Below are 72,089 nucleotides of genomic sequence, written 5' to 3' on the forward strand. Positions count from 1 at the left end.
CTAGAAAACCCTGACAACCCCTCCTGAGCAACCTACGAGCCTGAAGGGCTGATATCAAACCTCTAGGTGTACTCCCCCTGTCTCCTCTGAAGACAACCTCTGACCCATCCTGACATCTGAACCTGACTACCTTGTCTCTGCAGTCCAAGATAGCACCATGGGTAGATAGCCAATCCATCCCTAGAATGACGTCAAAATCTGTCAAATCTAGAACCATAAGGTCGGCTGAAAGGCATCTTCCCTCAACAAAAACTGGACTATACTGGCAGACTGACTCTGCCACTGATGGGTCGCACTTGGGTCCACTGACCCATAGGGGACACTCTAACCCAGAGACCATCAATCCCAACCTCTCGACGGCCCTCGGAGCAATGAAAGAATGAGATGCATCAGGGTCCATTAAGGCATAAACATCTGAGCAACCAATGATGAGATTACCTGCCACCACGGTGTTCGATGCATTTGCCTCTTGCTGTATCATTTTGAAGATCCGCGCTGAGGCTGATGGACCTTCACCTCTGAAACCCGCTGAAGAAGAGGCTGCCCCTCTCCTTCTGCCTCTGCCACTGGCCTGGGTCGCGGCTGGAGCTACTGGTTGAGCCACACTACCAGAGGCTGTCTGCTGAGACTGCGCTACAAAAGCTGCTCTAGGACACTCCCGAGCCATGTGTCCCTCCTGCCCACATTTGAAGCAGGCTGTCGTCCCAACCAGACATACTCCCTTGTGCGGCTTCCCACACTTCCTACAAGCTGCATTAACTGCACCTGAACTCGAGCCACTTTCCAATCTCAGACCTGACTTGATCTTGCTCCAGAACTTGTTCTTCTTTGGCTTTTTGGTGGTACTACTCCACCTCTTACTGCCTGAAGCTGCTGCATTCAAGATAGAAGGATCTAACTTGCCCCCACCAGGGGTCTTGGAACCAGAAGGCTGTGCCTCAGACTGCTTAACTTTCCCTTCAATGATTGCACTAGCCTCCATTCTCCGAGCCATATCCACTATGGCATGGAAACTCTCCCTCTCTACTGACTGGATCAAGGAGGAATACCTGGAATGGAGCCTCATGATATACCTCCTTGACTTCTTCTGATCTGTGTCTAGATTCTGCCCAGCAAACGGCAACAGCTCCAAAAACCTATCTGTGTACTCATCTACACTCATCTCTTCTGTCTGCCTTAGCTGCTCAAATTCAATCATCTTTAACTCCCTTCAACTGTCAGGGAAAGCCCATCCTGCGAACTCATTCGCAAACTCCTCCCATGAAAGACTATCCAACCTCGGGTTCACATAGTTCTTAAACCACTCACGGGCCTTCTTGCATTTTAACATGAACCCAGCCATCTGAATGGCTCTATTATCATAAGCTCCTATCTCATCTGTAATCATCTTGACCCTCCCGAGGTATTCGAATGGGTCATCACCTGTTTCATACTGGGGAGCACCCAGCTTCATGTAATCGGTCATCTTGACCTTGCTCCCTCTAGATGAGCTAGGTTTAGGTACTTGGGTTTCTGGGACATTCGGTTCTGCTGATGGTGGAGGAGGTGCAACATTCCCTGGGTTAGGGTCTGTTGTACCTAGGTAGAAGGATGGGGTGGGTACATAGGGTACTGTGGGTATGGTGGGTAGAAAGGTGGGTATGGCATATGAGAGTGGTAAGGGCTAAAGCTAGGGTAATCCGATGTACCTCCCATCGAATACCCGAGATTCTGAGAAAAGGGTGGGTACTGGGGTGGCTGAACAAATCCCGAGGCCTGAGTGCCTCCCTGGGACTCTCCCATACCCTCTTCAGACATACTCACTCCAAGGCTGCCATCCCTCCTTTGATTCATATCCATATCATCCCCCACATCTTCTGACATTCCTCCTTGAACTGTTCCCCTTACTGATATGCTTCTGTTCATATCCAAAGACCTTCTAGGGTCTCTCACTGCTCTTTCCCTGCTAGACCTGTTAGACATTGCCCTCGGCAATGCAGGGAGACAGGCACTCATGCCCTCATCCTTCGGTGGTACTCCAGTCAATCGTGTAGATCGACGAGTTCCTCTCATCCTGTTTACTGAAAAACATCACACATAGCACAATATTAGCATCAAATGGTTCATGTGAAAACACATGAACCCGCATTACATACATCACATACATAGCATATCATCAATGCACATGCATAATATCATGGCATTTCACATCATCAATCAAGACAGGACTCTACATCCTATCCTAGTGGACATGATCTTCCTATTGTGCTTGACCTTCTATAACCTCTATGAGCCCGACACTTTCTAGGTCCGACCATATGAACCTAGGGCTGTGATACCAATCTGTAACGATCCGAAATTTCCGGACCGCTACCGGTGCTAGGATCTAGATCGGCATAAGGCCGCCGGGACCCGTAGCAAGCCAAACATTCATCCTGTAAACCTGTTTAATCCCATACATGATCAACAATTACATAAAAATTTAAAACTTTCTCATTTATTCATTCATTCGTTCATTCATTCATTCCTTCACCAAGTTTAACCTGAGCATGCACAAATCATAACATAAAACCTCTCACTGGAGTCCTCATCAAATACTCCAATGGGGTAACATAAAATACATTAAGCTTGGTTTACAATAATCATCATTAAACATTTAAGATCATGTACTAAAAGGGATTAACAATATACTATGGTCAAGCACAACTCTAAACTTCCATAAGCATCATTACATTACATTTCTATACTATACTTTTACATTACATCATATTCATGTCCACATCTAGCTATTACATATAACATGACTCTACTCCTGCTGACCTCCTAGTCTACCCTGTACCTGCAGACCTGGGGGTTAAGGGAGAGGGGTGAGCTATAAAGCCCAGTGAGCAGAATAAATAAACATTATATTTAAAACATATGATATCATGGAATGCATCACATCACAAACAAATCACATCAAGGATGAATTTGTCACCAATAGCCCTCTACACATTCCAATAGTGCCAGGGGCGTAGAATAGGCCTCACTGGTCTTTCTCTTACATAGCATAACATAACATAACATTCCATTAGTGCCAGGGGCGTAGAATGGGCCTCACTGGTTTTCCGTACCGTACCATAACCATATCATATCATAGTGGGGGCTAAAGGATCATCCAACATTCATCCACATCAATCAACATAATATGCAATGCAACATATTCGTGAATTCTAATGCAAGCACCCTAATATATCTCATGGCATTCATGATGCGTGAATCATGCTAAAACTTTCATTATTTACTTTGAAACATAAAGAGTTATTCCACTCACCTCTGGCTGAAGCTCTAATGACTCTGAAGCAGCTATCTCACTGCTGAGGTCCTTGGTTCCTCGGGTCCGAACCTACACAGGTGGACTCAAATGAGGTACCAAACAAAGACTAACATAACTCTAAACTGCTCCCCAAAAACCCTCTAAAACATCTTAGAACAACCATAGAAATCATGCAAAGGAAGGCTGAACAGGGCACTTTCGGCGGCAGGTTCGACGGCCGAAAGTCCCTCCAAAGCCGAAACTCAGCCACTTTCGGCGGCACCTTCGGCGGCCGAAAGTGGGTTCCAGAGCCGAAACTCATGCATGTTCAGCGGCACCTTCGGCGGCCGAAAGTCCCTTCCAGAGCCGAAAGTCTACTTTCGAGGGCAGGGTTCGGCAGCCGAAAGTTGGCCTCCACAGGCAGGTTCGACGGCCGAAAGTCCCTTCGGCTGCCGAACCTAAGTTCTCCCAAAGGGGCAGAAACTCAGCTCCAACATGCACAAATGCCTCCCAAACTTCAAATCATGCATCAAACCCTCTCAAATCATGCATACACACATACATCAACACATAGGGGTCTCAAACTAACTTAAACCCCAACAACAATACAAAACAAGCAACTCAGCAACCTACATTGTCCAAACTCACATAAAAATCTAACAATACTCAACTAACCTAAACATGTATTTCTACCCCATGAATCCTCTTAAAACTTGCTTAAAACATATAATGAGCTCAAGATCGACTCTTACCTCTTGAAGATCGAGAGAGAGTGTGACCTAACTTGGAGATTTGGGGAGGATGGGTTCCTGAGGTCTCCAAGCTTCACAACTTCAATTTAAGCTCGAAATCTTCAAAAACCAAGTGAAAACTCATAAGAAAATCATGAAGATTCAAAGGAAGAAGCTCAAAATCGATGAGGGATGGCGAAGAACTCACCTTGGCGGAAAACGGGGAGAAAAGCTCACCCGTTCGGACATGGGGATCCCTTTATAGGTGGCTGGCCAGGCCACTTTCGGGGGCCTAACGTGCCTCCGTATGCATGCCATGTTCGGCGGCCGAACATAAGGTTCGGCGGCCGAACCTGGACTTCCCTCTCTCATGCCTTCGGGGGCCTAAAGCACTCCCGAAATGCATGCATGTTCGGCGGCCGAATGTGAGGTTCGGCGGCCGAACCTGGGTCTTCCTTCAAGGTTATTTTCATACAAAACTCATTTCCTTTCTTGCTTAAAACCATAAAATACATTAAAACATTTTATGAAAACATGGTTTTACCCTTCTAGAGGTTTCTGACATCCGAGATTCCACCGGACGGTAGGAATTCCGACACCGGAGTCTAGCCGGGTATTACACCTTGTGTCTTCTCATCAGCGAACCCAGGAGGAATTTCCATGAACACTTCTTCCTCTAAATCTCCATGGAGGAAAGCATTCTTCACATCAAACTGTTGCAAGTCCCAGTCCAAGTTGGCTGCGTAGGATAACAAAACTCTAATTGAGTTCATTTTTGCAACTGGGGCAAATGTCTCTTAGTAATCCACTCCATAGGTTTGGGTGAATTCTTTAGCAACCAGCTTTGTGTTTCACTGTGAACACCCATTTATAGCCAATGAGTTTGTTCTCAGGTGGGAGAGTGACAAGCTCCCAAGTCTCATTTTTAGCCAATGCTTTCATCTCTTCAATCATTGCTTTCTTCCATTTAGGATCTGCAAGAGCTTTCTTCCAATCCTGTGGAATAAACAAGGCAAAGGCTCTATAGGAAGGAGATAAAGATTCATAAGAAACAAAATTAGAAATAGGGTGTTTAGTACAAGATCTGACCCCTTTTCTTTGTGCAATAGGCTTATCTAAGTCATTGAAATATTCAAGAGTTGTGGGTAATTCACCAGAAGAAAGAGTTGTGGGTAACTCACCAGAAGAAGATTCATGACTGGGTAACTCACCAGGAGAAGATTCTTAACTCTGAGTAGACTGCATAATGGCTTCTTCTGCCTTGTCTCTCCTCGAATACCTTCTCAAATCTGGCTTGTCCAAACGACCAGTTCTCTCTCCCTGATTGGACATCTCCCCCTGTCTACTAGAACTCAAACTTTCTAGTTGAATCATATCATTCAGAATCACAGAATTCGGGATCACCTCTTCTTGCTCATTATTCTCCCCCTGAAGAGGTGAGTGGGTGGTACTGAAGTAGGGTTCAGTTTCTCGGAAGGTAACATCCATACTAACTAAGTATTTCCTAGAGGGAGGATGATAACACTTGTATCCCTTTTGTGTTGGAGAATACCCAACACACACACATTTAAGGGCCTTGGGATCCAGTTTTCCTGTCGTCCTAGTATGGACAAAACAAATACACCCAAATACTTTTGGTGGAACAACGTATGAATTCTTCCCTTATAGAACCACTAAAGGACTCATAAAGTCAAGGGTCTTGAGAGGCATTCTATTAATAAGATAAGCAGATGCAAGAATTGCATCTCCCCAATATGCTTTGGGTAGATTCATGGTGAACATAAGAGATCGAGCTACCTCCAATAGATGCCTATTTTTCCTCTCAGCAATGCCATTTTGAGCACTAGTATAAGGACAACTAGTCTGGTGTACTATCCCATTACTCTCCAAATAATCAGAAAAGCTACTATCCATGTATTCTCTTTCATTGTCAGTTCTCAAAATTTTCACCTTAGTATCAAATTGAGTACAAATCATCTTATGAAAGAATTGAAAACAAGAAAAGACATCACTTTTAGCTTTAATCAAATTGACCCAAGTCATTCGAGTGCAATAATCAATAAAAGTGACAAACCATCGATTACCAGACAAGGAGACAGTTTGAGTAGGCCCCCAAACATCAGAATGAATAGTCGCAAAAGGAATTTGACTTTTTTTATGACTCAAAGGATAGGTTGTTCTAGTGTGTTTAGCATACTCACAAGCATCACAAAATAGAGAATCAAACTGAGTTCTAGCAAATAAATTAGGATAAAGTTTTTCTAAGGCAAAAAATGATGGATGCCGTAACCGTTTGTGCCACTGTATTATTTCCTGATTGACATCCTTATTTTCTCCAAAACAGGCTTGAGATATCGAAGAACCTAGATCACCCTTCAACATATATAAGCCATCATGCAGCCTACCATTGTCAATCCTCTTTCCTGTGTGAAGATCCTGAATAACACAATGATCAGGAAAAAATTCAATTTTACAATTAAGGACATTGGTAATAGCACTGACAGATAAAAGGTTGACAGAAAAGTGGGAAACATGAAGGACATATGATAATTTAATGTTGGTTGTGCAAATAACAGAACTTGTTCCGGATATGGGAGTAAAAGAGCCATCAACAATTCTGACACTATCTTTGGTTAGAGAAGGAAAATAATTGAGAAAGCCTTTAGAAGAGCCTGTCATGTGTCTATTCGCACCAGAATCGATATTCCATGGAACATTATTAAGAGAGGAAGCATTGCCTGACTTTACAAAATTAGATGTGGCACCGGAGGACGAGGAATTAGAGTTAGGAATCGAGATCCTTTTACCTTCTGCCATGGTAAAGATTTGTGAACCGTAAAAGAATAGGAGGTACCCAAGGTTGTACACACAAGAGAGCCCAATCGATTCACCAAAAGACCGGGTAGCGGCACGGGAAGGCCGAAAAAGATGGTCGGAATCGTTGCCGAAGTGATCGGAGCCGCGAAGCAGCGTCGGGCGATTGGACACGCGCCGGGAAAGGGAGGCACGTGAGCCTCACGTGTGGGCTTTTTTAGCGTCGGAGCTGGGCGATTACGGTGAGAGGAGGAAAGGCTTCTAGATGGGTTAGTACCAAAAAAGGTAGATTTAGTGTAACGACCCGAAAATCGGACCGCTACCGGCTCTAGGATCCGGGTCGACTTAAGGCCGCCAAGACCCGCAGCAAGCCTGACATACAACCTGAAAACCTGTTTAATCCCATACATGATCAACAACATACATAAAAATTTAAAACTTTTCTTTCATACAACCAACTCAACCTGAACATGCACTGCACATAGCCGTAATCATAATCATGATCCCTCTGTGGGATCTCATCAATGCCCCAATGGGCGATACATCATAAGATGAGTTGGCGTTCATGAACATAATTAAACATTTTTGATCATGTAATAAAAGGGATACCTCATACACAATGTCAAGCACAATATCTAATCCTCAATATCACTACATGACTGAAACTGTACTTTTACATAACATTAATACATCTATCATGTCCACACTAACTATTACATACACGTGACTTCCTTACTCTTGTAAACTTCCTGGTCTACCCTGTGCCTGCAATCCTGGGGAAATTGGGAGAGGGGTGAGCTACTAGAGCCTAGTGAGCAGAATAATAAAACATTTAAAAACATATGATAACATGGAATGCATCACATCACAGCTAAAACACATCAAGGATGAACCTGTCACCAATAGCCCTCTACATGGTCCAACTGTGCCAGAACGTAGAATGGGTCCTGGTCTTTCCCTTACATATCGTAACATAACATGGTCCAACTGTGCCAGAACGTAGAATGGGTCCTGGTCTTTCCCTTACATAGTGCCAGCGAACGTAGAATGGGTCCCACTGGTCTTACATTCTGTACCGTACATATCACATCGTCATATCATAGGTCGAGGGCTATGGATCATCCAACATTCATCCACATCAACATTTAAAATATGCAATGCAACATATTCGTGAATTCTAATGCAAGCAACCTAATTCATCACATGGCATTCATGATGCATGATCATGCTCAAACTATACGATCAATTTGCTTAAAAACATAAAGGTTTATTCCACTCACCTCTGGATAGCTCTGACCAGACACTGGGGCAACAGACTCACTGCGGGGGTCCTCGGTTCCTCGGGTCCGAACCTACACAGGTGGACTCAAATGAGAGACCAAACATACGTGAACATAACTCTAAACTATTCCCCAAAAACCCCCTAAAACATCATGGAATAATCATAGAAAAACATGCAAGAAATGGCTGAACAGGGCACTTTCGGCGGCAGGTTCGGCGGCCGAAAGTCCCTCCAGAGCCGAAAGTCAGGCAGGTTCGGCGGCACCTTCGGCGGCCGAAACTCCCAGACAGAGGCGAAACTCATGCATGTTCGGCGGCACCTTCGGCGGTCGAAAGTCCCAGACAGAGACGAAAGTCTTCTTTCGGGGGCAAGCTTCGGCAGCCGAAGGCTGCCTCCACAAGCATGTTCGGCGGCCGAAAGTTCCTTCGGCTGCCGAACCTGGTTTCTCCCAGAATGGCAGAAACTCAGCTCCCCTATGCATTTATGCCTCCAATCTCATCCAAACATGCATAAACCTATTCTACAACATTCCTCAATCATACACAAGCAAACATACAAGTTCCTAGGGGCATCAAACCATCAAAAACCCCAACTACAACACACAAGCAACTCACATTGTTCAAAAACATACATTTATACCCATAAACATACTATGACCTAACATGCATTCTACCCCATAGATCTTGCATAAAACTTACTTTAAACATGAAATGAGCTTAAGATCGGGTCTTACCTCTTGAAGATCGAGAGAGAGACGTCCTAAACTCGGAGGTGGGAGATTTTTGGGTTCTTGAACCTCAAAACTCCAAAACTTGCTTAAAACTTGAAAATCTTCAAAACAAAGTAAAAACTAGTGAAAAACTTGAAAGATCTGAAGGAAAGGACTCAAGATCGGTGAGGGGTGGCGGAAAGCTCACCTTGGCCGGAAATGGGGAAAAAGCTCGCCCATTTTCGGCTAAGGGACCCTTTTATAGTGGCTGGCCAGGCCACGTTCGGGGGCCGAACGTGCCTCCGCATGCATGCCATGTTCGACGGCCGAACCTGGACTTTCCTCACTTATGCTTTCGGGGGCCTAAAGGCGCTCCCGAAGGCATGCATGTTCGGCGGCCGAACTTGAGGTTCGGCGGCCGAACCTGAGTTTTCTTTCAAGGTTGTTTTTATGCAAAAACTCATTTCCTCTTTACTTAAAATCATGAAATACCTTAAAAACATTTTATGAAAATATGATTCTACCCTACTAGAGGCTTCCGACATCCGAGATTCTACCGGACGGTAGGAATTCCGATACCGGAGTCTAGCCGGGTATTACATTTAGGGTTTTGAAACTCTAAAGAGGAAAAAAATTAAATTTGAACCCTAAAATCAGGAAAATATTCTGATACCATGAAAATTTTTGAAAAAATTTAGAGAATTCTTATATTTTACTCTCAATCTTTACAATTGGTTTATATGACTATTTATACACAAAAAATTATATCTAAACAGGAAATAAATAATTAAATAATAAATACAGAAAAATTAATAATCATAATCAAATCAAACCAAATCATATTCCTAGAATCAGTTAGAATTAGCAAATAAGTCAACAGTTTTGAATTCAGATTATGATATTACAAGGCAGAAACATTAATGTTCTAACCATAAGCTTGTAAAAAGATTTAGATATATGAGGAAAATAAATGAAAATACAATAAAACTCAAGCAAAATTCTACCGTTACTGGAAAAATTGAGGGGATTTTGTATTTTTCCCTTATTTGGAAGGTAATTATGTTTTTGTGTAGAAGATGTTATTCTTACTTCCTCATCAAAACAGTGTCGTGTGGGTGTCAATACCATTACTCATTTTAGTGTTATATAATTTTTATCCATTTTATTTTTTTAATAATTTTTTTATTAAAAAATAAAAATATTTAAAAAAATTTCTTAAAAATAAAATAAATTTAAATGAATTATAATAGTCGATTTAGATTTTATTATAATATAAAAAAATAAAATAGACAATAATTTTTAAATAATTCAAAAAAAAAAAATAAAAAATTATAAGATTAAAGGAGGAATATTTTTCATTGAATTAAAGGCTTATCTGGTTTGGAGGCTCAATTAAACGCAAGGGTAATTTCTACACTCGATTATATACAGAATGTATCAAATTAAATCAGCGCCGCTGTTTGAATTTGGCATTTTGCAATTTGTTTCTTAAGTTTATAAGAAGTTACAATTTGATTCCATTGTCTAGTTTAAGTATCGGTCCATTCGATTTATTATCGAACTGAATTATTTAAAATTAAAATAATTAAATTTATTAAATCGCATCGAGTTGAACTAACGAGAAATCAAATTGAATCAAATTTTATAATTTTAGTTCGATCCAATTTAAAAATCAGTTTGACATTAAATCAACAAAAATTTCATATTCAAATAAAAAAAAAAGTAATTTCATCAACATTTATCAAACATCCATTATATTGTCAACAACTTCATTTGGAAAGGAATCCGTCATGGTTTCATTATACCATCGATGTGAGAATTTTTATCTTCGTATGTGGAGAAATAAATCATATGACTTATTTGTAAATGTGTCAATGTGTAAAGAATAGAGGAGAGCAAGGATATCGAAAAGAAAGAAAAAGAGAAAATGAAAAAGACAAAATTGAAACCATGACATGCAAGAATCTAAATGTTTTCGTGTTCTACTAGGCTACATGTGAAAATATGTATTATTATTTTAATATAATAATATATCACTGTTTTATTGAATTTTTTAAATTTAAAATTAAACTAAATCAAATTTAATAAATTTAAAATTAAATCAAATCGATTTATTATATAAATCAAATTAAATTACCAATTTAAATCGATTCGATCAATTTTTTAATTCAAACTGAATAGCTAAGACTCCTACTATTGCCTATGCCCTTGTCTCTCAAATCTTTTTCCCTTTTAACTTATCTATTTATAAGGTTTTCCTCATAGAAAATCATAAAAATAACAAAAGAATTGAAATTAAAATAGAAAAATGTCGAATATATAATTGGGAGTTCTTGTTAGGATAGTCAAATATTTTTTAATACAGAATTCAACTAAAATTTATTGAGATAAATTCAGGTAATATATAGTCAAGTTTAAAAAGGTTTAATTTAGAAATATATGTTGATATTGAGTATACATTATTGCATCTATTTATATAAATAATTAATTAAATATATAATATATTTTCTAATAATACTTGTAAATTTTATATATTTCAACTTAAATATATACATAATTACTAAATTTTTATAATATACATTATTAATTAAAATATATAAAATTAAATGTTAGGCGAAGGAATTCATACGTCTAAAATATTAATTGAATTTAGGTAATTTTTGTAAATATCTTATTTGTTATAGTTCCTATATCATCTACAAATGTCTTAATATACTTATGTAGCGTAGCTCTTGGGTACAAGATATTTGATGTATCAATATTGTATAATTTATATTCTTATTTATCAATATTAAAATTTAGGGTGTTAAAATTAAAAAGATGAGTAATTAAAATAACTTAACACAAGTCTTAAAATGTAATTGAGCCATTCAACTAATTGAAAAAAAATTGCAATTCACAATTCTTATTTTTCACTTACTATTACTATTTTTTTAAAAAAAATTATTTAGTATTATGATAAATTAAAATATAAATAAGTGAATATCATTTAATTTTTTATGTGAGTTTCCATATTTTATGCTCTTGCTATTAAGAAAATTAACTCCTTAAAATATCTTAATAATAGGTTATTAAAAATTACTGTTAATTAAATTTGTCATTTTTGAGTTGAAAAAAATTTCAAGATGTTGCTGAAATTAACTTGATGATGTGATCGAAATGGAATTATATTGTAATTGATTAAAACCTATAAGAAATAAAATGTGAGGCGGTGGTGGGTACCCACAACAGTTACTCCAAGGCTCAAATTAGTATTAACGAGCATAGAAAATACAAGGCGTAATGCGCGTGATAATAGTAACTTCGTGTGGAAACTTGCCTTGTTGAGGGAAGGACGAGACTTCTGGTGATGGCCTGGGTGTTTGAAGTGCCTGGGTCTTCCTTCTTCGGGATAGACCGTCTTTTTTATGTGTCTGGCTTTTGCTGCGTGGCCCTACTTCGCAGTGGCAGCTCACGGCTTACCTTGGGCGAATGTTATGTAACATCAGAGATCCCTTGCTAGTATTTAATTCTTCAAATTCGAAGGAGATATCTCTCATCGAGATCTAGGACACGTGGTCCCTCGAAATTGATTTCTTACTGGTCATGTCGTTTCGCCTATCTAACTTTTTATAATAAGACAGTGAATAATTGGATAATTTCAGTATATTTTCTCTATTTGAAATAAGTGTATATATATATATACAGATTATAAGGTCTTGTTAAGATAACTCCTAAGAATTCTCTATCAATCAATTAGTTTATAATTATGTGACCTCCTTTAATTATGTACATATTATGTTCACACTCTAACACTCCCTTTCAAATTGGAGTATAGATGTTTATCATGCCTAACTTGTTAGAAAAATATTCTATTAGAGACTCATTTAAAGTTTTAGTGAGTAGATCATCCAGTTGCTCTCCTGTCTTCACATAACTAGTGGAGATTAAATTTTCTTTAATCTTCTCACAGATGAAATGACAATAAACTTCAATATGATTAGTTCGTTTGTGGTATACTGGATTGGAAGCAATATGAAGAGCAATTTGATAATCACACTAAAGTTTCGCGGGTGACGCAACATCCATATTAACTTCTTTCAGCAAATGATTTATCCACAGAATCTCATAAATGGATTGAGTCATGACCCTATATTCTGACTCGGCACTGGATCTGGATACCACATTTTATTTCTTACTTTTTTAAGACACTAGGTTTCCTCAAACAAATACACAGTAGCCTTTAGTCAACCTTCTATCACTTTTAGATCCCACTCAATCAACATTAGAAAAATACTCAAGTGCAGTATGCTCATGATCATTATAGAGTACACCGAGTCCAGGGGTCCCTTTTAGATAACATAGAATTTGTACTAGAGCGGCCCAATGTTTCACTGTAGGTGCAAACATGAACTGACTTATAACGCTTATTATAAAAGTAATATCTGGCCTAGTCATCACTATAAAGTAGTTCAGCTTTCCAACCAACCTCCTGTACCTCTCTAGATCATCATAAGGGTCTCTGTCATCTTTTGTGAGATATATATCAGGAATCATTGATGTGTTATAGGGTTTAGCTCTTATCTTTCTAATTTCTGCGAGTAAATTAATGATATACTTTCTTTAAGACAGAAAAATTTCGTTTTTACTCCTCAAGACTTCGACTCCCAAGAAATACTTAAGTTGACCCAAGTTTTTGGTATAAAAACTAGCATGCAAGTAGTGTTTGAGAGAAGAGATCCATGTACTATCATTTCTTGTAATGACAATGTTATTAACATATATAACAAGGAGAATAATGCCAGTATCTGAATTTCTATAGAAGACTGAATGGTCACACTTGCTTTTTTTCAATCCAAATTTTTAAACAATTTCATTGAACTTATCAAACTATGCATGGGGACTCTGCTTCAAACCATATAAAGATTTCTTCAAACGACAGATTTTTTCATACTCCCCCTGAGCAACCAACCCTGGTTGTTGTTCCATATACACCTCCTCTTAGAGGTCTCCATGTAAAAGTGCATTCTAAATATCTAACTGGTGTAAAGGCCAATACTGAAAAGCAATTAGGGAGATGAACAAGCGAACCGAGGTCATTTTTGCCACAAGAGAGAAAGTGTCAATATAGTCAACGCTATATATTTGTGCATAACCTTTGGCGACAAAACATACCTTAACCTCACTACGGAACCATCTGGATTGACTTTGATGGCAAAAACCCATTTACAGCTCACAACCTTCTTGCTAGAGGGTAAATCAACTAGTTTTCAAGTATGATTTTCATCTAGAGTCTTAATCTCCTTAAACATTGCATTACGTCATCCAGAATGGGTCAGGGCCTCTTTAACTGTCTTAGGTAAAGAAATGGAATCTAAAGAGACAATTAAAGAGGTAGAAGAAGGAGACAGGTGATCATAAGTCAGAAAGTTAGCAACAGAATAGGTAAACTTATACTATCGTTTACCTTTTCGAAGAATAATGGGGAGGTCAAGGTCACTCCGTGGTGAATTCGATGGCGAAGAAGATTTTGTTGCAGGACATATATTATTAGATACTGGTCTTCGAGAGTAAACTTGAACAATTGACGGTTTAACGGAAGGCTGAGTACTAGGAGGAATATTACTATCAGATTGTATAGTAAAAGACATACTCCAAGAGTTCCCACCATCATATATGATTCTATAGACGAACCACTCATTGTCCTCCTCTTGACTAGTAGAGATTTATGTAAAAATTTTCGGAAAATGTTACATTTGTTGAGACCAAATATTTGTTGAGATTTGGAGAGTAACATCGATACCCCTTATGAAGACGAAAATATCCCAAAAAAATATATTTTAAAACTTTAAAATCAAATTTAGTTACACGATATTTGACATTTCAAACATAACAAGTGCCCCAAAAAAGTCGTGATTCCAGACAAAATAATAATTTTTTAGGAAAAAGGACATTAGTTGTATTTAAGCTATTATTTGTTGCCATAATCGATGATGATTTTAACACTAATAAATAAGTACAGTCAGAGGTTAATATCCATGCTAAATAGGTTTCAATTAGTATTTAAATGTACAAACTATTTACGCATTATTCAGAATATTTATAATTAAATATTTTTTAAAAGATTAAAAGATAATTACAACCATCAGTTAGTACATATTTATTTAAAAAAATATAATTAATTATAATTATTATATTAAAATAAGTTGTAGCAAGATAAGATTATTATATTTATTTATTTTATTTAGTATAATATATATAATATAATTAGATAAATATATTAAGTTTTTATTATATTAAATAATAAAATATTAATTTAACTAATTTAAGTTAAATTAATCAATCTGTTATATTTAAAATAAAATATTTAAATTAAACTATAACTGATAAAAATCGAACAGTTTTAAATTTTTTAATTATAAAATTTTTAATCATATCAGTAATAACAATTAAAATATAAATATTTATAACATGTCAGCCCCGACATCAATAAGTCAGATTTCATGAGTTAAAATTGATATAAATTATATTAAAATTGATAAAATAAAAAGAATTAGGATAAAATTGAAAAAAATACTAAAATTTAAGATTTTTAAACATTTTAAAAAAATCATCAAGAAAAAAAAACCCTGAAAATTCAATCGATTAATGCTATTTCAGATAAAGTTTAATTTTAGTTAATTTTCAAATTTTGTCTAGATTAATTAGAACTTTCAATTTAAATTCAGTTTAGCTTAAAAAAAAATTGAGTTTATTGATTTTTCAGTGAGATTAAAAAAAATAAAATATATAATTTCAAAATGAAGAGTAATTTCATTGTTAGTTTTTCAATATTATTATATTTTCAATTTGATAATTTAATTTTAAATTTCTTTTTAAAACTTTTTCCACTTTAATTTAATTATGATTAAGCTCTCTTATTTTTTTATTACAAATTTTAAGATTAATATAATTAAAATATTATTTCTCTTCACAATTTAATAGATTTTAAATATTTTAGATAACAATAATATATTTACATTCACAATATTATATATAAAATTAATATTACTTCCAATTATTTAATATAAACTTTTTAATTCTTTTAAATAGAATTAACATTTTTTACTTTTCTTATTTATTTACTTTTTCATGAAATTAAATAATAAATAAATATTTAAATATTAACTAAATTGTAGTAAGTCATAACTTTAAAATATACTATAAATATTATAAATTTTAATTTGCTAAATATTATAATTATTTTAAGTTACCATTATTACAAATAATTTAAATATTTTATCTAGTTAAAATATTTATTTAATATTAATATTTAAAATAAATGATCTAATAAATAATAAAAATAATTAATTCAATGCTCTAATTTTTTTTTATTCGCATACTTTATTAAATGTTGGTAATCATCATGGTTAAAAAATATCCACGCATTGTACAATGGAACAACGGAAATGGCTAAAATGAACAAATCTCTAAATAATAATAATAGTAATAATAATATATTTAATTTAATAATATTTTAATTTAAAATAAAAAAATTTTGGTGTTAAAACTATTAATATGTATTATTTTAAAGAAAAAAATTTACATAAAATTATTGGAGAAATAAAAAGAAATATATTTTGATTTCCTTTTGCAGATTTGTTTCTTTCGTTGTGAAGTTGATTTCTCGAATATGTTTTGTTTGAATTTGTGGTGTCGCAATCCTTGCTTCCATAACTGATGCGCTTGTTGACAACTGTGGTTGGCTATGTTGGCGTCCAAACTTTATTTGTTCGTCAACTGCCATTTGTCAATGTCCTCTTCGATATTGGCTAATTCTTTCTTGCATGGCTATTTGGTTGAGGTTTTTCCGATTGTGTGTGATTTTGGTTTTTGATTATGCTTTGCCTTTGTCTGAAGTGTTATTTGGTGTGATTTTGGTCTTTGGTTGTGCTTTGCCTTTATCTGAATTATTATTTGGTGTGTTTTGCTATTTTGTGTTACATTTTTCGCCTCTGTTATTTTCTGGGTAGGTGGGGTTTGGGTTTTTGATTCGCGATTTTGTGATTGGACGGTGGACTTCGATGGTTTTAGTCGGGGTGCACGGTGTCACGGGCCCAGACTTTGACACTCAGTTGGAACCGTGTGACACTTGACTTGAACACTATCAATACAAGTCAGCCGAGCTGTCTACACGTTAATCTGCACAACGAAGTATATTGGTTAGCCAAGAGGCTAGAATGCTATTAAAGCGAGCAACATAAATACATATTGCGCATATAGCCACATCCAACAAGCACAAAGGCATAAACAACCAAAGTATCACATGTAGGCACAGATATTTTGATAAAAAGGCTACTCATTTCATTCCAGGGGCAAAACATTCATTACACAATTCAACACAAAGGTCCTCGCACCACTTGCAGACAGAGGGGAACGCCTACAAGGGTGGAGGCACAACACAGGGATTCGATAGACCTACGGTGGCTAGTTGGGCCCAATCTGACTAACTAGTCACTCCCCCCTAAAGAGCCTTAAAGACAAGTTGAGTTGTGGCAGGAGGAGACATCAATATGTCTGAGGTGACATAACACTTTTGATACTACTATTTTATCATAATTTCTACTCATCTTATTTCTCAAAATTCCCATGTTGAAAAAATTATATTTTAATCCCTCTAATATTCTAGAATCCTAACACACGGTCCGGTGTGAGGCGGCTAGACAATATCTAGATTAGGCTGAATCTTTGGATGCTGTGCTGGATTTTTGATGGTAGACTTAGATTTTATTTAGTCTCTCTTAACAGTATTCTGATTTTAGCCCGTTTAGAACATAATGAAATACAATCTTAATTGCATTGTTAAAAAAAAAAAAAAATTGATGCAGCTGGTAAAACTAAAAAAGATTTTTCAATATTTACTCCTTATAGTTTCCATTGTTATAAATATGTGCAAGGAATTTATATATTAATCTCCTCCTAATATATTAAATTTTCTATTTGAATGATATATTTTTAGATATATAATTTCATTTTTAATTTATTAACATATTGAGTAATTTGAAATTATATTTTTATTTATAATTTTGTGAATGTAATTTTTTTTATACATGCTATAAAATATTTTTCTGTAAATCCTACTAGTTATTCCACTTTAACTTTATAAAAATGGAAAATTCATAATTTAGTCCTTGAGTATTGCCATTATTAACAAGTCAGTCCCTATATTTTTAGAAATATATTAAAACGTCCTTATCTTCTCTTTCCGTCAACGAAATAGTCATTCCGTCTATTTTTACCGTTAAAAATATAGTAAAAAACTAAATTACCCCATTCTTTTTCTCCTCCTCCTCCTCCTTCCTTTTCTTCTTCATCAATTCTTCCTCCTTCCTCCTCCTTCTTCTTCTTCTTTAGTATGTGGGAATTTAGTATGTGGGTTATTGAGGGGAGATTTCAACTCGGTGGCGTGAGTGAGTAAGGAGCCAGCGTTTGACAGAAGGACTATTTCGTTGACGGAAAGAAAACATAAGGACGTTTTAATAAATTTCTAAAAATATAAGGACTGACTTGTTAATAATGATAATATCCATAGACTAAATAATAAAGGGTAAATTATAATTTAGTCCTTCTGGTTTAGTGAAATGTAACCTTTTGTCCCTCTGTTTTAAAAAATCTTCAATTTAGTCACTGTGATTTTTAAAAACTATGACATTAGTCCCTCCGTTAGATTTTCAGTTAAATCACCGTTAATTTTAGTTAAAAAGACTAAAATACCCATTCTCTCTCCTTCCTCTTCCTCCTCTTCTTCTTCTTCTTCTTCTTCTCCTTCCCGATCTCCTTCTTCTTCTTCTTCTTCTTCTTCTTCTTCTTCTTCTCTTTTCCGATCTCCTTCTTCTTCTTCTTCCCAATCTCCTTCTTCTTCTTCTTCCCAATCTTCTTCTTCCCGATAAGCATGGTGTAAATAAGCAAGGCTTGAGATTGGTGCAATTTCCAATCTCCACTAGAATCATCCCTGTAATCTGGTTAGAGTTCAAAATCAAGTCTTGGAGATTCTTCAGCTTCCCAACACTTGAAGGAATAATCCCCACCAGACTATTAGAGCTAACATCAAGCAATGTCAAGTGAGAGCAATCCCCAATATCAGGTGCAATAGTTCCAGTGAGATTAATGCCAGAAAGAACAAGCTTTTCAAGGAAGATAAGGTTGGAAAATTTTGAAGGGAAAGGAAGAGCTATATCAACAAACTCAATGTTGATTTCAGTAACGAAATTATTAGATGAACAAGTGATGTAAGACCACTTACAAGGATTGGAATCCAAATGATTCCAGCTAGAGAAAACTGAAGAAGGTGAAGATGAAGGAGAGCTGTGAAGCCAAGAAAAAAGAGTATCAACTTCATTATTTGCTGCAGAAGCAGCACAAGCTAATGCAAGAATAACGACGAACAGATGGTGGTAGTGAATAGCGAAGGAGCTCAACATTGGACGAAGCTCGTAGATGTTGAAGAGTTGCCTCGACATCGGCATTGGCAATGGCTTCAAATCCCCAAACCTCTCTCTCTCTCTCTCTAAACTGATTCTTATCTTAAAACTCAACCCAACACAGCTTCCTTTGCAAATAAGCAAGAACAAGAGAGAGAAACCAACAAAAACAAGAAAGATTAAAGATTTTCAACCACTCCACCATCTTCACCTCGGGGTTCTGTTCTTGCTTCATCTTGGTAGAGTATTGGGTTGAAGAAGAAGAAGAAGAAGAAGAAGAAGAAGAAGAAGAAGAAGATCGGGAAGGAGAAGAAGAAGAAGAAGAAGAGGCGGAAGAGGAAGGAGAGAGAATGAGTATTTTAGTCTTTTTAACTAAAATTAACGGTGATTTAACTGAAAATCTAACGGGAGGGACTAATGTCATAGTTTTTAAAAATCACAGTGACTAAATTAAAGATTTTTTAAAACAGAGGGACAAAAGGTTACATTTCACTAAACCAAAGGAACTAAATTACAGTTTACCCAATAATGAATTTTCTTATAAAAATTCGGTTTCACTTAGATTTATTTTTTAAATTAATAAAAACATAATTTTTTAAAAAAAGGAAAATTATTTTTTGAAATTTACTTATTTTTTTTATTTTTAAAAATATTTTTATTGATAATTTTTAAGTGTAATAAATATTTAAAAATTGTAAAAAAATATTTTACCTGAAACATAGAGCCTTGATATATTTTAAATTTTCATAAATAATAAAGTTATCATAAAAAAGAGGTTAACCAATTCGCCTCTAATTATGTTGACCACTGACCAATTCAAAGCCTTTGCTTTAAACTTCTAATTATAACTATTTTTTTTTTGACTTAATTCAAAAAAAAAAAACTATATTTTTAAAATTTTATTACTTGTACAACAAGATATATGCTAAAAATTATTAATTATATTTAAAAATAAGTATTATTTTTACAATTATATTCAATAAATATTACTTTATTTTGCCTATTTTTATATATCATCTAAAATTTTTGCACATTAATTAAGAAAGTAATTGAATCATACTTTATATCTCTGGATTATTTTAATTCTCAATAATTCTTTTTATTTAATCAATAACTAAAAAATAAAATAATTAAGTGAGAAAAAAATAATAAGATAATTTTAAGGAAGTATTAAAATAATTATTTTTGTTAATAGAGGCAAACTTGTCTAAATCATTCAGTCTATTATGAATTTCTAATTATCAATAAAGCATATTCTAGTGGACTTGTCAAAACTGTTGGCTCAATCTGAATTGGAAATATTACAAAATCACCAAATAAAATTCATTTCCACGAAGGAAGAAATATGGATTCTCAAAAGTTGTGTCTGCAGTCTATTCTTCTCATCCTTCAGTTCATATTTTCTTCTTCCCTAGACACCATAACCATAAATCAAACCATTGAAGATGGCAACCTTTTAATCTCTCAAGGAAATAATTTTGCTTTAGGATTTTTTAGCCCCAAAAATTTTAAGTATAGATATCTTGGAATCTGGTACCACAAGATCCCAGAGCAAACAGTGGTTTGGATAGCGAATAGGAATAATCCAATCAATGGTTCCTCAGGAATTCTATCAATTGATCAATATGGAAATCTCATTCTCTATAGCAATCATAATAAGGAAGTTCCAGTATGGCATGCGAATATCACAGTTGAAGTGACAGATACTTGTGTAGCTCAGCTCTTGGATTCAGGAAATTTGATTTTGATCCAAGACAGAAGTAAAAGAATTGTGTGGCAAAGCTTTGATCAGCCTACAGACACTTTGCTACCAGGAATGAAATTGGGGTTGAACAGAAGGACAGGTATGTTCTGGTTCCTAACATCTTGGAGATCAACAAATGACCCTGGAACCGGAAACTTCTCACTTCAAGTCGATGCAATAAGAGCACCACAATTCTTGCTTTATAGGGGCAAAGAATATCATTGGCGGTGCTTTGCAGAGCCACTTACAAGTTATGCACAAGCGTTGAACTACAGTTTTGTCCACAATCAAGATGAGATTTATGCTTCTTACAATCTTGATGATGCTTCTATTATCTTCAGAATTGTGTTGGACTATTCAGGAACTATCAAGAAACTAGCATGGCATGAAAAAGTTGGAAAATGGAAGGAATTCTGGTCCGCACCAAATTCTCTTTGTGGAACATATAATCATTGCGGTACCTATGGGATATGTTATCCTGATATTTTTGGAAACTTTGAGTGCGGTTGCTTACCAGGATATGAACCCAAGGCCCCTAACGATTGGAATATTCTAAGAGATGCATCAAGTGGGTGTGTCAAGAAGCAAATAGAGTCTTCCTTGGTATGTGGGCAAGGAGAAGGATTTGTTAAATTAGCACACGTTAAACTACCTGATACTTCAACAGCAGTTTGGGAGAGCATGGGTACAAGTCCTATTGACTGTGAAAGAGAATGCAAGAGGAATTGTTCATGCTCTGCATATGCAAGCCTAGATATTGCAGGCAAAGGGACTGGTTGTTTGACATGGTATGGCGAATTAAAGGATACTGTAGATAACTGGATAATGGGATGTGATATTCATATTCGTGTTGATGCACTTGAATTAGGTAATGTTCTTTGGCGTGAAATGAAACATCGTTGTATGAAATTTCTATGTTTTTGTTTCATAATTATTCCTGCCTGCTAATATTTTTCCATTCACACAGCCAAGGCAGCACAAAACTCGAATGGTTTTCAAGAAAGCAAGAATATGTTGGTTGTTTTAGTAGTATCCGTTGTTTCAGCCTGGTTTATCATCATTTTGTTTGCATATTTTTGGCTAAAGAAGAAGAAGAGAAAAGAGGGTAAGAAATATGATTATATGATGATAGGATATCTTTGTTTCATAAGAAATTTAAAGTAAGCATTTTGGTTTTATTTTGTTGAGAACAGTAAGGAACCAATGGAATGAAAGATTGATTGATGCAATTGGTGATACATACTTCAAGAATATTTTGGGAACAAATGAAATTGAAGGTAGCATGAGTCATCTAGACATTGCTTTTTTTAGTCTCAACACAATAGTTGTTGCAACCAATAACTTTTCTCTGGCTAATAAAATTGGAGAAGGTGGCTTTGGCTTGGTTTATAAGGTATGTGTAATTGCTTTCTATGCAAATGTCTCAAAGTTGTATGCATGTTCTTATTTGAGTGTCTTTCTTGCTTTCGAAAATTCAGCATGATAAATACTTCTACACGTGATTTTAGGGTAAACTTTCTAATGGACAAGAGGTTGCTGTGAAAAGGCTATCTAAAAATTCAAGTCAAGGAATAGAAGAATTTAAGAATGAAGTTATGTCAATTGCGAAGCTTCAACACAAAAATCTGGTGAAACTCCTAGGATGTTGCATTCAAGGAGAAGAGCTAATGCTAGTTTATGAATACTTGCCAAACAAAAGTTTGGACTCATTTCTTTTTGGTAAGCCATGTATTTCCTATTTTGTTTCACGGCACTGAATTCTACCCAATGTGTAATTGGATATGTTTGAACAATATGATTGATAAAGATAGGTTACAAAATCTAACAATAATTAAATGGAAATGCTTTTGCTTTCTTATTCATTTTTGCAGATGCAACTAATAAGATAGTCTTAAATTGGAGAAAACGCTTTGATATTATTATTGGAATTGCTCGTGGGATTTTATATATTCATCAAGATTCCAGACTGAGTATTATTCATCGGGATTTAAAAACTAGCAATATTTTATTAGATGCGGAAATGAATCCAAAAATTTCAGATTTTGGTCTAGCAAGAATATTTAAAGGCGACCAAATTCAAGAAAAAACAAAAAGAATAGCCGGAACACTGTAAGTATTCCTATAAATCTAAGACAGACAAAAAAATAATTGTTAAGAATATCAATGAATGATGGTTGTGACTGTTTTTTTCTTCATATGCAGTGGTTATATGTCACCAGAGTATGTGGCATTTGGAAAACTTTCGCCGAAATCCGATGTCTTTAGCTTTGGTATCATATTGTTGGAGATCATTATTGGCAAGAAGAATAATAGCTATTGTGAAGAGGATTCTTTCCTAAGCATGACAGGACATGTAAGTTAAGGATTTAGGTTAAATTATTTCATCAGTCATTAAATTTTAAAGTTATTTTCATTATAGTTACAAAATTCAATTCACCAAGAGACTAAAAAGTAATTTATTTTATTATTAAATATATTTTTTGATACCTTATTTTTTAAATTAATAATTATATATACAGTTTGTGTTGATAGTTGATCTCTCTTTTGCTAATGTTTATAATTTATATAGATATGGCATTTATGGCGAGAAAATAGAGCATTGGAGATAATTGACTCATCTCTAAGGGATTCATGTCCTTCAAATGAAGGACTAAGATGCATTCAAATCGGGCTGTTATGCGTGCAAGAAGATGCAATGGATAGACCGACGATGTCAACCATTGTCTTAATGTTAAATAGTGAAATTAATCTCCCACCTCCGAAACAACCTGCATTCATTTTTAACAAATCGTATAATAACTTCAGCTCGTTAACAAGAAAGCAAAGTGTTTGTTCTGTAGACGATAAAACAATTACAGAAGTTGTATGTCGTTGAATGTAATAACTCATCAATTATATATGGATTGTTGGTAGTATTTATATTTGTTATGATGTACAATTGAAATTTTGCAAGTTTTGTTTTGAATATTTAGATTATAATGTGATAACCGTTGGGCCTCCTACACCTTGGAGCAAGCCCAAGCCCTAGAGAAAGACACAGACCCAAGACCCATCAGGTCTTTCTCAAAACAAATCAGCCCCATGCTGTGTACTCAGCCTGGTGATGTGAAGTAGGCTAGACAGGCCACGCGCACGTGCCCATTTGAGGAAAGTCTAGCCCGGTGACGTGGCAAGAGGTAGGAGAGCAAGCCCAGTCACTTCGCAGCCCTATCAGCATGCACATCGAGGGGAATTAAATAGCCGCCTGGAATGAAGGAGTGCTCTGACGCGTCCGTACGTACGGTCCTGAGTGATAGGGATAGGTGACACTATAGCAGAGAGGCGGTTAGACATCACTAGCGGACAAAAGGAAAAGGGATAAAAGGGGAGGAATGTCTTCTTCTCCAACCAAGCTTACACACCCACTGTAAATCCTATTTTCTAGATCTTAAAACATCAATTGGCGTCGTCTGTGGGAATGAATGAGATCTTCTCATCACCGGAGTTCTGTTTTCGTAATACCCACTGAGATCCACATGGAAAACCATAACGAAAACCATGTTAATAACACTCTAAATGACCTGAGCTCTGCTAAAGAAGGTCAACAGTTCTCTTTCTCAAGTCCTACAACCCCTTCCAACTAACCACCAGTGTTGTTTAATCCCTCATCGAGCTCGGTAGGGAATGTACCTAGAGCCACCTTATCCAACCAAAAACTTCAAGCCATAGCTCTTCAGCTACAAAACACTGCCCACTAGCTAGGACAGATGCTGCAGCAGAGGGGTCTCAATACCCCATTAAACATACCCACTGTAGCTAAAGGGATTCATACCACCAAGCCTCAACCCAACTTCAACTACCAAATCCCCCAGGAAAGTAGTCGGAGGACCGGAGAAGGGAGCGGAGGAGCTGGTAGGGAAGAGGAGCCGGCAGTCAGAGCCCGAGGAAGGATGGTAAGAGAACTCATTGAAAATGATGAGGCGGAAAGTTATTTCGCAAGAACGGTTGGGAGGAAGAAAAGTGAGGAATGGGAAGAAGGGTATTGCCTGGAGAAGAGGCCAAGGCAGGAAGAGACGTACGTAGACCAGAAGTTGCAGAGAATGAAGGAGCAGCTCCTGGCTGAGCTGGGGCCAAAAGATAGTAGCCAAACCCTCCTACCCACATCCTTGCCATTTTTTGGGTGGATCCAGCAAGATACCATCCCTAAAAAGTTTCTGATGCTGCCGATGGCCGTGTATGACGGAGCAGGGAACCCGCGGGAGCACATCCTAAACTATAAAATATTCATGGAGCTACAAACCCTGTCGGATGCTCTGATGTGCAAGGTCTTCCCCACAACCCTCACAAGACCTGCAAGAGCTTAATTCAACAGCTTGAAAGCGGGGAGCATTAAAAGCTTTGGAGACCTCACCAACATATTCATCAGCCGGTTCATAGTAGGGGTCCCGACTGAGAGGAAGACTAGCTACTTGGAGACAGTGCCGCAAAGGAAGAATGAGTCTCTAAGGGAGTATGTGGCCCATTTCAACACGGAGGCTTTGCAAATCCCTGAGTTGGATGAAAGCCAAGCGGTGGAAGCCATACAGAAGGGGACCACATCTCCTGAGTTTTTCGGATCGTTGTGCAGAAAGCCCCCAACTACCCTGGCAAAACTAATAAAGAGAGTCGAGAAGTATATAAGGCAGGATGACACCTTAACAACCAGCAGGTTTGCCAGGGAGGCTAGGGACAGGGGAAAGGCAGTAGAAGAAAGGAGGATAGAGAGACCAGAGAGGTGACAGAATAAAGGGCCTGAGGTATATAGGCAGCCTTGGGACAGGAGAGAGTATAAGGCATACCAACCCCGAATCCCTAAAGCAGTTACTCCCTTAAATGCATCCAGAGCCGAAGTGCTCATGGCAGTACAAGACAAGGACTTCCTCCAATGGCCCAAACCAATGAAAGTCGATGCTAATCGGAGGTACCCTGACAAGTATTACCAATACCACCGGACCTATGGCTATGATACCAACAACTACTACCAACTGATCAGCGAGATAGAGAGGTTGATAAAGAAGGGGCATCTCCGGAACTTCGTGAAAAAACCAGAAGAGAGGCCCCGTAGGCAAAGAGCAGGGCCTGTGAATGACGGCTCCAGTGGAACCATCAATATGATCATAGGAGGGACTGGAGGCCGGATGAGTAGAAAAGGGAGGAAGAGAAGCCGAAGCAGGGAGGGAAGCAGCAGCGAGGTCTTGCAAATAGTAAAACACTCCCCGGTGACCATCTCCTTCTCCCCCGAGGATGTTCATGGGGTTCAGATGCCCCACAATGATGCTCTTGTCATCGAGGCTGTCATTCATAACTACCGGGTTTGCAAGATCCTGGTCGATGATGGGAGTATGGTGAACTTGTTACCCTACAGGGTTTTTCAGCAGATGAGGATACTAGAAGAGCAATTGGTAAGGGATCAGGCCCTAGTCAAGGGGTTTGGGTGAGTCCTAGTGGCCGTAGAGGGGAAGGGGAAGGTGAAGGTGGCCCTAACCTTGGGAAAACTACCCTTGTCTCGGACTCACTATGCGGTTTTCCATTAAGCTACAATGCAATCTTGGGAAGGCCTGTGCTGCACGATTTCGAAGTGGTGACCAGCATCAGATACCTGACTATGAAATTTCCAACAGAGGCAGGGGTGGGAGTAGTTCGGGGATGATAGGAGAAAGTGAGAGCAGTGTATCTAGCCACGGTGGCAGAACCAAGTACAACAGCTGAGGGGATAAACCCAGTGGTCATGGAGGTCCGGGATGAAAAGAAGGAGGCTAGGATGGAGCCCGTTGGAGAGCTGGAGACATTTCCACTATCAAAAGAAGAGATAGACAAGGTCTTCAGCCTCAATGTGAGCCTTGACGAAGAGCAGAAAGCGGCTGATCAAGCATAATTTAGCCACATTTTTATCATAATTATTATTGCTTATTTACACATTTTCTAGCTTAATTTATGGTTTTTATCTTGTTTTTACAGAAAAGGAAGAATCTGGAAAATGGGAGAAAAAGTGCAGAAAATTTGCAAAAGGATGATTTGCCCAGTGATTTGCCCAAAAATCTGCTCCAATCACTGCCCAGATCAAGCTAAAACAGATACCCAGAGGCAACAGACAGCAGTGACATGGGCAAGCGATTTGACCAAGACAATCGAGGATCACTGGCCAAATCACTCGCAGAGGCATAGAGGACTGACTCACAGAGAAGCGATTTGCCCAGTGATTTGCCCAAGAAACTGGTCAAATCGCCGGGCAAATCACTTTGACAGCAGAAAATTACAGCAGAGCGGGAAAATGGACAGCAAACAGAAATCCGAATTTTCAGAAGTCCAAATCCAATCCAATCACTTCCAGCACTTATCCAAGAGCCACGAAAGAGCTTCTCATCCAAGGAAATCCAATTGCAATTAAATTCAACTTCAAAAGAGGAGTCCAACACCAAATCAAAGAGGGATTTCAAAACCCTAGATGGATAAAATTCTGCAACTATAAAAGGAGAGCCTCCAAGCCAGCAAGGGGATCCTGGGATCAGCAACTCAACTCTCCAGAAACTCTCCAACATCTTCCTTTTTCTTTTCTTTTCATCTTTTTGTGTATTTAGTCCACCATGAGTGGCTAAACACTTTCTTTTCTAGTTGAAGTTGGTGAATTTCAGATTTTGTGATGAATTGGGAGATTTAAATCTCCATTGTTAAACTTCTATTTATTTTCAATATTTATGCAATTTGAGCTTTCCATAAATATTACTTTGCTTCTAGAATCAATAAAGGCCCATTGCTTTTAAATTGCTTAAGTAATATTGTTTGAATGATTTAGGTCCGTAATTGCTTAGGTTGTTCAAATACACATTTAATCAAATTGCATAATCTAAACTTGACCACGCGGTTGGCAAGGATAGAATTGGGTTTCTCTAATTCTTAATGCAGTCAACAGTTGTTCGATGCTACAATGCCCCAAGGACGTTCCTTGGCAACTTGTTGATTAGTGTTTGATTAGCGAACGTTTCCTAATCAAACTAGAACTAAGGAGGAATTTGGATTGTGAGAAGCGTCTTCCACATCCAAAACTAATTTATTGGAATAAATAGGAGAGTTAAAGAATCAATGATCAATTCTAAACAAACTGAAATAAGATCCATACTTCAACTAGAAGCTTCTCTCTTATTGATTTACTCATCTTTAAATTATTGCTTTCTTTTGTTATTTAGTGTTAATCCATCAACTCAAAACCCCCCTCTTTTAATTATTTGTTATTTACTTATCTTGGTTATTATTAGGAAGATCTTTAGTGTCAATTCCCTGTGGTTCGACCCTATTGCCACTATCTACAAGTTTATTGTTGATTGTTTAATAGGTTTATTTTTGACGGCTTCGACAACCGCCTATCAAAAATTGGCGCCGTTGCCGGGGAGTTGATCTAACTAACGTATTTTCCTTTTATGACCAGGGCTGATCGTAAAGAAACTCTTCTTTACGATCTAGAAATCGAACGTATTGCCAAGAGCTTGAGAAAGCAAGCAAACTTGAGGAACCAAGCCTCAAAACCATCTGCATCAGCATCGGCAACAAATTTGGTGTCCACCATTCAATCTGCTGCACAAGTTACTGAGGAACCTGCTGCTGCACCTGCTGAATAAAGTTGCTGAACCAATTGTTGAAACTGTTGTACATGCTGCACTTTTTGAATCTGTTGCTGCACAAGCTGCTGCACTCAGAACCAGCCCCTAAAATTACACCAAAACCAGCCCAAAAACCAGAAATTTTTGCCAACAAAATCCCAGAACCAGCCCTTAAAATAGTAGCTGAACGAGCTGCTATAAAGACAGCCACAACAGCACCTGAAGAGGCAGAAAATGCAGCAGCTACTACTCTTGAACCAGCTGCTGTCCTTGCTGAATTTGAAGCTAAAAATCTTGAGGCAAGAGCTCCAATGGCACAAGAAAGAACTCTTCGTGAACTAGCAACACCCTTGGATGATCAAGCACTATGGTGCATCACCTATCCACCTTTGGCAGCTCCTTTTGAGCTCAAAACCGGACTAATTCATCTTCTTCCAAAATTCAGAGGTCTTAAAAATGAGGATCCACACAAGCACCTCAAAGAATTTCACATTGTGTGCTCAACAATGCGGCCTCAAGGTATTTCTGAAGAGCATATTAAATTAAGAGCTTTTCCCTTTTCTCTTGATGATTTTGCCAAAGAATGGTTGTTCTATTTACCACCTGGATCCATCACTTCATGGGATGGGATGGAGAGAGTCTTCTTGAGAAAATACTTCCCAACCTCAAAAGTTATTGGCATCAGAAGAGAGATTAGTTGCATCAAGCAAAAGGATTATGAAGAGCTATATGAATATTGGGAAAGATTCAATCGATTGTGCACAAGCTGCCCTCAACATGACATCTCTGATAAGTCACTCATTGAATACTTCTATGGAGGTTTGCTACCTTCGGAAAGAAAGTTCATAAACGCAGCATGTGGAGGATCAATTGAAGACAAGTCACCTCAAGCCATAAGGGATTTCATTTCCACCATGGCAGCAGCCTCACAGCAATTTGGAGACCAAGAACAGCCACCAAGAAGGGTGAATGAGATTCAGCAGCCCAAGACATGTGGAATATGTGCCAACAACCATCCAACTTATCTATGTCCTTCCCTTCAAGAGGAAGACCAGCAAGTAAATGCTGTTGGAGGCTTCAATGGGCAAAGAAGGTATGATCCCTACGCAAATACCTATAATCCAGGTTGGAGGGACCATCCAAATTTCAGTTATGCAAGGGGAAATCAATATCCAAGCTACCAGCAAAGGAATCAAGCTCAAGCTGCACCTCAAAACTCCAATGAATCTCTTGAAGAAATTGTGAAGAATTTAGCAAGCACGGTGAAAAATCTTGAGAAACAAATGAGCCAAATGGCCACTTCAATGAGCAAAAATGAATCTCAAGGGAAGCTACCCTCCCAAACTGAGATAAATCCAAGACAAAATGCTAGTGCCATCACATTGAGGAGTGGAAAGGAGTTGCAAGACAATAGGGCTGAAAAATTGCAAAAACAGGGCATGGAAGAAATTCTGCCAGAAAGTGATCAGGGCAGTGATTTGCCCAATTCACTAGTAAAAACTGACCCGATCGCTGGTCAAACTGAGCTATCCAGCAGTGATCTGCCCAAATCACTTGAACAGGCAGAAATCAAATCAACAATGCAGACAGAATTCAACTTGCCCAAATCAGCAGCGCAGACAGATTATGATTTGCCCAAATCGTCAGTACAAGCAGAATTCAATTTGCCCAAGGTCAATACCAGATTGCAGCCACCTTTTATGGAGAAATATGAATTGGAGTTCAAAGTGCTGCCCAATCACCTCAAAAATTTAAACATAGAGGCTAGAAGCACACCTCACTTGAAAGAGGAGAAATTAATCATGTTACTTCATGAGTACATGAAAGAAATAGGATGGGTTATAACTAAAATGAAAGGAGTGCTGCACTTCTTACTTAATTCTGTTGGAATCCTTTTCCCTCCCCCCATTACTTGAGCCTTGATCAAAGTCAGAAAGTCCAGCCCAAGACAGAAAACAGGGCGCTACTGGGAGGCAGCCCAGAGGCAGGGATTTGCCCAGTGATTTGCCCACTGCTTACCCAAATCGCCGGGCAAATCGACTGAATGTACTATAATCACAAGTGATCAGGGCAGTGATTTTCCCAGTTGCCCAGATAAAGTGACCAGATCACCGGTCCCATCGCAACACCAAGCACATATCAGCAAAGGGCGTGAACAGTACCAGCCCAGCAACTGCAAAGGAGGAGTGATCTGGCCAAAGTGATTTGCCCACTGCTTGCCCAAATCATTGGGCAAATCGCCCCGTCAAGAATCCAGAGGGCAGCATTAAATGATCAGGGCAGATCACATACCCAAATCACTTTAAGTAGTTCTTTTCTTTTATTCTTTTAATTTTTACGCTATCTACTGTTTTATCTCTTCTTCTTCAAGCTTTCTCCTCCCCGACCACCACTCACCCTCCGGCGAACCCAAGACCACCATGGTTCGGATCAAGATGATGGCCAAAGGCGGACCATTCATGTGGAAGAAACTAGGGTTACCGAAACCCATCCCCTCCGACAGTGATGACGATGCAGAGGAAAACCCTCCACCAGTCCCCACCGTCACTGGCACACCACCGGCTACGGGAACAGCAAAAGGACACACCGACTCACCAGCCACCCAGACATACCGCCGGCAAAAGAAACGGCAAAGAACGCCGCCACCACCATCCGCGGACCCAACAGGCCCGACGGCAAACCCTGCCGGCGAAATGCCACCATAAGCACCACCACCCAGCAGCCAGCCACTATAGCAGCCCCTGCAGATGAGACAACACAAGCAATAGGGCAGGAACCAACAAATGAGACACCTCCAGCAGCCCCCCAGCAGGATGCTCCTCAGCCACCTGAAGACGAAGCCCCCAACCAGACAGTAGAGGCTCGTCTCAGAAGGATTGAAGATCGAATGCAAAGGATGGAGCACTTGTTGGACCTGCTGGTGGACCATTTTCTGCCCCAGCACCGTGACAGATAGCAATTTGCCCAGTGATTTGCCCAGTGCTTGCCCAAGTCACTGGTCAAATCACCCCAAGGCCAGGAAGTCCCTTTCCCTTTCATTCTTAAATTTTTCCTTCATATGTTTTACATTGAGGACAATGTTTGGACTAGGTGTGGGGGTACTGTTAGGTTATTTTTGCATCGATTCCATCATCTTTTTGTTTCTTTTTATTTGTTTCTTTTTGTTTCTTTTTGCATTGTTCTTACCCCTTTTTGCACACACCAGAATTTTTTTCACTCCTTGCACACACACACAGAATTTTGTCTTAGCTAATTGCTCTACTCAACATAGATAACAAGGTTGAAAGAGTTTCCTTATCTCATGACCCCATTGATTTGTCACCCCTTTAAGCCTAAATTGAATCATTCACAGTATGTTACCTTCACTTAGGGAGTTTTTTCTCTTGAATTGAATCCTTAAATTTACCAAGGTCAAGGGGAATAAAAATACAAATGCATGCAAACACAAAGCTAGTGTAACTCCCTATGAGTTGATTTGCCCAAACTATCATGAAAAACCAGCACAAAGCACAAATCACAAACTTGTTCCAATGGTCTAAGACTATGAACTGAGCCTAATAGCCACTTGGAGAAGTAACTAACTGAGTAACCGGGGGTGTATCACCCATGTACACAATCGCGTAAAAAGGTCAGTAACTTTTTCAAGCAAATAAGTTTCGATGGTCTAGACTATGAACAGAGCTAGTAGCCACTTGAGCAAGTGACTAACTGAGTAACCGGGGGTGTATCACCCATGTACACAATCGCGTAAAAAGGTTAGTGACTTTTTCAGGCAAGGATAAGAATAAGTGCTGCTGAAAATAAAAACAAAAATAAAAAGAAATAGAGAAGAAAAGGGGCAAGTCACTCCTAGGGGTTGCATTAAAACTAACATAAAGGAATAAGCATGATTGAGCCAAAAACCTTTCTCTTGACCATGGTAGGTGAAAGGAAACAAGGAAAGGAGAGGATGACCTTAGTGCATGTACTCTATACTGTGATAGTTCAGATTAGGAGTCTAGGGGGGCTGATTAAGTGGTGCTTAGGTTCTAAGGAAAAAGGGACTTGATTGGCTAAGTTATTTGTTGCTTGAGGACAAGCAAAAAGCTAGGTGTGGGGGTATTTGATCAAGCATAATTTAGCCACATTTTTATCATAATTATTATTGCTTATTTACACATTTTCTAGCTTAATTTATGGTTTTTATCTTGTTTTTACAGAAAAGGAAGAATCTGGAAAATGGGAGAAAAAGTGCAGAAAATTTGCAAAAGGATGATTTGCCCAGTGATTTGCCCAAAAATCTGCTCCAATCACTGCCCAGATCAAGCTAAAACAGATACCCAGAGGCAACAGACAGCAGTGACATGGGCAAGCGATTTGACCAAGACAATCGAGGATCACTGGCCAAATCACTCGCAGAGGCATAGAGGACTGACTCACAGAGAAGCGATTTGCCCAGTGATTTGCCCAAGAAACTGGTCAAATCGCCGGGCAAATCACTTTGACAGCAGAAAATTACAGCAGAGCGGGAAAATGGACAGCAAACAGAAATCCGAATTTTCAGAAGTCCAAATCCAATCCAATCACTTCCAGCACTTATCCAAGAGCCACGAAAGAGCTTCTCATCCAAGGAAATCCAATTGCAATTAAATTCAACTTCAAAAGAGGAGTCCAACACCAAATCAAAGAGGGATTTCAAAACCCTAGATGGATAAAATTCTGCAACTATAAAAGGAGAGCCTCCAAGCCAGCAAGGGGATCCTGGGATCAGCAACTCAACTCTCCAGAAACTCTCCAACATCTTCCTTTTTCTTTTCTTTTCATCTTTTTGTGTATTTAGTCCACCATGAGTGGCTAAACACTTTCTTTTCTAGTTGAAGTTGGTGAATTTCAGATTTTGTGATGAATTGGGAGATTTAAATCTCCATTGTTAAACTTCTATTTATTTTCAATATTTATGCAATTTGAGCTTTCCATAAATATTACTTTGCTTCTAGAATCAATAAAGGCCCATTGCTTTTAAATTGCTTAAGTAATATTGTTTGAATGATTTAGGTCCGTAATTGCTTAGGTTGTTCAAATACACATTTAATCAAATTGCATAATCTAAACTTGACCACGCGGTTGGCAAGGATAGAATTGGGTTTCTCTAATTCTTAATGCAGTCAACAGTTGTTCGATGCTACAATGCCCCAAGGACGTTCCTTGGCAACTTGTTGATTAGTGTTTGATTAGCGAACGTTTCCTAATCAAACTAGAACTAAGGAGGAATTTGGATTGTGAGAAGCGTCTTCCACATCCAAAACTAATTTATTGGAATAAATAGGAGAGTTAAAGAATCAATGATCAATTCTAAACAAACTGAAATAAGATCCATACTTCAACTAGAAGCTTCTCTCTTATTGATTTACTCATCTTTAAATTATTGCTTTCTTTTGTTATTTAGTGTTAATCCATCAACTCAAAACCCCCCTCTTTTAATTATTTGTTATTTACTTATCTTGGTTATTATTAGGAAGATCTTTAGTGTCAATTCCCTGTGGTTCGACCCTATTGCCACTATCTACAAGTTTATTGTTGATTGTTTAATAGGTTTATTTTTGACGGCTTCGACAACCGCCTATCAAAAATTGGCGCCGTTGCCGGGGAGTTGATCTAACTAACGTATTTTCCTTTTATGACCAGGGCTGATCGTAAAGAAACTCTTCTTTACGATCTAGAAATCGAACGTATTGCCAAGAGCTTGAGAAAGCAAGCAAACTTGAGGAACCAAGCCTCAAAACCATCTGCATCAGCATCGGCAACAAATTTGGTGTCCACCATTCAATCTGCTGCACAAGTTACTGAGGAACCTGCTGCTGCACCTGCTGAATAAAGTTGCTGAACCAATTGTTGAAACTGTTGTACATGCTGCACTTTTTGAATCTGTTGCTGCACAAGCTGCTGCACTCAGAACCAGCCCCTAAAATTACACCAAAACCAGCCCAAAAACCAGAAATTTTTGCCAACAAAATCCCAGAACCAGCCCTTAAAATAGTAGCTGAACGAGCTGCTATAAAGACAGCCACAACAGCACCTGAAGAGGCAGAAAATGCAGCAGCTACTACTCTTGAACCAGCTGCTGTCCTTGCTGAATTTGAAGCTAAAAATCTTGAGGCAAGAGCTCCAATGGCACAAGAAAGAACTCTTCGTGAACTAGCAACACCCTTGGATGATCAAGCACTATGGTGCATCACCTATCCACCTTTGGCAGCTCCTTTTGAGCTCAAAACCGGACTAATTCATCTTCTTCCAAAATTCAGAGGTCTTAAAAATGAGGATCCACACAAGCACCTCAAAGAATTTCACATTGTGTGCTCAACAATGCGGCCTCAAGGTATTTCTGAAGAGCATATTAAATTAAGAGCTTTTCCCTTTTCTCTTGATGATTTTGCCAAAGAATGGTTGTTCTATTTACCACCTGGATCCATCACTTCATGGGATGGGATGGAGAGAGTCTTCTTGAGAAAATACTTCCCAACCTCAAAAGTTATTGGCATCAGAAGAGAGATTAGTTGCATCAAGCAAAAGGATTATGAAGAGCTATATGAATATTGGGAAAGATTCAATCGATTGTGCACAAGCTGCCCTCAACATGACATCTCTGATAAGTCACTCATTGAATACTTCTATGGAGGTTTGCTACCTTCGGAAAGAAAGTTCATAAACGCAGCATGTGGAGGATCAATTGAAGACAAGTCACCTCAAGCCATAAGGGATTTCATTTCCACCATGGCAGCAGCCTCACAGCAATTTGGAGACCAAGAACAGCCACCAAGAAGGGTGAATGAGATTCAGCAGCCCAAGACATGTGGAATATGTGCCAACAACCATCCAACTTATCTATGTCCTTCCCTTCAAGAGGAAGACCAGCAAGTAAATGCTGTTGGAGGCTTCAATGGGCAAAGAAGGTATGATCCCTACGCAAATACCTATAATCCAGGTTGGAGGGACCATCCAAATTTCAGTTATGCAAGGGGAAATCAATATCCAAGCTACCAGCAAAGGAATCAAGCTCAAGCTGCACCTCAAAACTCCAATGAATCTCTTGAAGAAATTGTGAAGAATTTAGCAAGCACGGTGAAAAATCTTGAGAAACAAATGAGCCAAATGGCCACTTCAATGAGCAAAAATGAATCTCAAGGGAAGCTACCCTCCCAAACTGAGATAAATCCAAGACAAAATGCTAGTGCCATCACATTGAGGAGTGGAAAGGAGTTGCAAGACAATAGGGCTGAAAAATTGCAAAAACAGGGCATGGAAGAAATTCTGCCAGAAAGTGATCAGGGCAGTGATTTGCCCAATTCACTAGTAAAAACTGACCCGATCGCTGGTCAAACTGAGCTATCCAGCAGTGATCTGCCCAAATCACTTGAACAGGCAGAAATCAAATCAACAATGCAGACAGAATTCAACTTGCCCAAATCAGCAGCGCAGACAGATTATGATTTGCCCAAATCGTCAGTACAAGCAGAATTCAATTTGCCCAAGGTCAATACCAGATTGCAGCCACCTTTTATGGAGAAATATGAATTGGAGTTCAAAGTGCTGCCCAATCACCTCAAAAATTTAAACATAGAGGCTAGAAGCACACCTCACTTGAAAGAGGAGAAATTAATCATGTTACTTCATGAGTACATGAAAGAAATAGGATGGGTTATAACTAAAATGAAAGGAGTGCTGCACTTCTTACTTAATTCTGTTGGAATCCTTTTCCCTCCCCCCATTACTTGAGCCTTGATCAAAGTCAGAAAGTCCAGCCCAAGACAGAAAACAGGGCGCTACTGGGAGGCAGCCCAGAGGCAGGGATTTGCCCAGTAATTTGCCCACTGCTTACCCAAATCGCCGGGCAAATCGACTGAATGTACTATAATCACAAGTGATCAGGGCAGTGATTTTCCCAGTTGCCCAGATAAAGTGACCAGATCACCGGTCCCATCGCAACACCAAGCACATATCAGCAAAGGGCGTGAACAGTACCAGCCCAGCAACTGCAAAGGAGGAGTGATCTGGCCAAAGTGATTTGCCCACTGCTTGCCCAAATCATTGGGCAAATCGCCCCGTCAAGAATCCAGAGGGCAGCATTAAATGATCAGGGCAGATCACATACCCAAATCACTTTAAGTAGTTCTTTTCTTTTATTCTTTTAATTTTTACGCTATCTACTGTTTTATCTCTTCTTCTTCAAGCTTTCTCCTCCCCGACCACCACTCACCCTCCGGCGAACCCAAGACCACCATGGTTCGGATCAAGATGATGGCCAAAGGCGGACCATTCATGTGGAAGAAACTAGGGTTACCGAAACCCATCCCCTCCGACAGTGATGACGATGCAGAGGAAAACCCTCCACCAGTCCCCACCGTCACTGGCACACCACCGGCTACGGGAACAGCAAAAGGACACACCGACTCACCAGCCACCCAGACATACCGCCGGCAAAAGAAACGGCAAAGAACGCCGCCACCACCATCCGCGGACCCAACAGGCCCGACGGCAAACCCTGCCGGCGAAATGCCACCATAAGCACCACCACCCAGCAGCCAGCCACTATAGCAGCCCCTGCAGATGAGACAACACAAGCAATAGGGCAGGAACCAACAAATGAGACACCTCCAGCAGCCCCCCAGCAGGATGCTCCTCAGCCACCTGAAGACGAAGCCCCCAACCAGACAGTAGAGGCTCGTCTCAGAAGGATTGAAGATCGAATGCAAAGGATGGAGCACTTGTTGGACCTGCTGGTGGACCATTTTCTGCCCCAGCACCGTGACAGATAGCAATTTGCCCAGTGATTTGCCCAGTGCTTGCCCAAGTCACTGGTCAAATCACCCCAAGGCCAGGAAGTCCCTTTCCCTTTCATTCTTAAATTTTTCCTTCATATGTTTTACATTGAGGACAATGTTTGGACTAGGTGTGGGGGTACTGTTAGGTTATTTTTGCATCGATTCCATCATCTTTTTGTTTCTTTTTATTTGTTTCTTTTTGTTTCTTTTTGCATTGTTCTTACCCCTTTTTGCACACACCAGAATTTTTTTCACTCCTTGCACACACACACAGAATTTTGTCTTAGCTAATTGCTCTACTCAACATAGATAACAAGGTTGAAAGAGTTTCCTTATCTCATGACCCCATTGATTTGTCACCCCTTTAAGCCTAAATTGAATCATTCACAGTATGTTACCTTCACTTAGGGAGTTTTTTCTCTTGAATTGAATCCTTAAATTTACCAAGGTCAAGGGGAATAAAAATACAAATGCATGCAAACACAAAGCTAGTGTAACTCCCTATGAGTTGATTTGCCCAAACTATCATGAAAAACCAGCACAAAGCACAAATCACAAACTTGTTCCAATGGTCTAAGACTATGAACTGAGCCTAATAGCCACTTGGAGAAGTAACTAACTGAGTAACCGGGGGTGTATCACCCATGTACACAATCGCGTAAAAAGGTCAGTAACTTTTTCAAGCAAATAAGTTTCGATGGTCTAGACTATGAACAGAGCTAGTAGCCACTTGAGCAAGTGACTAACTGAGTAACCGGGGGTGTATCACCCATGTACACAATCGCGTAAAAAGGTTAGTGACTTTTTCAGGCAAGGATAAGAATAAGTGCTGCTGAAAATAAAAACAAAAATAAAAAGAAATAGAGAAGAAAAGGGGCAAGTCACTCCTAGGGGTTGCATTAAAACTAACATAAAGGAATAAGCATGATTGAGCCAAAAACCTTTCTCTTGACCATGGTAGGTGAAAGGAAACAAGGAAAGGAGAGGATGACCTTAGTGCATGTACTCTATACTGTGATAGTTCAGATTAGGAGTCTAGGGGGGCTGATTAAGTGGTGCTTAGGTTCTAAGGAAAAAGGGACTTGATTGGCTAAGTTATTTGTTGCTTGAGGACAAGCAAAAAGCTAGGTGTGGGGGTATTTGATCAAGCATAATTTAGCCACATTTTTATCATAATTATTATTGCTTATTTACACATTTTCTAGCTTAATTTATGGTTTTTATCTTGTTTTTACAGAAAAGGAAGAATCTGGAAAATGGGAGAAAAAGTGCAGAAAATTTGCAAAAGGATGATTTGCCCAGTGATTTGCCCAAAAATCTGCTCCAATCACTGCCCAGATCAAGCTAAAACAGATACCCAGAGGCAACAGACAGCAGTGACATGGGCAAGCGATTTGACCAAGACAATCGAGGATCACTGGCCAAATCACTCGCAGAGGCATAGAGGACTGACTCACAGAGAAGCGATTTGCCCAGTGATTTGCCCAAGAAACTGGTCAAATCGCCGGGCAAATCACTTTGACAGCAGAAAATTACAGCAGAGCGGGAAAATGGACAGCAAACAGAAATCCGAATTTTCAGAAGTCCAAATCCAATCCAATCACTTCCAGCACTTATCCAAGAGCCACGAAAGAGCTTCTCATCCAAGGAAATCCAATTGCAATTAAATTCAACTTCAAAAGAGGAGTCCAACACCAAATCAAAGAGGGATTTCAAAACCCTAGATGGATAAAATTCTGCAACTATAAAAGGAGAGCCTCCAAGCCAGCAAGGGGATCCTGGGATCAGCAACTCAACTCTCCAGAAACTCTCCAACATCTTCCTTTTTCTTTTCTTTTCATCTTTTTGTGTATTTAGTCCACCATGAGTGGCTAAACACTTTCTTTTCTAGTTGAAGTTGGTGAATTTCAGATTTTGTGATGAATTGGGAGATTTAAATCTCCATTGTTAAACTTCTATTTATTTTCAATATTTATGCAATTTGAGCTTTCCATAAATATTACTTTGCTTCTAGAATCAATAAAGGCCCATTGCTTTTAAATTGCTTAAGTAATATTGTTTGAATGATTTAGGTCCGTAATTGCTTAGGTTGTTCAAATACACATTTAATCAAATTGCATAATCTAAACTTGACCACGCGGTTGGCAAGGATAGAATTGGGTTTCTCTAATTCTTAATGCAGTCAACAGTTGTTCGATGCTACAATGCCCCAAGGACGTTCCTTGGCAACTTGTTGATTAGTGTTTGATTAGCGAACGTTTCCTAATCAAACTAGAACTAAGGAGGAATTTGGATTGTGAGAAGCGTCTTCCACATCCAAAACTAATTTATTGGAATAAATAGGAGAGTTAAAGAATCAATGATCAATTCTAAACAAACTGAAATAAGATCCATACTTCAACTAGAAGCTTCTCTCTTATTGATTTACTCATCTTTAAATTATTGCTTTCTTTTGTTATTTAGTGTTAATCCATCAACTCAAAACCCCCCTCTTTTAATTATTTGTTATTTACTTATCTTGGTTATTATTAGGAAGATCTTTAGTGTCAATTCCCTGTGGTTCGACCCTATTGCCACTATCTACAAGTTTATTGTTGATTGTTTAATAGGTTTATTTTTGACGGCTTCGACAACCGCTTATCAGCGGCAGCGGCAGCGATGGCCCTAATCCGAGGACATGCCTTAAGCTTCGCTTGGAAGCCTTCTAATATGCAGGGAATAGATCTCAAGGTGATGACCCATAAGCTCAACGTCTTTCCGAGAGCGAAGCCAATAAAACAGAAGAAAAGGATGGTTGGGAAGGAGAAACAACAGGCCACCAGAGAAGAGGTGCAAAAATTAGAAGAGGCGGAATTCATTAGGGAAGTCATGTACCCACAGTGGTTAGCAAACCCTGTGTTAGTCAAAAAAGCCAATGGCAAATACAGAATGTTTATAGACTTTACCAACCTGAACCAGGCCTGTCCAAAAGATTGTTATCCCCTTCCTGACATTAATAAAATGGTCGATTTCACAACTGGCTTTGATTATATGTCGTCCCTTGATGTGATGTATTGTTATCATGAAATTCCAATGGACAGGTCGGATGAAGAGAAGACCTCATTCATAACTGAAGATGGAACTTATTGCTACAGGGCCATGCCTTTCGGACTGAAAAACGTAGGGGCGACATACCAGAGACTGATGAACAAAATCTTCAAAGGCCAAATAGGGAGGAATGTAGAAGTATATATGGATGACATGGTGGTGAAGAGTCAGACCTTCCAGCAGCGCTTGGCCGACCTAAAAGAGGTATTCAGAGTACTGGAACAATACAAAATGAGGCTAAACCCGACGAAGTGTGCTTTCTTCATAAGAGGAGGAAAATTTCTAGGCTACATGGTCAGTGGAAAGGGCATCGAGCCAAATCCAGAGAAAGTGGAAGCCATATTGAAGATGCCAGAGCCGACCTGCGTAAGAGATGTGTAGAGGCTCACGAGGAGGGTGGTAGCACTCAACCGATTTTATGTCAAAAATCTGTAGAAAGGTGCCTGCCATTCTTCAAGAAGCTGAGAAAAGTCCCAGACTTCGAATGGACAGAAGATTGCCAACAAGCCTTCAAAAGTCTCAAGCAATACCTCAGTTCACCACATGTACTCAGCAACCCACTGGCTGGGGAAGAACTCCTGATCTACCTAGCAGCCTCAGAGCAAGCCATAAGCGCAGTACTAGTAAGGGAAGAAGGAGGAGAGAAAAAGCCAGTCTTCTATGTCAGCAAGGTGCTCAAAGACGGTGAGGTCAGATACCTGAACATAGAGAAGCTGGCATCGCTCTGCTGTTGGCGGTAAGAAAATTCAGATTCTATCTTGAAAGCCATCAGGGAGTTGTGATGACAGATCAGCCCTTAAAGAAGATTTTTCACAGACCGGAAACGTCAGGTCGAATGCTCGCCTAGTTTGTCGAAATCAGCCCATATTGTCTTGAGTATCGACCTCGGACGGTTATTAAAGCTCAAGCCCTTGTTGACTTCATAGCAGAGTGCTCTTTCAATGAAGAACAACCAGAGCTCAGTAGAGGGTTGCCGGGTGTGGCAGGAGGAGAGAGCGAAGGAAAACCCTCACGGGAATTCAACTAGAAGTTGTTTGTAGATGGGGCATCTAGTGCTGAGGGCAGTGGTACTGGAATACTATTAAAAGGCCCAGAAGGATTCAGGGTCTGTTACACCCTACAACTGGAGTTTACAGCTTCTAATAACATGGCCGAATATGAAGCCCTAATAAATGGGATGCTGATAGCAATGGAAGTGGGGGCAACCGATCTTCAAATAGGCAGCGACTCTCAGCTGGTGGTTAACCAAATAATGGGGGCATACGAAGCAAGGGACCCCACCATGTAGAAGTACTTGGCAAAGATGAGAGCTGTAGAAGCCGAGCTCGGCGAGCAGGGAATTATTGTGAAATACCAGAGAATATCTTGAGAGGAGAATGAAGAAGCAAACCTGCTTAGTCTGTAATACCCGGCTAGATTCCGGCATCGGAATCCCTACCTTCCGGCGGAATCTCCGTTGGAATATGGAATGTTGATGATGCCAGAGTCTTCTAGAGGGGTAAAATGTGTTTTCTAAAATGATTTTTACTGATTTCATGGTTTTAAATGAAAAAGATTTGAGTTTTGAAAAGAAAAGACTAAGGAGGTTTTTGCCAGGTTCGGCCGCCGAAAGTGGAGTTCGGCCGCCGAACATGAGTTGGTTTCGGGAGCGCCTTTGGCCTCCGAAAGTCTTGATTGAACAAACCAGGTTCGGCCGCCGAACCTCAAGTTCGGCCGCCGAACATGGGGGTGTTTTGCATGCACGTTAGGCCGCCGAAGGAGGTTTGGCTGGCCACCTATAAAAGCCCCTCAGACCGGAAATGGGCGAGATTTCTCCCCATTCTCGAGCTCAGGTGTGTTCATGTCCTCCTCTAGTCGTTTTCTTGCTTTTTCTTCAAATCCTTCACGTTTTAGAAGCTATATGGTTGTTTTGAAGAGTTTTAAAGCTTGGATCAAGGCTTGGAGAGCTTGGAGACTTTAAGAGTTTGGGTTCTCCACATCTCAAGCTTTGGGTCGCACCAACCCTCGATCTTCAAGAGGTAAGTGTGGATCTATGCTTTTCTTTACGTTTCATGAAGTTTTAAGATGGTTTTGATGGGTAGATATGCATGTTAGGGTTTATGTGGGTTTTATGCCCAATGTATGATAATGTATGTTCATGTGATGTTTGTGTTGGGGTTTAAGTTAGTTTTCAAGCCCCTTGAGCTTATGGGAGAAAGTATGCATGATTGGGAGAGAGTATGTGAGGTTTGGTTTGTTTTGATGGTTTTGGCCTATGTGGGTCATAAACTATCTATGTATGCTTTAGATGTTGTTTTGGGGAGTTTAAGCTTGTTTGAGCTCCCTTGTGCATGGTCAAGGATGTATGCATGTGTTTGAGAAGTTGGATGCTTGTTTTGGGGTGTTTGGAAGGTATGGGAGGCTTGAAATGCACAAAGGCTGAGTTCTGGATGAACTCAGGTTCGGCCGCCGAAGGTGGTTTCGGCCGCCGAACCTGCCTAAGGATGCATGGTTTGGCCGCCTAACCTTGCCCCCGAAAGTTGAGTTTTGGCTTGAAAGCAGACTTTCGGCCGCCGAAGGTAATGTTCGGCCGCCGAAAGTGCCTGACTTTCGTCTCTGGAGAGAGAGTTCGGCCGCCGAAGGTGCCGCCGAACCTGCCTGACTTTCGTCTCTGTCTGGGACTTTCGGCCGCCGAAAGTGCCGCCGAAAGTGCCCTGTCCAGCCTTTTCTTGGGTGTTTTCTATGCATGCTTCTATGATGTTTTAGGGGGTTTTTGGGTAGTTGTTTATGAGTTGTTTAGAGTATGTTTGGCACCTCATTCGAGTCCACCTGTGTAGGATCGGACCCGAGGGATCGAGGAGGCCATCAGAGTTAGCCGTTTCAGAGTCGGCCCTGAGCTAGTCACAGGTGAGTGGAATAAACTTTAAGTTTTAAAGCAAATTAATTAAATGTTTTAGAGCATGATCCATGCATCATAAAATGCCATGATATGTATTAGGTTGTTTTGCATTAGAACCCACGAATATGATGCATTGCATAATATGTTGTTGATGTGGATGGATATTGGATGATCCTTAGCCCTCAGTATGAGATGAGATGATATGATATGATATGCCATGGTATGATATGAGATGAAAAGACCAGGTCGCCCCTGGTACTATGTTTATGCAAGCGAGCACTAGGTGAGGCCTAATCGCCCCTGGTGTAGTTGGACATGTTATGATATGAGTTATGTAAGCGAGCACTAGGTGAGGCCTAATCGCCCCTGGTGTAGTTGGACATGTTATGATATGTAGAGGGCTAGTGGTGACAAATTCATCCTTTATGTGATTAGCTGTGATGTGTTGCATTTCATGAAAGCATGAATAAGAAAAAGTTAAATGATTTGATAAATAAAATGAATAATAATATACCTAAAAAGTGTGGAATTAAAGCAAATGTTTTTAGTTTCTGCTCACTGGGCTTTTTAGCTCACCCCTCTCCCCTAACCCCAGGTTTGCAGGTTCAGAGATAGTCAGGAGATCAGCTGGATACGTCCATGGTCATGCTTATGTAATAGAGTAGTTGTGGACATGATGTAATCTAAGTTTATGTATTGATGTAAAAAGAGTTGTATTGTAATATGACCTTATGTTATATGTTCAGAGTTATAATATTGTGCTTGGCCCGAGTTGGATAATCCCTTTGTACATGAGTTTTATTTTATGTTGTTTCATGTGATGGACCGAGTTTGACATAGGGTATGCTGACCTTAGAGGTTCTATGAGTTCAGTCATAGTGCATACACAGGTCAAACGGGTTAAAGAAAAAGTTTACAGTTTTATGTTTTAAAGTTTATGCTTATGTTGGATCATGTTTGGGATTATACCAGCTGTACAGGATGCATAGTAGGCTTGCTACGGGTCCCGGCGGCCTTATGCCGATCTGGATCCTAGCGCCGGTAGCGGTCCGGATTTCCGGGTCGTTACAGAATGGTATCAGAGCCCTAGGTTCACATGGTCGGACCCATAGTGTGTCGGGCTCATAGAGGTTATAGTAGGGCAAGCACAATAGGAGAGATCATGTCCACTAGGATAGGATATGGAGTCCTGTCTTATATGATGATGTGAAATGCCATGACGATGAGCATGTGCATTAATGCTATGATATGTATGTTATGTATGTGATGCAGGTTCATGCTCAGAAGTCAAGATGAGAGGAACTCGTCGATCTGCGAGATTGACTGGAGCTCCGCCAGAGAATGAGGGCATGGATGCCCATCCCCCTGCTCTGCAAAGGGCAAGATCTTGTAGGACGATCAGGGAAAGTACATCAAGGGACCCCAGAAGGTCTTTTGATGCAGGTCGGGGGAGATCAGTTCATGAAGGTATGTCAGCGGATGTGATGGAAACAGAGGAGGATAACCAGAGAAGAGATAGTAGTTTGGGCATGAGTATGTCAGTAGAGGATATGGGGGAGTCCCTAGGAGGCACTCAGGCCTCGGGTTTTGTTCCACCGCAGTATCCACCCTACCCGCATGGGCCAGGGTATCCGATGGGAGGTACGTCGGATTTCTTCAGCTATAACCCATATCCCACCTTTATGCCCTATCCTCCCTTTCACCCACCGTACCCACAGTACCCCATGTTTCCATGCTCACCCTTTTTCCCAGGTCCAGCAAACCCTAACCCAGGGGATGCTGCACCTCCTCCTCCACCAGCAGAACCAATAGTCCCTGATGTCCGGATACCCAAACCTGGTTCATCAGTTGGGGGTAAAGTAAAGATGACAGATTACCTCAAGTTGGATGCCCCCAAGTTCGAAGCAGGCGATGACCCTTTTGAGTACCTCAGAACGGTAAAGATGATAACAGATGAGCTAGGAGCAAGTGACAGTAGGGCCATTCAGATGGCAGGGTTCACATTGAAATGCAAGAAGGCAAGGGAATGGTTCAAAAATTATGTGGACCCAAGGTTGGAGAGCTTATCCTGGGAACAGTTTGCCAATGAGTTTACAGGATGGGCTTTTCCGGATAGTTCCAGAGAACTGAAGATGATTGAGTTTGAGCAGCTAAGGCAGACGGAAGAGATGAGCGTAGAGGAGTTTACGGACAGGTTCCTGGAGCTGTTGCCGTTTGCAGGACAAGGTCTTGACACAGACCTGAAGAAGTCTAGGAGATATGTTATGAAGCTTCATTCCAGGTATTCCTCGTTGGTTCAATCAGCAGAAAGGGAGAGCTTCCATGCTATAGTAGATATGGCACGGAGAATGGAGGCTAGTGCCATTGTCCAAGGGACAGTTAAACAGTACGTGGCACAGTCTTCGGGTTCCAAAATCCCGAGGACAAGTGATGTTGATCTCTCCCCTCTAAGCGAGGCTGTCACAAAGAGTAAGAAGGGAGGCAGAGGCCTCAGAAGATCGAAGAAGAGCAAGTTTTGGGAACAGATAAAGTCTGGTCTGGGTTTAGGTGATGGTTCGAGCTCTGGTTCAGGTAACTCCAGATGTACACGGTGCGGTAGGCAGCACAAGGGAGTCTGTTTGATTGGGACAACAACATGCTTCAGGTGCGGACAGGAGGGGCACATGGCACGTGAGTGTCCCACCGCGACCTTGGTGGCACGGTCCCAGCAGACAGTTTCGGGCAGTGTAGCTCACCCAGTAGCTCCATCCATGTTTCAGGGCAGTGGTAGAGGCGGAGACAGGGGGACAGCCCCTTCTTCAGCAGGTTCCCGTGGGGAAGGTCCATCAGCTCCAGCGCGGATCTTCGCCATGACTCAGCAGGAGGCTAACACATCGAACCCGATGGGATCAGGTAATCTCACTCTGGTATGTTCTGGTGTGTCTGTTTCATGAACCCTGATGTTTCTCTTTTCTTTGTTTGCTTGTGAGCCCTTGTGAGGATGGGTTGATAGCTTATGGGTTAGAGTATCCCCTTGGGGTCAGTACACCCAAGTGTGATCCATCTGTGGCAGAGTCAGTCTGCCGGTATAGTCAGAGTATGTGTTGTGAGTAGATGCCTTCCAGCTGACCTAGCGGTTCTAGATTTGACTGTTTGACGTCATTCTAGGGTTGGATTGGTTCTTCTATTAGTGGTACTACCTAGTCTGCAGAGACAAGGTAGTCAGGTTCAGAGGTCAGGATGGATCAGAGGTAGTCCTTAGAGGGGACAGAATAGGGATACCTAGAGGTTCAGTATCAACCCTATAGGCTCGTAGGTTGTTCAGGAAAAGTTGTCAGGGGTTCTAGCTCTTCAGAGAGAGTTTAGCAGTCAGGTCAGGGAGCCCGCCTCAGTGCCCGTTGTTAGAGAGTTTAGATGTTTCCCCAGATGAGTTCCCAGGGCTACCACCTGTCAGGGAGATAGAGTTTGAAATAGAAGTAATGCATGAAATTGGATCAATCTCTATCCCTCCCCACAGGATGGTATCAACAGAGTTAAAGGAGTTATAAGGATCAGTTGTAAGAGATGGTAGACAAGGGTTCCCATCTGACTGAGCACTTCACTTTGGGGTGTTCCAGTGTTGTTATGAGGATGAAGGATGGATCCCTAGGACTTTGTGTCGACTACTAGTCGTTGAACAAAGTCACTACCCAGAATAAGTATTTGTTACCTTGGATCGACGATCTATTTTAAGCCAGCTAGCAGGAGCTGGTTGCCTTTCCAAGATAGATCTGAAGTCTAGGTACCATCAGTTAAGATCAAGGAAGAAGGTGTGCAGAAAGCAGTGTTTAGAACCAGATATGGGCACTATGAGTTCCTAGGAATGTCGTTCGGGTTGATGAACGCCCCTACAGCATTCATGGATCTCATAAGCAGAGTTTTAGTCGGTTTCTGGATCACTCCGTTATTGTCTTCATTGACGGTATCTCGGCGAGTTCCAGAAATGCAGAAAAGTATGCCCATCATCTGAAATCAGGATTGCAGACCCTGAGAGAACATGGCTTGGATGCCTAGTTCTCCAATGCGAGTTATGGTCGAGGAGCATATCCCTCTTGGGTCATGTGTGACGGAGAAAGGAAAGTGAAGTAGACCTGAGAAAGTTGAAGTTGTAGCCGACTAGCCCAGGCCCATGGTAATGACAAAGATTAAGAGCTTTTGGGTTAGGCAGGTTACCTAATGGAGGTTCATCTAGAACTTCTCTAGAGTTGCCGCTCCTATGGCCAGATGGATCAAGAAGAACCAGAAGGCGTGTGGTCTACTCAGAGTGATGAGGGCTTTGAAAAGCCAAAGGAAATGTTGATGTCAGCACCAGCGGTGGCTCTGTCCGCCAGTGATGGAGATTTCACAGTGTCCGGTGATGTGTCCCGTGTGGGACTAGGTTGTGTGTTATGTAAAGTGGTAGAATGATTGCTTATGCTTCTAGGTAGCTGAAGAAGCATGAGTTGAATCATCTTACGCACGACCTAGAGATGGCGATGGTAATCCTTGCACTCAAGATGTGGAGGCGATACCTGTATAAGGTATGAGGACAGATTCTTACAGATCGAAAGAGCTTGCAATACATCTTGAGTCAAGAGAGGAAAATCGGAGACAGAGAAAAGGAGTAAGAGCTGCATAGTCAGAGGATGTGAAGAATCAGAACTGCTGTGAGTCAGCAGGAGAGTCATGAAGTTGTCCACAAGAGGCATGTAGAGATTCAGAAGGGAAGAAGAGTTTTGTCAGAGTGCGCAGCGGAAGCGTGTTGAGGTCCTCGAGGAAGTCGAGGTTTGCTGGAGGTGTCTCCTAAAGAGAGGATGATTCATTATGGGCAAAAGGGTAAATTAGCTCTCAAATACATTGGACCCTTGAAATCCTGCAAAGGATTGGGAATGTGTTCCAGGAGTTAGGTTTACCCACTTCTATGGAAGAGATCCATTCGTTTTTCCATGTTTCCACGATATATGAGTTCGTGTCGGGTCCGAGTGAGGTTCTGGAAAGAACCAGAGGTGGGGATCAGAAAGGATCTCACCTATGTTGAGCAGTTAGTACGGACCGCAGACACACAAGTTAGAAAGTGTGGAAACAGGGAAATCCCGATGGTGAAAGTCCCTTAGAATCACCTTAAGATGAAAAGTGTACCAGGGAGACCGAGAGTTTATACTCCAGCGATGACCGTGTCTCTCTTTTAGAAGAGAGGTTTTTAGGTTTTGCTTGCTTGTTGCTTGCTTGTTGATGTATGCTTGATTCATGTTTGATGTTTGAACATTCGAGGACGAATGTTCTTAAAGGGGGGAAGAATGTAATACCCGGCTAGATTCCGGCATCGGAATCCCTACCTTCCGGCGGAATCTCCGTTGGAATATGGAATGTTGATGATGCCAGAGTCTTCTAGAGGGGTAAAATGTGTTTTCTAAAATGATTTTTACTGATTTCATGGTTTTAAATGAAAAAGATTTGAGTTTTGAAAAGAAAAGACTAAGGAGGTTTTTGCCAGGTTCGGCCGCCGAAAGTGGAGTTCGGCCGCCGAACATGAGTTGGTTTCGGGAGCGCCTTTGGCCTCCGAAAGTCTTGATTGAACAAACCAGGTTCGGCCGCCGAACCTCAAGTTCGGCCGCCGAACATGGGGGTGTTTTGCATGCACGTTAGGCCGCCGAAGGAGGTTTGGCTGGCCACCTATAAAAGCCCCTCAGACCGGAAATGGGCGAGATTTCTCCCCATTCTCGAGCTCAGGTGTGTTCATGTCCTCCTCTAGTCGTTTTCTTGCTTTTTCTTCAAATCCTTCACGTTTTAGAAGCTATATGGTTGTTTTGAAGAGTTTTAAAGCTTGGATCAAGGCTTGGAGAGCTTGGAGACTTTAAGAGTTTGGGTTCTCCACATCTCAAGCTTTGGGTCGCACCAACCCTCGATCTTCAAGAGGTAAGTGTGGATCTATGCTTTTCTTTACGTTTCATGAAGTTTTAAGATGGTTTTGATGGGTAGATATGCATGTTAGGGTTTATGTGGGTTTTATGCCCAATGTATGATAATGTATGTTCATGTGATGTTTGTGTTGGGGTTTAAGTTAGTTTTCAAGCCCCTTGAGCTTATGGGAGAAAGTATGCATGATTGGGAGAGAGTATGTGAGGTTTGGTTTGTTTTGATGGTTTTGGCCTATGTGGGTCATAAACTATCTATGTATGCTTTAGATGTTGTTTTGGGGAGTTTAAGCTTGTTTGAGCTCCCTTGTGCATGGTCAAGGATGTATGCATGTGTTTGAGAAGTTGGATGCTTGTTTTGGGGTGTTTGGAAGGTATGGGAGGCTTGAAATGCACAAAGGCTGAGTTCTGGATGAACTCAGGTTCGGCCGCCGAAGGTGGTTTCGGCCGCCGAACCTGCCTAAGGATGCATGGTTTGGCCGCCTAACCTTGCCCCCGAAAGTTGAGTTTTGGCTTGAAAGCAGACTTTCGGCCGCCGAAGGTAATGTTCGGCCGCCGAAAGTGCCTGACTTTCGTCTCTGGAGAGAGAGTTCGGCTGCCGAAGGTGCCGCCGAACCTGCCTGACTTTCGTCTCTGTCTGGGACTTTCGGCCGCCGAAAGTGCCGCCGAAAGTGCCCTGTCCAGCCTTTTCTTGGGTGTTTTCTATGCATGCTTCTATGATGTTTTAGGGGGTTTTTGGGTAGTTGTTTATGAGTTGTTTAGAGTATGTTTGGCACCTCATTCGAGTCCACCTGTGTAGGATCGGACCCGAGGGATCGAGGAGGCCATCAGAGTTAGCCGTTTCAGAGTCGGCCCTGAGCTAGTCACAGGTGAGTGGAATAAACTTTAAGTTTTAAAGCAAATTAATTAAATGTTTTAGAGCATGATCCATGCATCATAAAATGCCATGATATGTATTAGGTTGTTTTGCATTAGAACCCACGAATATGATGCATTGCATAATATGTTGTTGATGTGGATGGATATTGGATGATCCTTAGCCCTCAGTATGAGATGAGATGATATGATATGATATGCCATGGTATGATATGAGATGAAAAGACCAGGTCGCCCCTGGTACTATGTTTATGCAAGCGAGCACTAGGTGAGGCCTAATCGCCCCTGGTGTAGTTGGACATGTTATGATATGAGTTATGTAAGCGAGCACTAGGTGAGGCCTAATCGCCCCTGGTGTAGTTGGACATGTTATGATATGTAGAGGGCTAGTGGTGACAAATTCATCCTTTATGTGATTAGCTGTGATGTGTTGCATTTCATGAAAGCATGAATAAGAAAAAGTTAAATGATTTGATAAATAAAATGAATAATAATATACCTAAAAAGTGTGGAATTAAAGCAAATGTTTTTAGTTTCTGCTCACTGGGCTTTTTAGCTCACCCCTCTCCCCTAACCCCAGGTTTGCAGGTTCAGAGATAGTCAGGAGATCAGCTGGATACGTCCATGGTCATGCTTATGTAATAGAGTAGTTGTGGACATGATGTAATCTAAGTTTATGTATTGATGTAAAAAGAGTTGTATTGTAATATGACCTTATGTTATATGTTCAGAGTTATAATATTGTGCTTGGCCCGAGTTGGATAATCCCTTTGTACATGAGTTTTATTTTATGTTGTTTCATGTGATGGACCGAGTTTGACATAGGGTATGCTGACCTTAGAGGTTCTATGAGTTCAGTCATAGTGCATACACAGGTCAAACGGGTTAAAGAAAAAGTTTACAGTTTTATGTTTTAAAGTTTATGCTTATGTTGGATCATGTTTGGGATTATACCAGCTGTACAGGATGCATAGTAGGCTTGCTACGGGTCCCGGCGGCCTTATGCCGATCTGGATCCTAGCGCCGGTAGCGGTCCGGATTTCCGGGTCGTTACATAGTCGGTTGTCTGAAGAAGAACCGGAACAACTCCCGAACGAAGTATACATACAGTATATCAACATTCCCACCTTTGAAAAGCCTGTCGTAATAATGCAGATCGATGAAGGGCAGAACTGGATGACCCCGTACTGGAGTACTTAGAAAATGGGAAGCTCCTTGAAGAAAAAGCTGAAGCGAGAAAAATTGCAGCCCCAGCTGCCAATTATCAAGCAGTAAGGGGGACTCTGTACCGGAGGGAGAAATCCAGCCCGTGGCTTCAATGTGTGGGTCTAGAGGAAGCAGCCAAGGTGATTGAGGAGATACACCAGGGAGTCTATGGAGCACATGAAGGAGCAAGTATGTTGGCAAACAAAATTTTCAGGCAAGGTTACTACTGGCCCATAGTAAAAAAAGAAGCAGAGGAATTTGTCAAAAGATGCGATATATGTCAAAGGTTTGCCAACGCTATCAACATCCCAGCTACACCCTAATCTAGCATATCCAGCCCGTGGCCATTCTCACAGTGGGGCATAGACATCCTGGGTCCTTTCCCTAAGACTACGGGGCAAAAGAAGTTCGTGATGGTAGCTGTGGAGTACTTCTCAAAGTGGCCTGAAGCTGAGGCCATCCCCACCATCACAGCATGCAAAGTGATAGATTTCGTCTAGGGCAATATCATCTGCAGATTTGGGATACTGAGGATGCTTATCTCAGACAATGGCAAGCAGTTTGACTGCAAGACCTTCAAGGATTTCACAAGGAACATGGACATCTGGCACAAGTTCTCCTCGGTGGCCCACCCTCAAACCAATGGCTAGACGGAGGTCACGAACTGACCTATCCTTCAGGGATTAAAAAAGCGACTGGATGGGGCAAAGGAGAATTACACGACCAAACTCAATAGCATCCTATAGGCGTTCAGAACTACCCCTCGGACGCTAACAAAGGAAACGCCATTCACACTAGCATTCGGCACCGAGGCAGTAGTCCCCATCGAGTTGCAAATCCCTTCTCACTGTGTCCAGTTCAACAATGAAGATACCAACGGTGAAAAGCTGAGAAGTAATTTGGATGTCCTGGAGGAGATCAGTAAAGAAGCTCAAATGCGCACTACCGCTTATCAACAAAAAGCAGCCCGCTACTACAATCAGAGGGTTAGCGAAAGAAGCCTGAAGGTTGGAGATCTAGCCCTGAGGAAACTAGAAGCTACGAGAAAAAGAGCAGCAGTAGGAAAGTTGACACCAACCTAGGAAGGACCCTTTAGGATAACTAAAGTTGTCAAGTCTGGAGTATACCAGATTGAAGACCTACAAGAGAACCTGGAACCTCAAGCTTGGAATATCCAACATCTGAAGAGGTACTTTCCTTAAAATACGTACAATGTAATACTATGCATTCTAAAAACGTTTGTACTCTGAAAATATGAATGAATGAGAAAGACTATTATTATCATCCTATGTGTCACATATATTTCTCAAAAACAAAGAACAGGCACTGAAGCCCTTAGTGAGGTGGGTGACTAACCTCAAAAAATGACCACCAGCACCACAAAACCGAGCTGAAAGGGATAGAAGCCCTCAGTGAGGTGAGTGACTGGCCTCGAAAAATGACCACCAGCACCACAAAACCGAGCTGAAAAGGATAGAAACCCTCAGTGAGATGGGTGACTGGCCTCAGAAAATGACCCCCATCACCACAAAACCTAGCTGAGAGTGAAATAAGCCCTTAGTGAGGCGGGTGACTGGCCTCAGAAAATGACTGCCATCACTACAAAACTGAGCTGAGAGAAATGGAAGCCTTCAGTGAGGTGGGTGAGTGGCCTCAGAAAATGACCGCCAGCACCGCAAAACCTAGCTGAGAGGACGAAGTGACAGTAAGGCCAAAGAGCCTGAATCCTGAGCAAGGCCAAAAGAGTCTGGAAGCGACAGTAACGCTAAAGAGCTTGAACCCCGTGCAAGGCCAAAGAGTCTAGAAGCGACAGTAAGGCCAAAGAGCCTGAATACCGTAAGAGGCCAATGAGGACAAAGCTACAGTCGGTAATTGGCCTCCAGTGAGGTCGGTAACTAGCCTCGGATAATAATTGCCAGCGCCATTAAACTAAGATGTGAAGGGAAAAGTTGACAAAAAAAAAAATGACGCTAAAGGCTAAGGTGAAACAAGAAAATAAACAGATAGACTAACATACAGCCTTTGCAAGGTCCAACACGGAAATAAGGAAGCGAGTCTGACCTCAGTAACGAGCTCGAGACACCTAAAAACCAAAAATGAATATCCGAGCTCCCGAACTTAATGAACAGACGGGCTCACTGGTCGGACAGACTCACAACATGTAAACACCCAAGCAGAATAAAGCTAAGTGTGGAAGAGATAGTAGAAAGCCGAGCTCCCTATTCGAAGAGGCCCACAAACGCAGAACACACAAAAAATGAAAGAAAAGGGCAGTGTCGCAGCTCGGATTAGCTCATGATGAACAAACACTTAACAAAATAAACTAAGTAGAGAAAACGACAGAAGGCCGAGCTCCCCATCCCAGCGGGACCCACAGCTCAGGAAATTTAACCCTAAATTTCTGTCAGATGATTACATCAAGAAGGATAAAACATCGGAGCTTGCAGCAGGGACAGACCCAAAAAATCATCTCGTACAAGACACTTATGCAAACAAGTTATTATTTTGAGTATCATATATCCGAGCTCGCAATACTGAAGAGGTCGTGAGCAAAGGATGAAAATGCCCTCATGAAAATAAGAAAAACTCGTGAGTCAAAAGCTCAGCAAGACACCGGGCTTGTTCATTTTGCAAAGTCCTAGAAAAGATAGCATGGTCCATTGATTAAGTAAAGTTAAGCGAGTTAAAATTTTCTAAGTGGGCATTCAGCTTAAAGCTTTTATGATTAAGTTAAGTTAGACGAAATTCGCAAGACAGATGGAGAAAATGGTTTAAGTCTTAAAAGGTTTGAGCAAATCAGCAAAGCCAGTAAGCAGTCTGAGCAAAATATAATCTAAGTATAAATGAAACATATGCCGAAGTGGAATATCATTCATTATCAACTACGCGCTCCCAAGTCGCCGTACATTCAAACATCAAAGTAAAGAGACAAAAATATAAAGGTAAAAAATAAAGTACAAAGATGAAGTGGAAAAAGCAACATCTTTATTTATTCATTTAAAGGTGCAGAAGATGAGCCCAAACTAACAAGGTCGTTCAAGGGCTTGTTTACACTATCTTTCCTTGCAGTCCAGCTGGCGAGGGAGGAGCTCCTTTAGGAAGCGGGTTGTCATCCTCTCCGTAGCGCACCTCCTCGCTGTCAGAATCGACTTTGGGAGCTCGAAGGTTTGCCTACGGAGTGGAGGGGGCATCCCTGGCTGCCTTCAGGCCTTGATTGAACCCGGAGGCAAACATGCAGAAGGTTAAGTTGTATGTTCTTCTTTCATTGCATTAGAAGCCTTGTAATCCGCAAGTTGAGCTTCGCAGGCCTGCTCAACTTTGGCCTTCAGCTTAACAGAGTCCTTGTACTCCGCAAGTCGCGCTTCGCAGGCCTGTTCAATCTTGGCCTTCAGCTCAGCAGAGTCCTTGTACTCCTACAGGTGCTCCTCATAGGCCAACTAGACCCAGTCCTCCACGAGTCTGGCGTCCTTCAGCAGGGCAGAACACCTCTCCTCCAGAGCAGTGACCTCTTGGCAGAGTTGCTGTTGCTGAAGTCGTGACTCCTCCACTGCCGAAGCCATACCTTTCAGGTCCTCGATGTGCTTACTGAGCTCCTGCTCAAGGACAACAACTCAGGCAAAGGCTTTCTCTCTTTGAGCCATCACCACCTCACACCGGGCCTAGGCCTCATCCTGTTGAACTTTAGCGGCCTCGCGTTAGGCCCAGGCCTCATCACGTTGAGCTTTGGCCTTGTTTCGTTCTCGGCAGGCCTCCTCTAGAGAAGACAACTGTGCCAAAGCCTCATCACTTCGAGACTCTACCATAGAAGCCTACTCGAAAGCCTTGTCAGCCTCATCCCGCATCCCAGCCAAGCGAAGGGTGAGGTCATCAAGCTGCCCCTTGAGAGCAATTATGTGCCTGCGGGCATCACCAATCGCCATGAGATTCTCCTCACGATGGGCTTCATCGATCTGCAAATCCATTGAGCTCTGGAGGGACTGATTCCGAGCATCCATGTCCATGTAAATGCCCAACGCCTAGCAGAAGGAGACAACCAGCAAAATCATAAAACAACAAAAATAGAGTGAACTCAAAAATGACAAAGTGACTTACCATGAGGAGCTCTCTCGAAGGCTATCTCCCAACTCCTCCTGAGACCGCGAGCGAAAGGCCACTTGTTGCCTCGTGGAGCAGGCCAGATGGCTGGCGAGGGCAAGAAAGCGCGGATCCGAGACATCAGATATCCCACCGAACATCTTCTCCCGCAACAGCTCGGCAATGGAGGTTGTCGCGGACTCAGGAGTTATTTTTGCAGCATTGAGGAGCTCGTTGTCAGGAGCAAAAGACAACAGCTCCACAGTTTGCTTTCTTTTCTCAGCAGGAGGAGGGAGAGTGACCTCAGGCGACTTGGCCACGTGAGCCCTTTTGGAGGCCTGGCCCTCATGAGGGACCTCGATAGGTGGAGCTCGCTTGCCAGCAGCTTTCTTGATCACGATACCGCCAATGGCAGCGGCTTGCTTGGGACGAGGCGCAGAAGGGACGAGCTCGACCCCCCTTGCAGCCACCCTCCATAGATTCCTCGATGATGATGGGCTCTTGAGAGGCTGGAGTGGAGGCTGACTTGAGCTAAGGAGCAACAAAAGATTTAGAAGAGCTCGGAGTCCTGCTGCGAGCGGACGCTTTGGAGGCCCCAGAACAGGAGTCCCTGGAAATTGGTGCCAAAGCCCAAGAAGAGATAGGGGCAGGAGAAGCAGTCCGACTAGCTGCCCGGGGAAAGATGGCTTGAACGATCTCTCGAGTCACGTCGATCACGGATCGGCCAGTCCGGAAGGCTTCTAGGGCGACCCTCATGTTCTCCCGGGACAAGGTAAAGTTCCTCGGTGGCTTGATTTGCTCCATTGGGAAATCAGAACCTGCAAAAAATAAAAATACCCAAACAGTTAGAGACATAGGCAACAAAAAGTAAAAATAAGAGAAAGACAGAACACTAGCAAGCAAATACCAACTTCTTGGCAGTCTTGAAGACTGTACACGAACATGCACTTCTCGACATCATACTTCCAAGAAATAGAGGTCAGTTTGAGAAGGCAGATCTATTTAGAAAGGGACAGTTGAGAAAGGTCATTGCAGCCTAGGGGCACATCCCTCCAGGAGAGGTCTACCTCCCAGGTTACCCCCGAGCCTTCCTTCAGCTCCACCACGGTGAAACTCTCCGCCCAACCCTTAATAGAGTCTTTATGACCCAAGAAGATAGATAAGTCCCCCCGAGGAGCAAAATAATAAAACCCTTGACTAGTCTGGACCAAACAGAAAAAGGTGGAGAATAGAGCAGCCGATGGGGTGAAATCCCAGCACAAGCTGACAGACTAAAAAAAACACATGAAGAGGATGGAGTTGGGCGCAAGCATATGAGGGGTTACTCCGAAATAGCGAAAGACCTCTACAAAAAATGGGGAAAAGGGAAAGGTCAAGCCAAACTCGCGCTGCTTGACAAAGAAAACCAAGCTACGCTCCCTCTGAGGGTCAATCAAACCAGAAGGCGGAGGAACAGGAAGAACAATCCTCTCGTTACGGTGATGAGCCCTAATACGGAAGAGGGAGATATCTAGGTACTCTCGAGAAAAGAAATTGGAAAGATAGGAAGGGGTGATGTTGGACTTCAGATTCACAATGTTAGGAAGTCTAGGAGCAACCATTAGAGAGCAAGAGACGTACCTCGCAGAGATTTTTGCAGAAGATGAAAGGAAGGAAGCACACAGAGTACAGAGTGAGAAGAAGAGTCTGGAGAAGAATTGGGGTTTTGAATTTGAAAAGAGTAAATGAAAGGAAATGACGTTTTGACAGGAGTCGTTCTTGGACCACGCGGTCATAATGAGACCTAGGAATTTACCCCCTCATCACTCATAGAATAACTGCGGAGGAGATAAAGGGGCACTTGATAATCGCCGGGCCTCCTACACCTGAGAGCAAGGCCATATCCTAGAGAAGAACGCAAGCCCAAGACCCATCAGGCTTTTCTCAAAGCAAACCAGTCCGGTGACGTGAAGCAGGCCAGATAGGTCACGTGTGCAGGCCCATCTGAGGAAAGTCTAGCCCGGTAACATGACAAGAGGTAGGAGAGCAAGCCCAGTCACTTCGCAGCCTTATCAGCATGCGCGCTGAGGGGAATTAAATGGCCACCTGGCATGGAGGGGTACTCTGACGCGTTCGTACGTACGGTCCTAAGTGACAAGGACATGTGACACTGTAGCAGAAAGGCGGTTAGACGTCACTAGTGGACAAAAAGAAAAGGGATAAAAGGGGAGGAACGTCTTTTTCTCCAACCAAACTTACACACCCACCGTAAATTCTATTTTCTGGATCTTAGAACATCATAATGCAACATAATAATTTGTATTGGATTGAAGACTAATTTGTACTACTATAAAAATAAATTGAAGGTAGCTACAATAAATTATTACATTATATATTTTAACCGTAACCGAAAGTCAATAATAACGGTTTAAAAATCGCTACATATACCTTTATTGCTAAGTATAAAATAATAGTTTAATTACTTTTTTTTTAATAAATAAAAAACGCGATTAAAATTATAATTTTATTAAATATAAAATAAATTTAAATTATAATGCAATATAATAATTTGTATTGATTGAGGGCTAATTTGCACTACTATAAAAATAGATTTAAGACCGCTAATGTAAATTATTATTTTATATATTTTAACTGTAACCGAAGATCAATATTAACAGTTTAAAAATTGCTACATATCCCTCTGTGGTTAAGTATAAAATAATTATTTTTTCTTCATAAATAAAAAACGTAATTAAAATTATAATTTTATTAAATATAAAATAAATTTTTTTTATTAAAGTATATTATTATATATAATAAAAAAAATTATAAAAATTTTAAACTATTATTAAAATATCATCTTAATAGTATTATGACAATAAATTCATAAACACTGCGAATAAATCTTTAAATGAATAGTGTCGGTTCTCTTGTTTGGAGGCTCAGTTAAATGCAAGAGCTTGTTTTTTTTTTCATAATCATTCATGCGCCGAATTTAGCAAACTGAATCAATAGGACTCTCACGAGATGTGGTTTAAATTTTGCATTTTTACAATTTGCTCCTTAAAATCTATAAGAAGCTACAATTTAGTCTTGTTGTCTATGTCCCTAATCCATCTATAAGCTTTCCACTATTAAAAAACAACCACAAAAATGATTAAAAAAAAATCAATTGAAATTAAAATAAAAAATATCAATTATATAGTTGAAAGTTTTGTTACAATAGCAATAAGAATGTATTTTCAACATACCCTAATAAGAATTGTGATGAATTCAAGTAATATATATTCAAATTTAAAATAGATTCGAGATTAATAAATAATATTTGTCAAAGTTTGAATTGTATTTCTTGAGTATCTATAATACCAACATATGTTTATGTAAATAATTAATTAAACAAAATATTGTTTTATATAATATTTATAAATTAAACATATTATATTTTAAATAAATAGAAGTTAAATATTTTATAGAATTATGAACTTTTAAAATATATAGTATAAACTTATTTTCTATAGAGATTATTAATTAAAAAATATAAAATCTAGCTTTAAGGTGTTATTTTGATGAGGTTTGGATAGATTTAAAAACTTAAAATTTTGAATAAATTCAAAATTAAATTAGTATTTATAAAAATTAAATCCAATTGATTTTAAATAGAAATCAATTTTGATCGAATTGATTTAATTTGATTTGATTTAATCAAGTTTTTTAATGAGTTTTTATTTTTTATTTTTTATACTTTATTTTTAAAATTTAATTAAAATATTTTAATTTTAATTATAATTTAATTTCTATATTATTAAAAATAATATATTATTATTTTATTTTACTATTTATATTATTTTACTATTTTTTTAAAATTAAAATTAATGAAAATGTTTAAAATAAAAATTGAATTTAATTAAAAAAATAAAAAATTAATTAAAATTTTAAATTAATTCGATTGATTTTTTTAATTTGAATTAAATATTACCTATTCTGTTTATAAATGTTTTAAGAGGTGTTTTAAAAATAAAATAAAATAAAATAAAAAGTTAATTTATATAGTTATAATAGTTTTTTTTACAAATAAAATAAAATTATATAAGATTATAATAATTAATTTATATAATTTTGAGAAATTTATTAAAAATAAAATAAAATAATATTATAATAATAAATTTATATATTATTACAGTTTAAAAAAATAAAATAGACGATAATTTTGAGGAAATCAAATACATATTAATTAATTATTATGGCAGCTGAATTCATCAACATCAGCAATTTCTTGTTGACTTTTTGGCTCACTTTGATAATAATTAACAAGGATTTGCACCGTCTGATATGTTTCTATCTCATATTTGTATTAAGAGGCTAAGTTGATGTATTGGGCCTTACGGAATGCACACCACATGTTCGATGAAATGTAGCAAAGATCGGAGATTCTGTTCAACAAGCCAACAACACAAAATTATCGTCAAATTAAGGTTTGTTCTTATTTTTTTTTCAACTCTTCCTCTCTTGTTTTTCATGCAAATTCATAAATCCCGAATACGCAAACTTACCTTATAGTAAAACAGATGCTTTTGATTCGACGGACAGTAAGATTTTTTTGGTTTTTGTTTCTTTTGATGCATTAGTTTGATATCCTTCACCTATCTAGTCCAATGAGATTAATAAAATTAAATTCTCAAATTATCCGAGATAAATATTTATGTTCCTTAAACTATATAAATTTAAAATTATTTTCTTATAAATCATTATTATTATTATTATTTATTCAGCCTCTGCTTTGTGATATTGTTAAATACTTATTTTTTCACTGGAATGACTGAAATACCTTTCTCTTTTATTTCATTAAATTTTGCATGTATCATGGATATATTTATATAATTAATTTAATCCAAATTATATATACCATGAAACCATTGTTTAAAGGGTGAATTATATTCAAGTTTATCGGTATTGTAATTATTTATTATTATTATTATTATTATTATTATTATTATTATTATTATTATTATTATTATTATTATTATTATTATTTTGTCAAAGGTAATTACTTATAGCTAATCCTCTATTTTGTGTGACTCATCAGAAAATGTTCTCAGTTCACAAATGTCAACAACAACTCCCAACCTCAGAACTCTTAGCCATTCAAAAATAAAAACCTCAACCCATCAATTTCAATCTTGAAGACTGTAGAAACAATATGGATTCCCAAAAGTTGTTTCTTCAATATTTTCTTCTTCTAATCCTCTTGGCATTTTCTTCTTCCAAAGACACCTTAACCATTAACCAAACCATTCAAGATGGCAACTTTATGATTTCTAGAGAGAATAATTTTGCATTAGGATTCTTTAGCCCCAGGAGTTCCAAGTTTCGATATCTTGGTATTTGGTATCACAAAGTCCGAGAGCAAAATGTAGTGTGGGTAGCAAACAGGAATAATCCAATCAATGATTCCTCAGGTGTTCTATCAATTGACCAATATGGAAATCTCATTCTTTATAGCAATCATAATCAGCAAGTTCCTGTGTGGTCTGCAAATGTCTCAGTGGAGGATACAGGTACTTGTGTAGCTCAGCTCTTGGATACAGGAAATTTGATTTTGGTCCAAGATTCAAGTAAAGGAGTTGTGTGGCAGAGCTTTGATCATCCTACAGATACTGTGCTACCAGGAATGAAACTTGGGCTTGATCGAAGGACGGGTATGAACAGGTTTCTGATATCTTGGAGATCAGCAAATGACCCTGGAGTTGGAAACTTCTCACTACAGATCAATCCAAAAGGATCACCGCAAGTATTTCTTTACTGGGATATAAAATGTATCTGGCGAGGCATTGCTTGGCCCTTGAAAAGTTATGCAGATGAAACCAACGTTAGTTTTGTCAACAATCAAGATGAGATATACATGTCCTACGTTCTTTCTGATGCTTCTGTTTTCCAAAGGGTAATTTTGGATTATTCCGGACTTGTTAAGAAACAAACTTGGCATGAAAAAGATGGCAAATGGAAGGAATTTTGGTCTGTAACTATGTCTTTTTGTGATCCATATGCGCATTGTGGTAGCTATGGAATATGTGATCCTAACTATGTTAGTCGAAGATTTGAATGTGATTGTTTACCGGGGTATGAACCCAAGTCTGCAAGGGACTGGCATATTCTCAAAGATGCATCAAGTGGATGTGTTAGAAAGCGGCTAGAGTCCATCTCAGTATGTGGGCATGGAGAAGGATTTGTGAAAGTGACACATGTTAAAGTACCTGATACTTCAACGGCCATTTGGGTGAGCATGAATATGAGTCCGAGGGACTGTGAAAAGGATTGCAGGAGGAATTGTTCATGCTCTGCATATGCAAGCATAGATATTGCTGGAAAGGGGACCGGCTGTTTGACATGGTATGGAAAATTGATGGACACTGTACATAATATAGAAGAGGGATATGATATTTATGTTCGTGTTGATGCAGTTGAAATAGGTAATGTATTTGACTTCCATAAATTTTGAACAAAACCTGAGTGCATAATCAGGTGACAAATTGGCTAATCAGCCTTGCAAGAATTGCATGTGCTTATGTTCTATCATTATGCCTTGCCTTTTAAAATCCTTTCTTTCCTGTTTTGATGCAACAATGTTAAATTCTTTTCCCTATACACAGATGAAATCGCCCAAAATTCGAATGGCTTTTTCAAAAGAAAGGATATGCTGGCAGTTTTAGTAGTATCTGTTGTTTCAGCTTGGCTTATTATCATCTTATTTGTTTGTATGTGGCTCAAGAAGAAGAAAAAGAAAAGGGGTAAGAAACAATGTTTCGTAGATGTTTTGTGTCTTTCTATATATATTCATGCTGCTCATTTGAGTAAGCATTTTAGTTTCATCTTTTTGATGGCAGTGAGGAATAAATGGAGCAAAAGATGGCTTGATACAATTGGCAATACATACTACAAACAAACTTGGGAGGAAAATGAAGTTGAAGGTGACATGAGTCATCCCAAGATTGCATTTTTCAGTCTCAGCACAATACTTTCTGCGACTAGCAATTTCTCTCCAGCTAACAAACTAGGGGAAGGTGGCTTTGGCATGGTTTATAAGGTAATACATACAATTTCTGTGCAAATTTCCTAAAATTGCATGAAAATGTGCCTATCTTGATCTCTATTTGTATTTATTAGATTCTAAATATCCAAACATAGGGTACATTGTCTAATGGAAAAGAAGTTGCTGTGAAAAGACTATCAAAAAGTTCAGCACAAGGAATAGAAGAATTTAAAAATGAAGTTTTGTTGATTGCAAAACTTCAACATCAGAATCTGGTGAAACTCATAGGATGTTGCATTCAGGGACAGGAGCCAATGCTAGTTTATGAATACATGCCAAACAAAAGCTTGGACTCCTTTATTTTCAGTAAGTCTTGTTTATATCCTACTCCACTTAGCATTGTATTCCACAAGTTGGTTTATTGCATCTATTTCAATAATATGATTGATGGCCATAGGCTGCATAAATTGGTACTGATTCAAATGAAAATCTGTTATTAGATGAAACAAGAAGGTCAACCTTGAATTGGAGAAAACGCTTTGATATTATTGTTGGGATTGCTCGTGGAATCTTATATATTCACCAAGATTCTAGATTGAGAATTATCCATAGAGATTTAAAAACGAGTAACATTCTTTTGGATGAAGAAATGAATCCAAAAATTTCAGATTTTGGATTAGCTAGAATCTTGAAACGCGACCAATCGCAAGAGAAGACAAATAAAATAGTTGGAACATTGTAAGTACACCTAAACACCCAGCAGTTACACAGAGAGAACCATTTTTAAGAACGCCATTCTTTCTTACATCAAATAATTTGAATAAGCATAATAACTAATGTTTTTTCTTTTGCATATGCAGCGGGTACATGTCACCAGAATATGTGGTGTTTGGAAAGTTTTCAACAAAATCTGATGTCTTTAGTTTTGGGATAATATTGTTAGAGATCATTACAGGGAAAAAGAGCAACAGCTTTTGTCAAGAGGATTCTTACCCAAGCATGATTGGAAAAGTAAGTTAAGATATCTAATGATTATCGAAATTGAGTTTCTTTATGGTCATAAAATTAGAACTTGTTGCCATTTAGTCACTGAAATTCAATTTTGTTGCAATTAGTTTCTTGATTTCAGTAGGAAACTATTGAAGGTGCTAAGATTTGTTGCTGAAAATAATTTCATGCAATGTTTTTAGTTATAAAGGAATAATTTTCTATGCTTTTCACATGAAATATAGGAACTTTATGACCTGAAAAAAAAAAGCAGAAAAGAGAATGTTCTACTGGACATTTGTTTAATAAGTGGAATGGGTGGTGTGGACTAGAGAGAGTTGTGCAGAGAGTGTGTGCAGTGAGGTGCTGGAGTAATCAGAAGAGTTGAGAGACAATGAATCCTTTTTCTGGTATATATCCCTGTGTTGAGCAATGAATTGTCTTCTCTGCCATGTTTGTAATAATTATTTTTTTATTTGTTTGTCCTGTTGGTTGAAAGTCAATACCAGCTTTGTTTGTTGTTTATGCTTTTCTTTTTTTCATTTTTCTTTTCTCTTTTTTTTTTTTTTTAGCTGCAAACTAGAGCTTTAGCCTCCATTTGTTTTAACAGAAACCCACTAGAGATCTGATATGATATTCAATTTGGATTAGTTTTATAAGGTTTCTTCATTTTGATTTTTGGTCCACACCTCATCTTTAGTATATAGTGTTTTCACTTATATTTCATGTTTTAGATTCCATTAGTGTCAATGACAATAAAAAAATTTATGTTCTAAGCTATTAAAAGTTCTTAGTATTCATCTTATGTATGCTGGTGTTATAGATGTGGCATTTATGGAGAGAAGAAAGAGCATTGGAGATGGTTGATTCATCACTACAGGAATCTTGTTCTGTTCATAAAGTGTTGAGATGCATCCAAATTGGACTCTTGTGTGTGCAAGAAGATGCATTGGAAAGACCAGACATGTCAACTGTTGTTGTAATGTTGAATAGTGAAGATAGTCTTCCTACTCCTAAACAACCCCCTTTCATTTTTAAAAGGTCCAGTAATAGTTCTAGCTCATTAGTAATAAAAGAAAAAGGTTTTTATTCCGTTGATGAGGAAACAATTACTGAACTTGTATGTCGTTGAAATATCTCTTATCAATTAGATAAAATTTTAAGAGAAATTTACTATATTGTCAATGAGGTATAATGAAACTTATTAGTTAATCTCTCAATTTTGAAAAATATATTAAAATATTTTTGAAATTTTTAAAATTCTAATAATTACTTTTTCTATTAGTTTTAATTGTTAAATATTTTACTATTTAGTCTTGATGGTATGATAATATTCATTAGTTGATCTCTCAGTATTATAAAAATATTACTATTTAGTCATTCCGTGTTGAGGGTATTAAACTTTTCCACAATACTAAATGGCTAAAAATTAATAGAGTATTTAGTAGATTTTTTAAAATTTCAAAATGCTTTAATGTATTTTTCAAAATTAAATAATTAACTAATGAATTTTTTCATATTATGGAAATGAAACAGTAATTTTTCTAAATTTTAATACAAATACGCTTTTCTAGTATTGGGATTTGTTTTTGTCTATATCTAGTCTATTTCGAATTCAAACTTAAATATACATGAAATTTATATTCATATCTTAAAACTTTCTTCTAAAATTATCTTCATAAAACACTATAAAAAACTGTGGAATTGCGATCAAAATTTTTGGTTGCTATATAGCAGCCAATCAGTGACCATTCTACTACTATTTGAATAAAATGATATTTTTATTTAACAAAAATCTCAGCAATTAAAAGTTGGTCGTTGTTTGATTGTTATTTAGATATCAAATATTAAATCGTCGCTAAGTTTGGTGAGAAAAAGTGGCGCGAGATATTTGCGACCATTTTTGCGACTAAATAATTAAAATGACGTCGATTTTATTAGTAACTAAATAGCAATTAATTCTTTTGGTCGCTAAATTATATAAATAGAAAAAAATTAGAATTTTTAATTAAATTTTAATATTTATTAGCAAAACTACGCCATTTTCATATTTGGAGATACTCTATTCTAAGCCAAGTTCCTTCCCCTTTTTTTTCTTCCTTTGCCTTCCTCCCCTTTTGATCTTTTACCCTGCTTGAGAAAAAATAATCCATCACTGCCGTCATGATCCTCAGCAAAATCGTTTACCATCATGATTCTCAGCAAATTCATCGTCTGCCGTCGTGATTCTTAGCAAATCCATCACTATCGTCGCTTCGTATCGTCGCTTTTAGTTGGTTCGTGTCCAGTCATGGTTCTCAACAAATCCATCGATGTTGGTTTGCTTTCGTTGAAGGTATCACAAATTTTAGAGTTTGCTTCTGCATTCGGGTAATGTATCCATGGTTTTTTTTATTTATTTAGATAATTTTAGAAAAGTTAGGGCAAGTTAATTATTTTTTAGCTGGTGTTGCATATAATATTATAAAGTTGAAGTTGCTTATTGAAATTTGGTCAAATCTATGCTCTGCTAATTCTTATCTCGATAGATATAGTTATTTATTCTACACTGTCATTGTGTGGTGAGAAAATTTGCAAGTTAATTATGTTGGCACTAAATTAAATTTCACAAAGTGGGTGAGGCTTTTCAGAATTAGTTGTGGTTATAGCATAATTATTAAGGAAGACTTGTTCAAATCATGAGCTCCCCTCAAATTTGAAGACAAAATCTTTATTAAAATTACCAGAGGAAATGGAGAAAAACAGGGTAGCATAGGGCTTGTTAATAATTCTGACTGCAATTGTGATCCGTGCAACTACAAGTGAGAAATCAGATTAAACATAGACATGGATCCATCATAGCAATAGTACTTAATCTTGGTGTTCAATAAAGTACTAAAAAATTAGAAAAAGAAAGATGAAAAGAAAAAAGTAGAGGGTTGGTTAATGAATATGTATAATATATCTATAGTACTTGGCTTTCTATAAATAAAACAGCTATGGGAAGCAATCCTTGTGTTGGGATTTCATTTCCTGTAGTTTTATGGCTTGTTCTGCTTTGCTAGTCTCATCTTTAACTTTGTGACTTCAATTATTGTGGTGATACATATCCTTTCACTTATGCTCTAATTTTCATTTTATTTTATTAAAAAGCTCTTATCTTATAATATTTATCACCTGACTTATTATCCATTCTTTTGATAATAAAATTTATGAGATGATGCCATATGTATTATTATTTCTTTGGTGGGTATTAGGTAATAATTATAATATTTAATATGAAGTCTTTATTTAAAAAATCTATATAGTGAAGGAACTACTAGTTGTGATTGCAGTATTATCTAGTTGCAGATTTAATTTAATTATCTGTTGTCTGCACTCTGCAGCATAAATTTTCATTATATTTTGTGCAATTAATTTTAATTAAAATTCATATTCTAGACTTTCCAGTCTCAATGGTTCAATTAATGCATATTTTACTCTGTTTTTTTTTAATTAATAGTTGCTTGTATAGCATAAAGGATAGTCGTTTGTATAGGCATCACTTTTTTTCCTAATTTTTTCTATTCTCTTTTCGTCTGCTTTCATCTAATTGAAAAACAAGTTGGAGAGGATCAAGTAGCAAGAACTTTGAAGAAATATAAAAATTTCAAAGGCAAAAAGCCTACATGATAAGAAAACATGTAAATGTCTAAAATTCACTTGCAAAAAAAGCTTTATACAAAGACTAAAACTCAGTACCTTACTTGCAACTTCCATGGAAGTTCATTGGTCATTTTACTTTTGAGTGGAACACCTCTCTCTCAGCTTTGATAAGTGATAAGAATTCATTTACGGTACAAAAGTAATCCGTCAAAAAACTTAGATTTGTAAAACACCCTTTTAATGCTTATTCATTCATTGCTTAATCTTCTTTGCTACTTTTAATTTTTTGAACTAATCAATCTCATTTTGCTATCAAAATCAAAATCCTAGCTAACCTGCAATATCTAATTAATGCTAAAGCTTAAAAGTCATCAATTGACCATATGAAATAATGTTCATTTCTCCTAATTGCCAAAATTGATGATGTTTTAAAGTAACAACGTAAGCAAAAAAAAAAAAAAATGCGATAGGAGTAGGCTAGGGTGGTAATTCATGACTAATTAATTTAATAAAAATTAATCACATATCTAAATGAGGTCCAACTCATACAACACAAAGGCATACATATTTAGTTTGTTATCTATAATTATGGTTTTCTTTTTGTTTAAATTATTCATGCTTAGCCTTAATTGACTTTCACTCTGCACAATATCTCTCGGATGTTGATCAGTTTTATTTTGTTGGTAATAAATCATAAAGTAGCTATAAATTGTGATATGAATATAACTGAATGATGATATGTCATGTTCTTTTTTCTTTAACATGTGAGATATTATGAAGAGAATGATCTGCACTAGAAGGCTTGAAAAAATATGGATTAATGATATTTTCTGGAGGTGATATTTGCTTATTAAATGTGTACCTTTCTTCATTAGTTATCTAAGACATTAATATATTTTTGTTTAAATTATGAGAAGCATAAAACTTTAACACTTAATAGGATAGCGTAATTATGCATTTAACCTAAAACTTTAACATAATGACTTAATAGGATCTTTTCTACATATATGTTTTACTTTAATTCCTCTTCTCATTTTTCTAAATTTAATATATATATTTTTACTATATATATCTTGTATAGGAAAATAAATGTCAATCGACAGTGGATGTATAATAGGCTCAAGGATGGATTGTTGAATATCATATTTTTAAATGACTTATAGGAGTTCATACAATTTGCTTTAACCTATCATGAACATATGGATGGTATGAATATAAAATGTCCTTGTAGTATGAGAAGGTGTTCACATCGCAAATTCCTAATTATGGACGATATACGGTATCATATAATGAAAAATGTCCCTAATTACTACAAGTGGACATCACACGGTGAATCTTGGAATTATCAAGGAATCACTAGTGTGCAATTATTTGAAACTATCATGGAAAACGATTTCCAAACTAAGGCTAATGGCCAATATCATGAAATGATACTTGAAAGGTTTGGTTTACCGTCTCAAATTAAATACATGGAGGAGGCACCAAATGCCGAGGCACAAAAGTTATATGAAATGTTACAAGCAGCAAATGAAGAGTTATGACCAGGATGCAATAAGCATATAAAATTGTATGCTGTGGTACGCTTGATAAACATGAAATCAAAACATCATTTCTCTATAAAATGTTTTGACCAGATTGTCGAGTTTGTGAAAAAAGTTCTACCTGAAGATATTATACGTTCAGATAATTTTTACAGAATAAAAAAGTTAACTGAGAGTTTGGGTCTTCTAGTGGAAAAGATTGATTGTTGTAGAAATAATTGCATGATATATTGGATTGCTGACAATGAGTTACAGGGATGCAAGTTTTGCCAGCTTCCTAGATAGAAACACACGGTCAATAGCTTGATAAAGCAAGTTATTGAGAAACCATATAAGAAGATGTATTACTTTCCTCTCACTCCAAGGTTACAACGGCTTTATGCATCAGATGCAACAACTCCCCATATGAGATGTTATGTTGAACATGAATATGAGGAGGGGGTTATGCATCATCCATCTGATTCTCTTGCATGGAAATACTTCAATGTATGTTATCTATTATTTGGCTCAAAGATAAGGAATGTGATGCTTTGATTATCTACTGACGGATTTCAACCATTTGGACAATATGGCTAACAGTACTCATCTTGGCCCATCATTCTGACACTGTATAATCTTTCGCCATAGCTGTGTATGAAGTCAGAATATATGTTTCTCACAATTATAGTTCCGGAACCGAATAATCTTAAATTTAAAATTGATATATTCTTACAATCCTTAATCGAAGAACTAAAATAATTATGGAATGTGCGTATTGAGACATATGATGTAGATAAGGAGCAAAATTTTCTCATGCAGGTAGCTTTGCTATGGACTATTAGTGACTTTCATGCTTTTGCCATGAATTTTGGTTGAAACACTGCAGGAAGGCTGGCATGCCTATATTGTATGGATAACACCGATACATTTACTTTGTCAAGAAGTGACAAATAATGTTAGTTTGATAATCATTGCAAATTTTTGAACCACAACCATCTATGGTGAAAGAATAAATCATGGTTTAGAAAAAATAAAGTTGTAACTGAACATGCATCTCCGATGAAGACTAGAGAGAAAATTTTGTATGAGATAGAGAGTTTTGGATTAATGAGAGTGACAGACCTGAGTTCAAATGTTGTTAATATTATTATCAGTAAGACATGTGGATGGAGGAAATGCAGCATATTCTGAGATTTATCTTATTAGAGTTCCTTACTTATTGGACATAATCTTGATGTAATGCATATTAAAAAGAATTTTTTTAATAACTTGTTCAACACCATTATGAATATTGAGGGTAAAATAAAAGATAATGCAAAAGCAAGAGAAGATACGAGGGCAATATGTCATCAGCTTGAGTTGGAGATTAATACAAAAACTGGCTTGTATCCAAAAGTAATATATTCATTGGACAAATCGACAAAACAAGTTATTTGTGAATGGATGAAGGAACTAAGATTTTCTGATAGTTACGTGTCTAATATGGCTCGATGTGTCAACATGAATAAGTACAAATTATTTGAGATAGAAAGTCATGATTGTTATGTTTTCATACAAAGATTATTGCCTATTGCTTTTCGTGAATTGTTACCAATAAGAGTGTGGGAAGCGATTACCGAACTAAGGATTTTCTTTAAGCAACTAATGAGTATGATCTTATGGGAGGAAGATATACAAAGGCTTGAAGAGGACATTCCAGTCATACTATGCAAATTGGAGCAAATATTTCCTCATGGTTTCTTTGACTCGATGGAGCATCTTTCGATTCATTTTGCACATGAAGCTCGCATTAGGGCCCTGTGCAATATCATTGGATGTATCCTTATGAGCGGTAATAACTAATCCTTGATGCTTTCTCAAAGTATCAATTATTTAATATGCTTAATTTGTCTGCTAATTTATTCTGTAATACAGGTGCAATAGAATTTTAAAGAAGAATATTAAAATTAAAGCCAAAGTTGAATGATCAATTACTAATGCATACTTGGTAGAAGAAACATCTTCTTTTTATACTTACTATTTTGAGTCACATGTTTCTACAAGACATCGACGGGTTCCACGTAATGATGATGATGGTGTAGTGCAAGATCAAGAGATTGAAGGAAATTTATCAATATTCAATTTATCAATTGAAGAAGCATGCTAGACGCATACAAAATGCTAATACAAACAAAGTTCCTTCAACAGCATCTGAGTTGTTTCTCCATACCCATACAAGAAGAGTAATCACAATAAATTTGTTGATAAACGAGCTGAAATTATTTATGTAAGTTTCTATATAAACAAGTTGTCTTTCTAAGTAATAGAACTTTTTTATTTGACGTTGTTTTGTGATTCTCAGTTATGTGATCAATTTTTGTTGTATGCACTTGATTATTACTTGAAGTTGTTTTGCACTTTAGGGAATATAGGCTACTATTATAGAATCTACATTATACCTTGGGATTTTGCTATTTTGATATCTTGCAGATATTGTAAATGTAGTGTCTTGCAAGTATTATAATTATCGTATATTGTAGGTATTAACATTTTTTTCTTACTTTAATATTCAAATTGAACTGTTATTGTGTGATTTTCTAGGAAAATTATCTGAAGCTAAAAGAATAATATTCAAGGCAATATGTGGGATCAAATCATGTGGAAGGAGATGGAAGAACTATTAATGAGAATCATTTATTCATTATTGCAGTGAGAGGATGGCAAGGAAGCCGAGTTTATGGATTAGGTAGTGCTGTCTGCTCTATCTTCTCCCAAACAGGAATAGGGGGAACATTAATAAATGTTCCATCATCCCAATCACTAGAATGGAAGAAGAAAATTGAAGAGAAATCTAAACGAAAGTATAATAGTTTGCAGAAACTTGTGGAGGACCAAAATCGGATGATAGCTCAAATGCGTAATGAATTACAAGCAGCGAAGATGTGATAGCAAGCTTCTTCATTTATGCCATCATCATCTGATATCCATCCAGCTCATGGATCCCCTAGTGATTCACATATGGATTAGAATGAGATCCACTTCTCATTGACTTAATGTATTTTATGATGTGAATTTGTTATTTAATTGTTTTACTTTTTACCACTTCTTAAATGTATGAACTTCTTGACACTATTTAGATTTATTATGTGTTTTGAGATATTTTAAGTTTTTTTAATATCGAACTATATTAATGTTTTAATCTTTTAGATTGCAGAATTATGAAATGAAATTTATGTGTACATATTATTTTTAATATTTTATATTTTGTAATATATGTGCACATATTAATATTATAGCAGGTTTATGAATTTATTTAGAAAATGATATGAATCATATTTAAATGCAGTTATTAGCGACCAAACAGCCACAAAAGCAAACAAAATTACAAATGTTTTTTTGATTTTACTACTAATTTGCAATGAAATATTGAGTGACTAAATAATAATAGTTATCTTTCGTGCAGCAACCAAACATCGATGAATTAGCGATTAAAATAGCGATTATTTTGCTACTATTTTGCGATTAAATTTCAGTGA

The 72,089-nt window shown here is 38.6% G+C and overlaps 4 protein-coding genes and 2 non-coding genes across 7 annotated transcripts; 4 read left to right on the forward strand and 2 right to left on the reverse strand.

Moving 5' to 3' along the window:
- The first annotated feature begins 20,585 nt into the window (after positions 1-20,585).
- Positions 20,586-24,005, forward strand: LOC110607766 (G-type lectin S-receptor-like serine/threonine-protein kinase At1g11410). Its single transcript, XM_021746930.2, has 7 exons — positions 20,586-21,861; positions 21,961-22,098; positions 22,187-22,386; positions 22,502-22,712; positions 22,865-23,102; positions 23,196-23,346; positions 23,563-24,005. Exons 1-7 carry the CDS (start codon positions 20,595-20,597, stop codon positions 23,866-23,868), a joined length of 2,511 nt encoding a protein of 836 aa, XP_021602622.1. The 5' UTR covers positions 20,586-20,594; the 3' UTR covers positions 23,869-24,005.
- Positions 24,006-25,867: 1,862 nt separating this feature from the next.
- On the forward strand, positions 25,868-26,720 carry LOC110607765. Its single transcript, XM_021746929.1, has 2 exons — positions 25,868-26,413; positions 26,568-26,720. The coding sequence occupies exons 1-2, from the start codon at positions 25,868-25,870 to the stop codon at positions 26,718-26,720; spliced, it is 699 nt and encodes a 232-aa protein (XP_021602621.1).
- A 2,563-nt stretch (positions 26,721-29,283) lies between these two features.
- On the reverse strand, positions 29,284-29,390 carry LOC122723920. The gene has a single exon (XR_006351115.1). It is a non-coding gene; the product is annotated as a small nucleolar RNA R71 (small nucleolar RNA).
- A 5,729-nt stretch (positions 29,391-35,119) lies between these two features.
- LOC122723921 lies at positions 35,120-35,226 on the reverse strand. Its single transcript, XR_006351116.1, has one exon. It is a non-coding gene; the product is annotated as a small nucleolar RNA R71 (small nucleolar RNA).
- A 16,686-nt stretch (positions 35,227-51,912) lies between these two features.
- Positions 51,913-52,445, forward strand: LOC110617319. Its single transcript, XM_043957463.1, has 2 exons — positions 51,913-52,019; positions 52,118-52,445. The coding sequence occupies exons 1-2, from the start codon at positions 51,913-51,915 to the stop codon at positions 52,443-52,445; spliced, it is 435 nt and encodes a 144-aa protein (XP_043813398.1).
- Positions 52,446-59,696: 7,251 nt separating this feature from the next.
- On the forward strand, positions 59,697-64,639 carry LOC110618245 (G-type lectin S-receptor-like serine/threonine-protein kinase RKS1). 2 transcript variants are annotated; one of them, XM_021761378.2, is made up of 8 exons: positions 59,697-59,888; positions 60,500-61,883; positions 62,064-62,201; positions 62,298-62,497; positions 62,746-62,809; positions 62,944-63,181; positions 63,304-63,454; positions 64,254-64,639. In XM_021761378.2, exons 2-8 carry the CDS (start codon positions 60,614-60,616, stop codon positions 64,560-64,562), a joined length of 2,370 nt encoding a protein of 789 aa, XP_021617070.1. In that variant the 5' UTR covers positions 59,697-59,888; positions 60,500-60,613; the 3' UTR covers positions 64,563-64,639. The 2 variants fall into 2 exon arrangements, with proteins under 2 accessions (XP_021617070.1, XP_021617068.1); XM_021761376.2 differs by having other exon boundaries at positions 59,698-59,888; positions 62,599-62,809.
- The last annotated feature ends 7,450 nt before the right edge of the window (positions 64,640-72,089 follow it).

This window comes from Manihot esculenta, chromosome 6 (genome assembly GCF_001659605.2).
Source record: "Manihot esculenta cultivar AM560-2 chromosome 6, M.esculenta_v8, whole genome shotgun sequence".
NCBI classification, from domain to species: domain Eukaryota; kingdom Viridiplantae; phylum Streptophyta; class Magnoliopsida; order Malpighiales; family Euphorbiaceae; genus Manihot; species Manihot esculenta.

Bases quoted from the DNA above. Each gene is read 5' to 3' on its own strand.
- LOC110607766 (XM_021746930.2), top strand. From the start codon at position 20,595: ATGGATTCTCAAAAGTTGTGTCTGCAGTCTATTCTTCTCATCCTTCAG. The intron at 21,862-21,960 runs GTAATGTTCTTT...CCATTCACACAG, and splicing joins TGTTGATGCACTTGAATTAG to CCAAGGCAGCACAAAACTCG. The intron at 22,387-22,501 runs GTATGTGTAATT...ACGTGATTTTAG, and splicing joins GCTTTGGCTTGGTTTATAAG to GGTAAACTTTCTAATGGACA.
- LOC110607765 (XM_021746929.1), top strand. From the start codon at position 25,868: ATGGCAGTACAAGACAAGGACTTCCTCCAATGGCCCAAACCAATGAAA. The intron at 26,414-26,567 runs GTAAGGGATCAG...AATCTTGGGAAG, and splicing joins GGATACTAGAAGAGCAATTG to GCCTGTGCTGCACGATTTCG.
- LOC110617319 (XM_043957463.1), top strand. From the start codon at position 51,913: ATGGCAAGCAGTTTGACTGCAAGACCTTCAAGGATTTCACAAGGAACA. The intron at 52,020-52,117 runs GTCACGAACTGA...ATAGGCGTTCAG, and splicing joins AAACCAATGGCTAGACGGAG to AACTACCCCTCGGACGCTAA.
- LOC110618245 (XM_021761376.2), top strand. From the start codon at position 60,614: ATGGATTCCCAAAAGTTGTTTCTTCAATATTTTCTTCTTCTAATCCTC. The intron at 61,884-62,063 runs GTAATGTATTTG...CCCTATACACAG, and splicing joins TGTTGATGCAGTTGAAATAG to ATGAAATCGCCCAAAATTCG. The intron at 63,182-63,303 runs GTAAGTACACCT...TTGCATATGCAG, and splicing joins AATAAAATAGTTGGAACATT to CGGGTACATGTCACCAGAAT.